At 38.5% G+C, this 72,089-nt stretch overlaps 1 protein-coding gene across 1 annotated transcript; it reads right to left on the reverse strand.

Annotated features, from left to right (window-relative positions):
• Positions 1 to 5,739: 5,739 nt before the first annotated feature.
• On the reverse strand, positions 5,740 to 49,675 carry DEUP1 (deuterosome assembly protein 1). Its single transcript, XM_065658260.1, has 13 exons — positions 49,632 to 49,675; positions 42,764 to 42,926; positions 41,342 to 41,437; positions 35,172 to 35,303; positions 31,552 to 31,665; positions 28,907 to 29,119; positions 24,404 to 24,549; positions 23,654 to 23,759; positions 21,962 to 22,159; positions 20,554 to 20,640; positions 17,699 to 17,898; positions 11,612 to 11,912; positions 5,740 to 5,910 (listed from the first exon to the last, which is right to left on the reverse strand). Exons 1-13 carry the CDS (start codon positions 49,673 to 49,675, stop codon positions 5,740 to 5,742), a joined length of 1,971 nt encoding a protein of 656 aa, XP_065514332.1.
• Between the last annotated feature and the right edge of the window lie 22,414 nt (positions 49,676 to 72,089).

Consider the following 72,089-nt stretch of genomic DNA (forward strand, 5'->3'; position numbering starts at 1 on the left):
AGGATGCACATTTGGAAAAATGGTATGAAGCCTCCATAGACAGAAACTGTCAAAAATCACTGGGAAATTATCGGGAAGTAAATTAATGGCAGTTGCCCAAACGTCAACTCCTGTGAACTTCTCAGCCAAAAGTGTAGCTGTGTCTCTGTTTTTTAACTGTATGGATTACTCCAAGTGTCGGTTGCCTTCAAAAATATTTTAGAAATAGGCTTCCAAATCTTTTCCCAGCATACAGTAGCTTGTGGGCAAAATCGAATGATTTATTGCAAGCGTTTTGCCAGAAAACTCATGCTGAGATCCTTCTTCGGCAGCGTCTTATGATACAGTTTCCAGGAGTGCTCGTTATCGGGTGAAGTCATTAAAAACCTGCCATTGCCCTCTGATAAGTTATAGAAGCAATTTTTAAAAACCAGTTTTTCCAAGCATAAATCAAATCTGAGTCGAATACTGAAAGATCAAGGTTTGAATGGAGTTTTGTAAATGTCTTCAAAGTGCTAAGAAAAATCAAGGAATCCTGCCAAGTGTTCTCGCGATGGGTAAATGTCCATCTGTGTTACAAATGGCCGCAGCTCCCCAAACCCAAGGAGAGAGGCCAGCGACACTGCCCATGGTCTCGTGGAAGAGCTACACGTCTTTTTTGAGCTCAGAGAAATTGGCTCTCAGTCTCCTGTTCCATCCATTGACAAGAAAATGTTTACTTACACCCCAATGTTCAGAAATCAGCGCTTTTAAATACACACGGCAGAGAACACACACCATTCTTTTTCCAGAATATTTCTGTTGGGACGCTCTTGGAGCTCTGGAAGGTGTGAACTAGAGCCTGGGCTTTGATTCTCGGCTTTGGCCTTGTGTCACAGAGATGTTTCTTACCAGGAGGACGTTCTTAGCAGGACAGGTAGTTGCATTTCACACGCTCTGCACCAGCAAAGTCCTGCCGTCCACGTCCCAGCCGAGCATCTTCATGATCCCTAGAGATGGAGCAGGTAGCTGATGTTGTCTTCCGCCCAGCACCTTTATTTGGTTGAAAAGTTTCAACCAAAAAATTTCTTACGGTGCTTACATGGGATAGCGAGAACCGGGACTTCTGTAGGATTTCTTGCTCCAACTGGGATTGGACAAGGGTTCACATCAAGTCAAGTAAATCCTACATCTGTCGCAGGAAATTCAGTGATGGGAGGGGTCAGGTCTGTTCTTTGCATGCAAACGTGTTCTTGTAAGGTAACTGGGCAAACACATTCTTGAAAAATCTGTTCCAAAGCCCCCAGGCAGTTTGGTTAACAGTAAATCAGAGGAACAAACCCATCGGTTTGTTGGTTTAGGGACACTGCAGCGCAGTGTATCTGCGTCTAGGGGCGTTGCTCAATCCACGAGTAGAAATTTAGATGCAGTACATTAAATTACAGCCTATTTATGGATTTGAGGCTGTCCATGTGATTAAATAGTAACTCAAACACAGTGAACTTTGAGATCCGAACCCCACAGTGAGGAAAGAACAACACAGGGTTCCCACATTGGTTTGGCCAATTGGAACGAGCTCTGCTGTGAACAGTCTTTAACCTGACATTTTCCCAGCAGACTGACAAGAAAAAAACCTGCCTAGCGCAAGGCAGTTGGTGTAAAATCTAGTGGATGCCTCATGTGCTTAGAATTAAATGGAAAATAAAGTGAATGTGAATGATATAATTGCCTGGTTTAGGTTGTGAAGGCAAATGGAGACGTAATCCCATCATCTGTGGAACGTGGGGAAAGGCCCTTCCCCCAGTGCCCTCGGCCTCCTCGCAGCTGCTGGGCTCGGGGGGACCCGCGCGCAGAAAGCAGCAGGACAGACGGACATCAACACATCCCTGCGCAAATAAAACTGTGGTGACCGGTGTGACGTGCCGGAGATGTGAAATCACCTGGGGCTCAGCTCATTAGCCAGTCTCTCTTGATGGCTCCTTTCTCGTTCCCACTGGTGGCGTTTAGTCTAGTTGTGCATCATTACGTGGTGGGGGGCTCGATTCTGTGCGTGACTGTACCACTGCTCAATCAGGAATTACGACCAGTTCCACTATGATAAAGCCAGGACAGCGAGGCCGGGGCGTGAGGCGCTTTCTGTAGTGTCTCTGATCACAGCAGAGATCTATCAGCCTTTGCCTGGGTAAGCTAAAGCCACTGTTTAAGTCCACCCATCGGCAAAGCATGTGATTTTTCATGTTTGTCCATTTTTATGTTCCTTTGGCAGTGTTTTGCTGGTGCTGTTTGCATTCCTCGCTGCGTGGCTGAGAGTCCCTGATGTCTCTCTGACACTCTCCTGTTCTTGTACTCCTCAATTTCCCATGCAAAACAGAAGAGAGTAAGAAATGGCAGGACGAAAATGCGCAAAATACCCAACTTTCACGTAAGCCACTTTTAGATGTTTTTGTTTGGTTACTGTCGTTTTACCGACAGCCCCAGTAAGTTTTGGGAAGTGCCTTGGCCAGCAGTGGCCTGGCAGCTCTTACCACCAACTATTTCAAAATTACATCTCGATCGAACATGTTGGCAACTGCGTGTACACGACCTCTGTTTTTCCTTCTGCAAAAAAAGCTGGTGGCAGCCTGAGCCATTGTTCTTTTTATTTAAAACAAGCCTTTCAACTGGAAGCCAAAAAAAGGCCTTTTGGTAAAGCTTTGAAAAATCATAAGAGAAGTCCAGCAGCTTGCAAGAGTTTTCCATTGCCCAGCTGTTCACAGAATAGAACAGAAATTTGCTGTATGTTTTGGGTAATCCGTAGCTCCCCAACATTGCACCTTGTCCTGTCAAATGAACTTATGATTAATAATTCATTTTTTTCATTTTTATTGGTACCTTCAGACATTTATAGCCTTAGACCCTTCTGATTAGTCCTTTTTTTTTTTTTCTGGCAATATACATACATCTCCAATCCCTGTTCATACAGTATATATAATTTATCAGATTTTCTTATTTTTGCTCTCCATCATTCTTTAAAAAGTTTTCCAAATAACTTCAAATGTGGTACATGTTGTACACACTATTTTTGGCATGATAACAACAGGAATATGTATTTTCCTTCAGAATCCTCTCACCAGTTCAATCAAGTTTCTACATTTTAATACGGTTAAATATTCAGAACCAGGCTCCGATTGTATCTGGCAGCAATGGGCTCTTGTTTAAATTGGGGATTGTCAGATGAGGAGCTTCTGTGGATTTTGGCTGGGGAAGGGTGACCTTTCCAATAAGTATGTGCTAAAAAATGGCACTTCGATCCATGTCTCAGGACATTTGTGGCATAAGACGCTCCGAGCAGGAAACAGCAGGAAACAAGCAGCTGCTCAGATCCAGGTACTTTGCAATTTCCAGCGCTTTTCACGGGGAGTTTATTATATGGCGTCACAAAAAAGCCAGGCTGAAACTAACGCTGTTGTTTCATTAGCCAAAGTTACTATGTTGGCCAGATCTTAAAAAGCTTTAGAAAGAAAAATCTTAGTCGTTTCCTGATAATTGCATTCATTCATTCTCTACCATCACACAGACCTGCATCGTGAGAAGAGATCCTCAGGACTGGATTCAGACATTTCTCTGAAGATCTGGATACTGACTTGCATGTTTAAATCTTGCAGTGGCAAAAGAATCTGGCTAACTGGCTAATATCTCAGATTTTTTTTCTCTTGCCCTTCGGAAAGACAACATTTTGTTGTCTTTCTGCTTCTACAGATCTTTCCCAGCTTAAAATCTAGCTTCATTTCCAGAAATTCCTAAATTTCTTCATGAGTTCCTTTAAAACTTCCAGATGCATCTCCCTTTAAGTTGAGGACGCATATATCTTTAGTTTGTTCAGATGTCTTTCCATCATCTTTTTATTCAGCTGAGTCTAGCAATTTTCCTGAATTTTCCTGTAAAAGGTTCTTTGATGTCCTCATTTTCATTACTCATTTTATTGCAAACCGAGCCAAACTGGTATTTAAAATCTTGGTATTTTGTGTAAGTGTGATGTAGTGTATTTTCTCTTAATGGAAATACAGCTTCCAAAAACAATTTACATTTTTGCTGTGGTCTTGAATATTAATGAGACTTCTTTCACTCACAAACTGGAGCTGTTTGACAGCCTGGTATTATTTTTATCCAGATTTTTCCAGGAAGTTGGCAACAGTATATGCTGGAAAGCACTTCTTCAGTATCTCTTTCACTGAAATTGGTGGTTCATCAACACTGTCTGTAATTTCTATTTCGCTTGCACAGCAATAGAATTCAGTATGAATTGCAAATAAAGAGACTCTCAACATTATGCAGTTTTTCAGCACATGGAGTTGAATTAACTCTGTTCAGTTTTAGAATGTTTTTGTGTTCTAGAAAAATACAAACCACTTAGGCCCTTATCTAAAGCGAGTTGTCTGAAGTTAGATTTTTTCCCTATTCCAATGTAGTCAAATAATGAGCCGACATAATATTGAAACATCGGTACCAAAACAGGTGCTTCTGAAGAAAGGATTTAAAAATTGTGAAGTATTAATGTAAAGCATGTAAAGCATCTGAGCTCAGGCTTGGCCCTGGGTGAAGTCTATAGGTCTCATAAAAGGGGCAATACAGGTGGCTACAAAATCACAGAATCACAGAATGGTTGGGGTTAGAAGGGACCTCTGGAGATCATCTAGCCCAACCCACCTGCTAAAGCAGGTTCATCAGAGCAGATCACACAGGAAGGTGTCCAGGTGGGTTTTGAATGTCCCAGAGGAGACTCCACAACCTCTCTGGGCAGGCTGTTCCAGGGCTCTGGCACCCTCAAAGTAAAGAAGTTTCTCCTCATATTCAGATGGAACCTCCTGTGCCTCAGTCTGTGCCCGTTGCCCCTCATCCTGTCATTGGGCACCACTGAAAGGAGTCTGGTCCCATCCTCTTGACACTCACCCTTGAGATATTTATAAACATTGATGAGATCCCTCTCAGCTTCTCCAGGCTGAACAGACCCAGCTGTCCCAGTCTCTCCTCATAAGAAAGGTGCTGCAGATCCCTAATCATCTTTGTAGCCCGCCACTGGACTCCCTCCAGTAATTCCCTATCTTTCTCAAACTGGAGAGCCCAGAACTGGACACAGTGCTCCAGATGTGGCCTCCCCAGGGCAGAGTAGAGGGGCAGGAGAACCTCCCTCGACCTGCTGGTCACACTTTTCCTAATGCACCCCAGGCACCACTGGCCCTGTGTGTTTTGCCTCTTCATGTTTCCCCCACAGACCTGTGTGGCTTAGCGCATAAGAAAGAAAGAGCTCAAACTCCTCATTTCAAGCGTCCCAAGCGCTATTTCTGTAGCCAAGAACAAGCAGAGCATAGATAAGCTCTTCATGCAAGGAGCTATGACATGGCTGAAGGCCCCTATTATTCTTGTTCTGTTCAATCTGGAGAATTTCTCTTGGCTGATTGTATTTTCAAGGGAATAATTCCACTTATTAGCCCTCTGTACATCACAGAATTGAAAGTATCTTTCTTAATTTACAGTGCTGCAACGGGGTCTCTGCTGCACATAATTTAACCATGCAAAACCAAACCGCACATTTTAGAATATATTTAGAGTAAGATGTTTTGTAATACAGTCAAGTTACAATACACCTAAATCCGTACGATAATGATTATCTTATAGAAACCTTGGTGTTAAAAATACATTCTATTGCCGATGTGCCTCAATACATTAAGCAGCTAACTGATTTTAGTTCTACGAAACTCATGGGTGATTACTTGGTTTTATTTTCTTAATTGCATGGCTGGCTTAATTATGCCTGTTTTGCTGTATCCTGGCATATTTTTTTAGAGTATGTTCAGAATGTCTTTGGAGTTCTTCAAGGTGTGAATTTAAAAGTTCTTCAAACTCTCTTGTGTGCTTCTCTTCCTCTTGAAGGAACTTTTCTGTCATTGCAAGGAAGGACATCTCGGACGGAGACTGAGCAATGAAGAGAAAATCATGATTAGTAAAAACCAGCAAGTACTACAACATGTTTGCATTATCGAATTTCAGATTTGAAAAACAACTTATAGGAGTTAATAATGCTATAACACTTTATATTTCGTTAAGAAAACATGAATTTGGGCACACATTTTTGAAGGCGTTCAGGTGCCTAAATAGCATAATGTGAACGTGATGTTTGAATACCTGTGATATTTACAGCATTAGGATGGAGATTTGCCATTTAAAATGTAAATGTCCCATTAGACAGAATCTAGCTGCTTCACAACCTCCAAAATCTTTGGCTCAACTAAAGGTTATGTTCATCATTTGTATAATTTAGACCAGGACAGAGGATGATAATCTGGTTTTTGGAACTACAGAATACAAGCAGCGTTGGGTGCTGCTGATTGCCTGTGTAATTTTAGCTCTCTGCTTCTGTGATGAGATGCTTTCTGAGGAAAGGAAGAAAACCAACCTAAGCTCATTTCAGTGCTATCAACTTCAAGCCCTGATATTCTGTGAAATGTACTAAATTTTATTTGCTGCAAGTAGTTCACTGAAAAATCTTCTTTCCATTTCATGAACACTTAGTAGACTGAGAGATAAACCATATCAAAATTGGTCTTCGAATGGCTGTCATGGGATGCCGAGTTGTATAAAGCAAAGGACAGGAATAATTCTTTGCTGGAAAAAGCTCTAAATTTTTAAGAAGCAATTTTTTTAATTCTTTTTGCTAATACTTAAGATGCATTCATTGGAATGTGTTTATCAAAGGAAACATGAGTAAATTCTTCTTTGCCTAAAGATATTGTGCTTATGAATTCAATGTTTATTTGTATAGATAAATATGATTTTATGACATGAATTTCTAAGTCAACTGAGAAAAACCTTAGTATAGGACCTGTAACACTGAGTAAGAGAAAGGTAATTTTCCGTTTTATATGATCATATATTGAGAAAGATGATCGACATTTATTATCTCCGTTACACCACATGTTAAATAGTTTTAATAACTGATTGCAGTTTTAGTCTAGAATCTCTGGGTTTGTTTTTCCTAGAATGTAAAAAGGAGAGTTTATCTCTCAGCATGTCAAATAGGAATGCCTTCAAATTATTTAAATATTCAGAAGTTTTGTGGAAAAGGCCAATACTATTACACCTGTAAATTTTTATTCTAGACTCCATTGTATCAGAGTGGGGTATTCCCTATTTCCACAGCAGCTGGAGGCAGATTTGGTCTTTGCTTTCAGCCTGGTTTAAAACTGCCCTTTAGCAGCCAAAAGATTCTAGCTAGAGAAATGCTTTACAGCACTATTCTAGTCAAACTCTGCAGCAGACCTTGAGATGAAATGGAGAGATTTCCTATAGGAAACCCCTTTTCTTTTCAAAGTACAGCAAGTAAGCGATAGCTGGAAATAAATTCTGAATGTAATACCATCGTTCTAGAGTGAGGCAGGCTTTCTGATGTATAGGGCTCCTAAAATGAAATTCACAGATAAAGCAGAATCTTCCTTTTCTCGGTCCCTCCAAATTAGTGTTTTAACACAGGAGGGAAGAAAAAGTGACTTCATTTGCCACATAGGAATAAGGAACCCAAAGGTGTTGGATCACTTTGTGCCAGCACACTCTTCTGTCAATCCCTACACTAGCAGGGATAAGAAAGAACGTTAATTTTCCAATGTCTGAGAAACTCTGGGGGAAGATCACCTGCCTTCTAGTTTTCCTCATGAACACAACATGATTTCCCATCCACAAATCATCATTGTTTACATATGAAGAGTTGCTCCTGAGATTTTGAATGCCATGGCTACATGCACCTTGATTCCTTCATGGGCTAGGTCACAAATATATCTCCTGGTGACATTTGGATTCAGTGATAGAATTGGCAGTAGTATTTTGAAGTATTTGAGGAAGGCTTTTGTATTATGAAGAAGACACCGGATCTGGAGGCTTTACGTAAAGAATCAGCATGTGCTTCGCTTACTGAATACCAGCTGTGAAATCACTCATTCAATACTGAGCAAATAAAATAATTCCAGTGAGAAATGTAAGAAACTGGGGAAATGTGAATCTGAAACAGGAATTTAATAGGTGTCATCACACAGAGAAAAAAAAGTCATGTTGGGCTTTTCCATATGGACAGCAGAGTGCTAGTCTTCAGAAACGTTATATCAAGTTATGAGAGATTCTCAGAGATTCATTATAACAATGTCTACAATTGCTGACTTGTCATTAGAAACATACTGGCCTCACAATCAAGCTATCTTCCGAAAATGCTAGTGTCCTTTGCTTCAACCAGTACTTACTTTGATGTGTTTTCTTCTTGAAATACACTGTAAACTCCAAATGAGACATTTCTGAATTTCCTCAGAGTTGAGAGAAGAATGTTTATTACTTAGAATAAGCAGATCATGGTCCCCTACAGCTCCTTACCTGAGGGTCAGACATCACTATCATTTTAGATAGGTCCCTAATGCACTGTTTTTATGCACTGAGAACTTATGTATCTAAACAGGTCTAAAAGGCAACATTTCTTGTCAGCAACTAAGCTTTGCTTTCCAAGCCTCTGGTCTGTTCTTTCACTATGTTCTTTATTGTCTTTATTTTCAGTGCCTGAGGAAGAAAAACCATCAAGAAACTGTTTTAATCCACGTCTCAGATGAGATTCATGGTCCCTAGTTCTGAATTTCTTTTCCTCAGATAACACTTCTTTATCTTTCAGTTTTCTAACTGGAGCTGGATAGAAATGGGTTTGTCGGTAAGTTTTCAACTTAACGTGTTTAAGTAGTTAGGCAACAAGGACTCTAGTTTTTCATTTCTACAGTATCAGCAGATCCCACATTTCTTTGGTGTAGACCAGTAATGAGAATCTCTTTTTTGTCTCATCATTTGCTGGAAACATAGAAGTGCACCTCACAGAGATGTACATTTGCACATATGAAATATGTGCTAAATATGTCTTCTCCTTAAGCAAGGACTAATTTAACTAAATTTAAATTTTCCTTGCTACGGCCTAAGCCTTTCTTGTCTATCCAAGTCTCAAAAGCAAGAACAGACACTGTCCATCATCTGAAGAGAAACATGAGAAGGTATTTGTGGCTACAAGTTAAACATCCACACTGGGAAGCACAATGTACATAACTGCTTACTCCAGCTGAAATAAGGAAATTGTGCAGAAATGGACTACTTTGAAGGGGCAGATAATCTTATTGCTTATTCTACCTACCTATCTATTTGTTTTCTGTGGGAAAGATTAAACTTGAAGCTGGACATTGGACTGTTCTATGGAATAGCCTTTCCAGAGTCTGGGAATGGATCAGGCACCTATTTTCTGAAGTTGTTTATTTCAGAAAGAGAACACACCCCAAAGTGCTGTTCAGAGAATGAGTATCTCCATAGATTTGAAAAGCTTTGAAACAATAATTTTTGGGGTTATGGGAATTTCCAGTGAATCTCAGCTGAGCTTTCTGGTTTACTCTAAGGCAGGAGTGCCTTTTTCTACACATGTAACCTCTAATTAGGAACATGAAAGGACAGAGGTTGCAGTGGAATATTTACTAAGGTTGTCTGAAGACTTTCTACCAGGAGGAGAGATAGAAGTCTTTGTCTAAAACATTAGAGACTATTTTTTCTCTTCCCTAAATACCAACAGGGTAATTCTGGTAGGTATCAGGACATTACCCACAATTCTGATGTTTTCAATTGGTGCTACAAATATTCTTCAGAAAAATGGTCCTTTATAACATCTTCAAAAGTTTTGAACATACTGGAGATTTCACTTAGGTGAAACATCAGTCCTGAAAGAACTGTGTTTAGAACATATTGTATATTTCTTTCCTTTTTTTCCTCAATGCAATGACTTTCCATTTGAACACAGAGCTCTAGAGCAACAGGCTGTTGAATCATCTCGGCAGTAAAGCCGTGGTATCCAATGGCAGCCTGAGTGCTGATTTAATTTTGGCGATCTTCTGAACCTGTACCTGCTTCAATGCCACTGATTTGGACTTAAACACTGCATGAGAATTATCTCTTGCTTAATAGTTTCATTATGTACTTTGCCCACACACCAGCTGGAAAGTGTTTTCCTTATAATCTCGTCAACTGTCTTGGCATCGACCCTGTCCTTAGTGCCAGCTGGGAAATAGTTTCCCTGCAGCTTGCAGGAGTGTCTCAGAATGGACATTTTTCCCTGGGCTGGCTGGAAACAGAAGCTTTGTGGTCAGGTGTTTCTGTCTTACACTTCTGACAGAAGAGAGAAGGAGAACTGGTGTTTATTGGAATCTCCTGAAAATGTTCAGACCACTCTTTTCACAATTAGCAGTTTCAAGAGGAAGACTCCCAAACCATGAGAAACCAACAGCCATTTACTTAAAATTCCTGTGAAGCATAAGAATAGAAAAATGGAACTGAGGTCAAACACCCAGGACTATGTGCTTCTCTCCCTGTTCTCTGACTCCCGGGACACAGCTGCCGGGCCCACGGTCAGGGAAGGGCTGCACTGCAGTCCCTGTGTCCCAGGCAGGTCACCACTGCGGTGCTGTCCATCTGTGGGGACATTCTGGGCTGGGAAGACAAGTCTTCCAGCAGCCACGTCTCCAATAGGAAAGGATGTGTGTCCATTTCTGAAGTGGAGAGCAGAACTGGAGTATGACAACCACAAGCTGTTTGAAGATGATTGTTGGTGTCATGATGCCTCTTCTCTCCTACTTAAGGTGACAAGAAAATTGCCCATTGTTTCCGCCTGGTAAACGCTGAAGTCTTCCCTCTGCTCTCTCTGCAGGTTAAGCCACATGCCTGCAGTTCAGGATCTGCTGGGTACAAAGATGCTCCTGTCACAGCTGGACAGAGATAGCCACACTCCAACCCTCACTAATCTCTCAGTTCTGTTATTTACTGATGTTGTGGCTGCACGGGTTGGGGTCTGGAAAATGAGCACCAACTTTTCAAATGGAAAAAATAGTGGCCTGTAGTGGTGGCCTAAGGAAGAATAGAAGATACTATGAAAGAAGATAAAGCTCAAATTTAAAGAGAGGTCTAAAGTCAAAGAATTATATGAAGAGTTTTTCCCAAGAAGTTGCCCTAAGCAAAATAGGATTTATCCCACTTGTCATGGAGGCTGGTAATCTCCAGCCTATGAAGGGTGAAAGAAAGAATGCTGCACTATTACTCTTTCATTTCAAGAAAAATAAGGATTGCAGCATTTATCATTTCTTTTTCTTCTCAAATACAATAGCTAACACATAGAAAACAGTTGCTGCAATTCCTCTAATTTCATCCATCAATCGAATGCTGTAGAAACTTGATTTGTATAACAGCACTTAAGGCAGTAAGTTTGCAGGCATTATGGAAATACACTTAAAGCAGAGTGCCCTTGCAGAAGGCAATGTGAAGCAGAGTGCCCCAATATAGAAGGCAATGAGCTAAAATGTAGAAATCTCTCTCGCAGTCACATAAGAGCAAGTAATTATCACCATCATTATTAGTGCAGAGGTATGGCCCAGTAGGGGATGTTTAATCTCCAGAAAAACTTTGTTAGGATTTATGTTAGGATAAGGTATTTCTATTTTTGCTGGGCTGGCACTGTATAAATAATAAAGATAACAGGCGTGATCTACTTTTTGGCTTCTCCAAGGCTGCATTTGGTCCACAGATGGATCTTTGAGAATATGTGTGTTATAGGAAAACAGTTACTTACGGATAATTTGTTTTCTTCTGCATTGTAAGCAGGGCTCAGCAAGCTGCCTGTTCTGCTCTTTTCAGGAAACAGCCCACCAAAGCCCAAAGGATACCCCGTTGGTGGTGATGGAGATTTATCATCTATTTTCTTTTCATGACCTCTGTCAAGTGCATAAGGAGATAAAGTGCTATCACTTTTTGAACCGGTGATACTGCGTTGGCCATATAAAGCAGGACTACAGTTTCTGTGGTAACCACTGGGTCTGAACATAGCAGTCTGTTGGCGTTCCATTTCCCATTCATCTTCCTTTTGGAAAGTTCTAAAAGAGAGAAAAAAAAAATCAAAGTATGAAAGCTAGTCAAAACCAAGCTATCACAGCAAAGCCAAGGTTGTTGTTTTGGTGTTGGGGTTTTTTTGTTTGTTTTTGTTTGGTTTGGGTTTTTTTGCCTTTTTTCTCCATTTGTTTGGTTGGTTTGGGTTTTTTAAAGATTTATTTTTTATTTATTTTATTTGTTTGTACATCAAGTCGGGCATAAGATTAAGCATTACCAAGTTGCAGCAATTTACCAGCCTTTTACCTAAGTTACTGTAAATGCCTGTGTGTGCATTCGCTGTCTGCTTCAGCCGTGACTTAAATCACACTAATTTAAACCCTTCCACTGGAGCTTGAGTAACTTTGCCTTATAACTGTGGCAGGACAAGAAATAAAACAGAAACTTGCTTCAGGTATTGAAGATACCAATAGTCCTTAAGTGTTTGTTACACACCCATTTCCAAAGGTTACCACCCATTTAGCTTTTTGGGGGAAGCAGTGTTGTGAGCACTCTCTGGCGGTGTCTTGGTAACTTGGCTTTCAGTATGAGGGGAACTAGAGTGAATTTAGCCACAGAAATAGAGGGAATGAAATATGAAATTATAAGTGAGATGGGAAAAACCCCTATTATTAGTGGTTGGATAATTAGCTAATTTTCTTCTAATATCACCTTAAACAACTGTGTTTGAATACCTAGAATTTAGAATAAAGGCTTAAATAAGTTAAATAAAAAAATAGTACAGGAATCTTTGATCCTGCATTTTTACTGTACTACTAATTTCTCCATTGATTTAATGCTAACACATTGGAGATTAACATGAGAAATACAGAAATTTTTAAAATACACTTTTTAAAAAAATGTACCAGAACATGCTTTTTAAGTTAAACCTTCATGCTCACAAAAGAATTTTAAAGTATTTTATTATGGTGTTCCATAACTTTTGTATCCCACTTACAGGGATCAGAATGGATGTGAGAGCATATATTTGTATTCATTTGTAGCTCTGTGAAGCCAAAACTATTACAGTTAATAGCACCTTAAACAAAAAGAAAGCTATTTTCTTCCATTCAAAGCATCTTATTCTCCTGACAGTTAACTGAACAATTCTGAAACCACATTGATAAGAGCAGAGAATTTTAAGAGTAGCTTGTCTGCTGAATTAGACTAATTTTCAATTGTATCTTTACTTGTATTATATATCAAAACATGCAAAAAAAAAATCAGACTTCATTACATTACTGTTACAATATTGCTGACCGAGGAAAAATTTTCATTGTACTGAGGTCTGTGCTTATGATAAAATCGAAATTTTAGTCTTGGGAGGTAACTGCTATATACTTAAACATGATAGCTGTTCAAGAAGATCCTGTCATTGCAAATATCCTAAAACACTTTACTAATTTGAAATGCAGCTATAAAAGCTTTTAAAAATCAAGTTCTCACCCACTAAAACGTAATTATTATAAATATCAAAGAGTATGCAGTGCTGCTCAGATCCAAGGAAAAGGCTTTTCTTTTCCCCCCAAATAAAAAAAGAATTTGCCAAGCACAGGGAAAGGACAGTGTTTTCTGCAGGAAGATCACACCATCATTTTCTAATCTTAATTTAGACATTTGGTGTTGGGAGAGAGTGGCTGTGCAGTCTTAATGGACCCTGCTTGTGAAACATGAAACTGAGCGCTCCGTGAATGGACTCTGCAGAACAACTCAGAGAACTAATGAAGAACATATTTTTCTCTGGTTATAAAAGAAGTAGTGATTGAGACACTCCGAATGCTACAGAAAAGCAAATTATAATCATGATAGTATAATATTATTATTACTATAATACTATTATACATTCTAACATAAAACTCTCTGAGAATATTCACCAAATTTTCCAGTTTTCTAAATCACCTAAAATGTTTACCTTTTTTTTTAAGGCAGAGTTTTCTCCTTTCTTTCATGCCTTTCTTTAAATAAATACACTCTGCTCTTTGGGCACAGAACACATTTTTCTTTTTTTATCCGCCCCTATTTTTGAAGTCCATTCCATCTATTGTTTGGATGAAGGGCACAGTGAAAAATCTGCCACAACTGAAGGTAGATGGCATGAATAATAAAATCACAGATTTTTTTTCATCTGATGTTCTGACCTTTTTGGAAGTAATTTCCTCTGTAAACCCACAGTAAAGTCTATGTGATCTGGTTTTTGTTTGTTTGTTTGGGTTTTTTTGTGGGTTTCGTTTGTTTGTTTGTTTTTCCCAGAACTGTTTCTCTATGTATTTATATATATTTCATAACAGTTATTACTGTTATGTTATAGCTTACTTCACTGAGATCAGAATTTTCAGACTTGGATGCCTACCGTTATGGTAGCTTTTAGATAGTAAAAACAGACACTCACTCCTGGAAAAAAAGGACTGATTTTTTAAAGAAACTCCATTTCCTCCTGTAATCCATAGGATTGCTTTGGCTGTTTGCTATCTAGGAAAAACATGACACCTATATTTAGGTGCTTTGATATGGATACTATGCCTTCACTTCTGACAGACTTCACAGTTGGGGTTTAAATTTCTGCAAGTTCAGTTCAAAATAATATCTAAGAATGGAGGTCTAGTTTGAATACAAATGTAAAGGTGGGTAAATATCTGCAAATTTGTAAAAAAAAAGGCCATTTTTTAACATTGGCAATGCAAATACAAAATAACTGCCGTTGAATAACTTAAGCTTTCAGTGGATTTCCTGTCATAGAGCATTTAACATATAAACATACTTCACAAAAATAATATCACTGTTGACATGGCGACATATGGGACAAGAGTGAAAGAACAATGTCCTCACAAATGGAATTTTTATAGATAGGATCAATTTCTCCAGAGTCATGTATAAAATCAGCCTGGTCCCTATGCAATCAATGGCGTCTGGCGTAAAACAAACTCCTTACACAGCTTGTGCTAGTTGACGTACCTGGTCTTGAGAAAAAAACCCTACAGGTCTTTAACGACCAGAATGTCTTCAGAATTTGTGCTGTTGCTTTTGCCTTGCAAGTGCGACTGCAGGCTTGATTTAAAAAATGGTTAAAATGTGTTTTCCTGCACAGACTGTTTTAACAGCTTCCAGTTTATCCATTACAATAACTGATATGGTGGTGAGTGTGACTGGGAGCGTGGGACCTCCAAAAGGTCATGAGAACCTCCTGAAGACAGATATTTCATTATCAACACAGACCCTTGAAGCGATGCTTGAGTAGGCATTCTGTCCTAGCCTTTACCCCTTGCTTTTACCACATGATAAAACTGCACTTTGGCTTGAGCAATTACCTATTTCATGTATATTTTTATGGTAAATAAGCAGCCTTTCATTTGGGAACTCACATGCATGTTTTAATTTTGGAAGAAACAGGCTAAACACACCAGCTTCATCAGAACAAGCCCTCTTCAACCCTGCAAAAATGAAAATCGACTGCGTGTGGCCAAGGTCTAAATAAAGGATTGAAATCTCGAGGGTGGGGAAAGCTTAGGTAAATGGCAATTAGGAGTAAGTCAATTATCATATATGAAACCAGTAACTAATTGAAGTGGTTATTGGTGGCATGTGGCCACAGCCTTTCTTAGCAAAAAGATGCCACTCCTGCATATCTTACTTTGTAATATTTAGAAATTCACTGTGTCCTTAAAGAAAGAAGAAATCACGCCTCGTTCTAAATCACCAATACAACTTCCTGCAATTTCCTATATTTTCCCTAGAGGTCTCCGATCTAATGACTGTGCCAATGCCTATGATTCTAGTACTGGTTGTGAGACATGACTGAAAAATATTCTAGAATATATTTGGTTGAAGACTTTTTTTTTCATTTTGCAAACCTTTCTAGGTTACTGGATGCAAATAGGAAAAACAAAAAGTACAGCTTCTGAAGATTATTACTTAAACCACAAACACTCCCCCCTGCACAAACACGTTTTCTATTTTTTTTTACTTTTTTTTTCCCCCCCTTTCTCCAGTGTGATAATTACCATGGAAACAGAACTGCAAATTAAAGTAGAAATAACATGGTTTATGCTCACAATAAAATAAAACATACTCCAGAGTTTAACTCAACCAACATCAATTGCCTGGTTTATCTGCATACCTTCAATGGCTGAAAATCTTAGTTTTCTGAGAAAATCTTGAGGTAGTTCCATGTTTGGGAACAGAGAGTACAGAGGGGGCCCGACCTTACAAGGACTGGTTGGCTGATCTGTACATGCAGTATTTGTGGAATTTGCGCATTTATTTGAAATCTGCGTATGTATTTATTTAGCTAAATAGCTTTTAATTTAGGAAATCAAATGCATGGTTTAGATCCTGAAAACCAGGCTCGATGTATCTGTTTCATCAGATTAATTAGAATCATAGTAGAAATTGTGTTCAGTAGTGTGGCTGAGATTTCTGTCGTGTGAGAGGTTTGCTCTCCCTGGTTTATCTCTCCCAGTTTTGATTTAACATTGGTCTTCAATGGCTATGAAGTCAAAATCCTGCAGATTACATGCACAGTTCTATTGTCTCTTACACTTAAATTCTCATTAATGACATGTCACAGTTCCTCATGTACAGCAAGTGTAATTCCCGAGAAAATGGGAAAAAGCCATCCTTTTTCTTACTGGAAGCACGGGCAAAAATTGCGCTGGCCAATTTTTGGTGAAAATATGAGACCTCCATGTGCAGAATAATCTGTATCTTGGTTTGTAAATGTTTGTTTCAGCCAAACCTATAATTTCAAACTTTAGGAAAACAGCCATACCTGCCACTTCTATTTATACGTGTGTGTGTATTATGTATATACATAGATATATATGTGTATACATACACACGTATAATGTATATATCTACATAAACATGAATAACACTTCTAACACAAAACATCACATTATGAGTTTGAAATCTTAACCTGTACAATTTTAGCTCCAATTATTTAATCTTTCTTTCACAAAACTGTTTTACATTTGCACTATCGAGTAAGTTCTTCATTACGAATGATCAAAATACTTAGATTCCTCTTAATTTTTACTCTCCTGTACTGTGAAATATTGTTTAGCGGGGAGTTTGATTTTTTATTAACGCAACGCCATGATTATAACATATTTGAATGTAATTCAGTGCTTCACTGAATAAAAGGAATTAAGAAGGAAGTCATCACTACAGTATGTTTTCTATGAGCCTGCATATTCTTAAGTCTCACTATTTTTTCCTAGCAAGGAGTTTATTGTAGTAATGATTTATTCAGGCCATCTGAAATTATGTTTCTTTTAAAAATCAGGTCACCCAAGAACACCAAAACTAGACAAGGCATTAAAATATATTTAATGAAACTTCCAGCAAATGAAACTGGTGGGACACAAAGCTTTTCAGCAGGAGCTGTGGTTCAAACTGCTTATTAAGATAACCTCCTGTGAAGCAGTTTACCTCTCATGTTGGTTTTTATATCCTTTCCTTGTCTTGTTTTTATTTGGCAGTAAAAATACATTCCGTCCTGTTTTGCAAAACCTGGAACTAAGAATAACTTAAGCAGCAAATAAAAAGTTTTTTGTTTCATGTGACAAATATTGAAATAATGATTAAACATTTCTGGGACTCCATTTATTGCCAAATTCAGTTAGCCACTCAGAAAAATGTAGGAAATTCTTACAAATATACTAACTAGGTCTGATATTTATGTTGCTGGGAGTTCTGAATTAACAGAAACAGAAAAAAAGCTTAACAGGTTGGCCCAGTTAGATGCTTCCAAAAAACTTACAGGAAATTTCATATACATGTACAATCTAAATATTACCTCTTTTCTTTTTCTTGCATCTTTGAATGGGTTTGGCAGCTGTTCTGTGTTTCTCTAAATGTATCCATATGAGCCAGTATCGATGTTTCTGTGTCATTTTGTAGTTTAACAAGACTATTTTGTAATCTTACATTCTCACGTTCCAGTTTGGGAACGGAAGCTGTGAAATTTCCATGCTCTTTGTTAGATAAATCTATAGTCTGTGGAAGGAGATACAACCATCATTAAATAGTTATTTTTTTCCACAATACATGTTAGTATTTTTAACATGCAAACACAAAACAATGTTCTATGCTGAAGAAAGACCTAGCTGCCGTATATAATCATGCAGCACTTAGAGCAAACCAAGAGAATTGCCTCCAGAAAAGAAAACACTGTAGATGAACGAAAAGAAGGGATAACAGCCTCCATAACACAATAAAACAAATTAAAATTTCTCAACAAACATGCATTCAAAATATTATTGTTGAAAATTCATTGCTTGCTTTGTAAAACTTATGACATAAAAGCAACCATAACAGCTATAGCTGCAGACTGTATTGCTCCCTCCAGTAACAATTCCACCGAAATTAACAGGAAAAATTGTAGGAGTTCATTACTATACTAGATACAAGGTATGTCTACAGGCACAATTTAATATCCGTGTCAAGATACAATCACCTTCAGTTTCAGAAGCAGTAAAGTAGAGCTCCTGGTCTGTATTGCTAAACCCTGCTTCTCGGCTGGGTTAGCCCACATGGGATACAAGCCAAAATACCACAAGTACAAGGAGCACATGTTCTGTGACCAGGGCTAACGAGGCCCATCCACCAAGAGATCCAGAGGGGAAGAGGGAGATCAGCTCTGGAGGTTAATTAGCCAGGATACTTCATTCCTTTTTTGTCCCGTCACTTGTTCCATGAAGCCTCTGATCCACACCTGAGCTAGCTCATTGGGAGCTACCTCTCTGCAGTATTCTGCACTGCACTGTGTAAATGCATTTGCAACAGGATACTGTATACAGAAAATTCTCAACAGATTTATTAGATTACACACAAAAGACTAAAACCCTTTACCTTTCATTAAGTTGTGCTTTCAGATATTTCTAGATTTACCTTATTCTTTTGGAACCCAGCAATTCATGAGTATTAAGGGTTTGGTTTGGTATACTGATAGCATCACTGGGCTCCTGCACCTGAAAGCTTGTCTATTCTGTGCAGTGCCTCCCAGGGAGGTGTCACAGCCCCAGGCCTGACAGTGTTCAAGAAGAGATTGGACAACACCCTCAGACACGTGGTGTGAACTGTGGGGTTGTCCTGTGCAGGGACAGGAGTTGGACTCGATGATCCCTGTGAGTGCCTTCCAAGTCAGGACATTCTATGATTCTATGATTCTAACTGGTCTGATGTCATCTCTTGATACATACCTTGCCTTGCTTAGTTAATTTTAGGGGAAATTTATGATCCAAGCTGGCATGGAAGTGCCAGAAAGTATAAGAAAATTTAATATTTTATGTAAGGGCGGGGGGCAGGGCCTCAGCTGTTTCCCAAATGGAGAGGAGTGGCAGAACGGAGGAAGGAGGATGGTGCTAAATCACCCTCCCACTAATAGCTCTAGGATCAGCAGTGCAGTTACAATGGCACGAATGCCAAAACTGAGGCAGCACAGCTACATTACCTTTGGAATCTGAACAAGTAACTCTGCCTGATGGTGCATTACACCAAACTGACCAAGGCTGGCACCAGTTTGAGGGCTCTGCTGTACTGTACAAACACGTCCGTAAAAATCTCTCCAGTCCCTGCAATCTTAATATCAAATATCTCACAATCTTTAATGTAAAGTAGGAAAAAAAAGTCCACAAATGCATTGGTATGTGTAGTGACCTTGGTATATCTAGTAACTGGATTTTACTGTTAAAATTTAGCAAATGTGATATCTGCAAGGATTCTTGTCCCACAGCTTTTCTCAATCTTCATGAAGAACATCACTGTAGAGAAGAGCTAGACATTCATACGCACATCCATGTTTCCACAGTAATATATCATATGTACATATAGCCATAATATTGTACATGTATGTATAAGTAATACATCACTGATAGACATATATGTTATTTTAAGGGTGTGGAAAAATTTGACATTCTTTCATGCATTTGTCAGTCTACAGTAAGACAATTAATAGGCCACAAATCCCCCCCCCGATGTATTTACAGCAGTATTTACAAGCAACATTTCAGCGTTTTTTTCCTAGAGATAGATACAATAACTGCAGATGTTCTGTAAACAAGGGACGTTTGGAAGCTTATTGTGGAAGGCAGCATATATAATATTTATTATGTCCATATAAACTATAGTTCTACATGATATTATGCACACTTTTTATGAATTGAACTTTAAATATCCCCTATTTGGAGAGAAATAAATACTAAAGTCTGAAAATACGCTGGGTGGGGGCAAAATGTGTCAGTTTTTTACACTACTATTTAAATATCATATGAACAAAGACATAAAACAGTAAAAAAGGGATATATATTTGTATCTGTGAGAATGATGACTGTTTAAAAATAAATATTTTCTGAAGTAAGTGATGTCACTTAGAAAAAATAGGCTCCAAAAACCTGTTTACTGCCTAGATAGTTACTGAAAAAATTAGCTTACTTCTAGTTTACTACAATTAAGGTCAAAATTATGCCTAGCTATACCCACCTTGAGGCTGTGTGTGAATACCACTTGGTTTTGATTATATCACATACTCTATTTTTATTTATTTATTTTACTCAAGCCAGAAACCTCTAAATCTGCCATGATCTTAATCTACATTTACAGTAAATATAAGTAACCGTTCTGCATATTGCATAGATTAAAAAAAATAATTACCATGCAAGTTTTACACTCCTGGTTTTCCAGCATCTCTTTTAGATGTGTGTTTTCAGATTTGATAACTTTGTACTGGAAATCCAACAACTAGGAAAAGATTCAATTCTTAGTTAGATACAGGTATATAACTCGAAATAACACTCAGTGTAGATATAAAGACATAAAGAATTATGAAACTAACTATCATGATTTTCTTTAAAACACAGCAATAGTAAAGCAGAAAGAGGTATTAAACACAGACAAATGCAATGCCTCTGATTTTATTTACCTTTTTGAAAGAAGTGATAACAGGAAAATAAGGGAGTTCACACAGTTACAACACACAAAGAGGGACAGATTTTGCAGGCCACTGAAACCGGATGAAATCCTAGTCATGAATCCTAGGAACAACATCCACTCTTTTAGTGAAAGAACAAGGAATATGGCCTGATAAACAGGGCACACAGTAGGAGACAACTCTTATTTTCCGAAACACTAACTTTCCTACTGTCAAAAGTAAAGTATTACATTAATCACAATTTTCAATATGCAGTGACCCCTTCAGAAAACCCAGATACCCAGAAATCTCTGAATATGAAGGTTCTTTTTGGTTTGCAAAACTAAGTAATGAAGATAACACATTTGGTTTTAAAACTTAAATTTGCCATTAAGACAATGGTATCTCACAGTTTTTAGCTTTCAAATTTCCAGAATTTCTAAGCAGATTTGTAACAATAAGGTCCCCTAAGAGGGGATCTTATGCTTATAAATCTCTCAAGGGTGGGTGTCAAGAGGATGGACCAGACTCTTTTGAGTGGTGCCCAATGATAGGATGAGGGGCAACAGGCACAGACTGAAGCACAGGAGGTTCCATCTGAATATGAGGAGAAACTTCTTTACTTTGAGGTGCCAGAGCCCTGGAACAGGCTGCCCAGAGAGGTTCTGGAGACTCGAAACATTCGAAATCTGTCTGGACACATTCCTGTGCGATCTGCTCTGGTGAACCTGCTTTAGCAGGTGGGTTGGACTAGATGATCTCCAGAGGTCCCTTCCAACCCCAACCATCCTTCAAAAAGCTTTAAAAAAACCTGAAAAATTAGGCAACATTCTAGATAATCTAAGAAATGGTTCTAATGATGAAGTGCATATAAGAAGAACAAACTGGAAGTTTTCAAGATCTCTTGCATGTTAAAAAGGTTACTCCGTTTGATGGTCAGAATGAATTGCAATTTTGATGTACAGTTGACATTTACTGGTGCTTTCTTGTTCCAGTGTCAACTTCGCTGCGTTATGAATACTTCACAGCTATTGCAGCACTGCTGATGAAAACTACAGCAAGAAATGTAATGTATTTTTTTCACAGATAATGTATGTCATTATCAATAGAGTCGAGTAAAAGGATCTAGGCTGGTTCTGCCTGCTTGCATACCTGTTGTTTTGCTAACAATTTGTCTTTTAGCTCTAACTCCATTTTTAACTGTCTTTCCAGAAGACCAGCTTTCTCCATGATAGTTGCTATAGTGATCTCCTTCTGATGAAGCTCTTCTGTCAGGTCAGAGATTTCTGTCTTCATTCTTTCCTGCTCAGAGCGATGGGACTGTTCCTCTTGATAAACATGGTTTCTTATCTGTAGCAAATACGTTTCAAAAAGAAAAAATGTTGTGCGGTAAATATGTCTGCATCACTTACTACCTACCAGTGACTTTTTTTGCTGTTGCTTCCAAGACACCAACTCTTCTAAGCAAGTCAGAGATTTTTGAGACTATATGAAATGCCTTAATGAGTCAGTGCACATAGCTTTATTTATTTTTACATCTTTTTTCCACCCTTCTCTTGTGCTTTCATTTGCCTATTTAGTAATAGAAATGAACAAAACATAAGGCATTCAAATTAACATTCAAAAATAATATAAGAAAAATAATGTTAATTTTAAGAATTGGAATTTATGGCAAAGAATATCCAAGGAAATATCAATTCAATAAACCTAAGTATGATTCATTTATATTGCTCTTGAGTTAATTTAGGTTTAAAATAAGTTTAATGCAGACTAAATTAATTTAAGAGCAATATAGATAAATCAATCTAGGGACTATTTAATGAGAAATTACGTTAGAAATAAAGAGTATATATGGCAAATCACTTTATGAGAATTTTCCCGGCCATTATATATAAAATTTAAGGTCCAACTTTCTGCACTCTCTCCTATGCAGAGTTCTCCAAAGAATCAACACAAAGATTGTTTTTATAATCTTTCTGCTATAACCAACAATTCAGTAATTATAGATTTTTGTATTATGTAAGAAACAAAGCTACAAAAGCCAGCATAACAACCTTTGAACCCACTTTAATAATTCCTTGTAGTACTGTACCCAATCAGTAACAGATGGCATTTCATTTTTATTCATGCAAACTACACAGAAATACTAGAATTGTAAACAAATAGATGTAGATGCAAAAAACCCCCAAGAGCTAGATCATGACTATCATGCCAAAATTGCTGCATCCAAGTCAGCTGCACCCAATTAGAGATATTCCGGCTTCTGCTGCTGCTCAGCAAGACCACAACATGCCTGTAAGAGGAGTGCTGAGCATCTTCTCCCCGCAAAGTGTTTTGGCCAGCAGAGCCACGTGCCATTCCGCAGCATCCCGCCGCTGGACTGCGCAGGAGGTGACTGATTAAGCTTCGCCTTGTGTGGGCTCCTGCCACAGTGACTTGTATGGGTTGATCCACTGGCACATCTTACATCTGGGACCACCTACAAACTACTGCTTACCTCCTATATTAGTTACTCATAGCCTTGGAGGGTTTATTGCTTGCAAGGTATTACCTGAATCACGGTGATGCTTGGGCGTGGTCCCTTGCGCTATGTCAATGAAGTAGCTCAGCTCTGGTGTTAGCGCACAGAAACAGAATGTCCATTTTACAGCTACACAACTAACTCCAGAAATGCAACCACATATGAAAATTCCTTCATAAATGATAACTTCATGCTCTCCTAAAACCACAATTTAACCTCCTGTTCTCTTCTGCTTATGCACACACCCAAGGTCAGGACTTGGCTCTCTTCTAAAATTCCTATATTGAAGTTAAGATCTGGAAATACTTAATAATATGAAATACCTTTTTTAGCTCTTCTCGTTGGTGTTCTTCACTTTGTGCCAATAGTAATAACTCAGCAGTTCTATTTTCTAGTTGCTCAGTAAGTTGTGCATAAGATAATTGGTGCCTATAAATATGAAATAAACAAAACATGAAATGAGCAGAGTGCTTAATAACCTTTACCTTCCAGTATCCTCTCCGCAGTATAAAATTGTGAATGACCTGCTTGCTGATGAAGAAAAAGAAAAAAATTTTAAAAACTCACAACCAAAGATTTGGTCTAAACCAGGTTGGATCTTGGGAGATTTCTAGAGATTAAGGACAATGCAAGTGCGTGCAGAAAGAATCCTGAAATCTTTTCTAGATCGAGATTTCATATAATCTGAAAAAGCTATGGTAGACTACATAAACCATGAAAAGACGAGCATTTTACTCAAAGGAGATTAGGAAGGATCTTAATCACACTACTTCCAAAGTGTTTTAATGCTGAGAAAATGAAGGAGACTGTAAACATATAAATAGAAATATATGAAATGCATTGATTTGTAAAAGACCTAGGCAGCATTAAAGCCTTTTAATAGAGCTTGCATCTATATATGCAATCTCATAATATACAATTGCCAATGAAAATGTTTATTCTAAAATTGTTTATAATGCGACATTCAGATCCAGAGTATGTTTTCAAACAGACTTAACTTAAATCAAATGTAAGGAAGAAGTTATTAACTCAGAAGTACTTGTCAATTTAAGTGTTGTCTTCAACATACATACTTTGTTTGAGTTTCCTGCATATCTTTATACTCTCTGATTTTCAATAATTCTGCATGCAACTGTTGGCATTCTAGCTGTATCTTTCTCCAGAGAGCATCCCGTGACTGCAGCTCATTTCTCATTTCTGAAAAGGCTACCTCCATGTTCTAAAGAAACAAGCAAATACATAAATAGTTAAATAAAATTAGACAGCTCAAAATGCTGTATTTTAACACATCATTTTTGACACCTGTATAATTTGTATGAAAGGACATACACACTTTTATTTTTACTTTTATTTCTAAAAAAGGCATTGCTTTCCTATCAGTTCCTTCCTCCAGAAATGTCATCTAAAAACCAGATGCTGAATATTCTTTAGCTCTTGCAATGTTCCAATTCATCTGTCTCTGAAACTACCACAGGAAACATCATTCAGAAGTTCTTTATCATACTAAATGCATCTAAAATAAATAGTTTGCTTGTTTCAGCAGGTTCTGCACCCAAGAACATGCTTCACAGGCAAGAATTAGTTCCATAAATAACTTCTATTTTCTGTTTTCCTAACAGCATTTCCAAATTTATAAGCTTGAAAACTACAAGTCTATAGAAAGGCAGGAATAGGTGCGTGTCTTCATTAAACATTGACTGGAAGCTTGGAGCAGATAAATCTTAGACTTATGTACTTAGATAAGGTGTGTGCTCAAACATTTCCAAAACTAGATCTAACTGGATGCAATTAATTGCTTATTTAAACGAACATCAAAACATTTTCAAACAATCACAAAAAGATTTTTCTTAGGGACTTCACAAGTCTTACCTCAGGTTACATTTGGAATCATAAAATCTGAATTCCCCAAAAAATCAGAATTCCTCAAAAATATACTGAAAACATACTAAAGATAAGAACTTGGAAATATAACCACAAATAACAACAACAAAAAAATAGCAATAAGATTCTGGCAATAACAATATTCAGAGTATATTTATTTCCTCTCACCCAGGATCCAAAAGCATGTTCCAGATTTAAAAACCCCTGTTTTCCAAGGATGTTGATCTTTTGTGTTTAAAACTATTACACTAAAAACACTAGTGTTTTTCATAATTTCTTCATTTTGTTTTGATATACTTTCCATGTTTAAAAGCAAAAATAAAGCCTTTAAACTTTCAAATGACAACTGGAATCCAGAAATGACACTGCAAGCAAAGAACTTCAAAGTTTATTTCCCTCAGAGCCTCATATCAGAATGACCTTCCTTCCAAGCAGCCTGTGGTTTTCCTCTGGCCGAAAGGGCTGCTGAAGACAGATATGAAGTGCTTTTGTGTTTTTTGTAGGGGCTGCATATACAGATTCATTCATCTTATCCTTTGTTAAATTAAGGCTGAGAGAGCTTTTTTAAACTCTGAAATGCAACTCTGGGCATATTCAAGTGAAATAAAGCTTAATGAATTGTTAAAATTGCCTGCAAGACTTGCTTGTGATCATCTTCATGACTCCAACATTCAAGAAATAGCTGCAATTATTTGATAATATATGAATTTGGGGGAGGTTAACCCCTCTGACTTTATTCTGGGGTGGATAGGGAGAATGAATGCTGCACAACTGTGTGGTAGAAGTCATATCATCTGTGGAGGACTGCAGTCATCATACATATTTACATAAATTGTATTTTCTTCTGTGAATTCTAATAATAGCAGGAACAACAGCAGCCACAGCAGCAGCCACAATAATAATTGAAACAGAACTTCAGGTTATGAGTTCCACACATCACTTCAAAAAATCATTTAGATATGTACCGCTTATTATTTTGGGAAATATCTATTGCATCTAGTTAAAACACCAAAATGAAAGTTAATTTTGAACCAGAAAACTTTAATTTTTTTTAGAAAATATGTAATGAAATATAACTTTTTTAAGAGTCTGTTTCAAGCTGAAAAATTTACTAAAACCTCTCTTTTCTTCTGTGAAAGGTTTTGCTTCAACTAGATTGCCATGTTTAATATCAAAAGGAAGCCTCAAAAATTTCCCGATCAGCTCCTGTTCTAGTTCTACTCCAAGCTGTTCTACATTTTTAATACAATTATATTCTGTATTTCTATGTAGCTTAGTGTCAAGCAGCTGACTTAATGCAGACTTTCCAAGAATCAAGCCTCCTGTGTGATGTTTTCAGGCTGCCTCTCATGTATGGCTGCAATTAGGTTTGTCAGACCATTCATAAAGCAGAAAAATAGTCTGCAGTCTCAGTTTGGATCTTCTAAAGTTCATATTTTCTGTACAGCCAACACACTAGTCTTCTATACATTTCACTTTATCTCTCTTGCCTTGCTAATTAATAGTATGAGAGAAATATTTAGAAGCAGACATGAAATGGTCATAGGCATAGAAGATATATGAGGCACAATACTGGGCTTGTTGCCACTGCCACCAGCCCTTTCCCCACCGAGATTCCCATATGCTCCTCCCTCCTTTACCCACATCAGGTCCGAATATTCCCATCCTCCAACCAGCACTCCTTCCACAAACCTACTTACTCCTTCTGGCTTCTTTCCTTCTCATACAGACATGTCTAAGAAAGCATTTTCTCTGAACTACATGTTTTCACCATACATTGACTTTACATCACCATTTCCCTTCTGCAGCTGTTTGCAAATGTGGCTTTTCTAATGAACACAGCAGTATCCCACACCACCAGCATGGTTATTCTGCTGCTTTCTGCCCTTATGCTGATTGTGTTATGTACATCTATCTCTACTTTTATGTAAAATGCTTTCAGTGATTCCTACAGCTCCTGTAGCTGGAGCACAAATCTTATGAGGAGTGGCTGAGGGAACTGGGGCTGTTTAGCCTGGAGAAAAGGAGGCTGAGGGGAGACCTTATCGCTGTCTGCAACTACCTGATCGGGTGTTGGTCTCTTTTCCCAAGTAGTACATGATAGGACAAGAGAAAATGGCTTCAAGTTGCACCAGAGCAGGTTTAGATTGGATATTGGGAAAAACTTCATGAAAAGGGTTGTCAAGCATTGGAACAGGCTGCCCAGGGAAATGGTGGAGTCACCATCCCTGGAGGTGTTTAAAGGGCATTTAGACGAGGTTCTTAGGGACATGGTTTAGTGTTAGAGTTAGGTAATGGTTGGACTCAGTCATCCTGAGGGTCTCTTCTATGATTCTATGATCTTATGATTCTATTCACAGGATTCTAAAAAACCTCTTGCTTAAAGATGTTTTTAAAGGCTACAGCACGTCATCTGCTCTCTCTGTCATACAGCATCTATCCACCTGCTCCAGTTGCCAGGGTTTGTTCCTCTCCATATTCTAGTCCCACTGCTTTTGATGGCAGCCCTTTAACAGGCCCCCAAACAGAGGTTTTTGCTTGCATACCAATAACTTGTGTACAGGCAAATCACTCAGTGAACTAATGTGCAAATGAAATGTATAAACATCACATGCGCTAAACGTGGCTGTTGCCACAACACTGGAAATGAAACCTCCACCACATGCATGTTAACTCCTATAAATACCTAATAAATCCTATAAAGTATTTTGCCTACTAAGTTATAACTTCAACTGCAAGGCTGTCAATAAACAGAAATAGGTTATCTTTCTCCAGAAAGTGCAGAAGTCACCGTAGGCCATTCAATATATTAGTGAACCTTGAAGTGCTTAAATTAATAAGCAAAAGCATAATTTATATATGTTATCAGAAAAACGTAGCAACAAGAATCTCATTCCCGATCTGTTTCAAACATAGCTAATATTAATAAAAAAGGCTGTAAAGATCTTGTATTATCTCAATCCTGTATGAACTCATATCACAACCAAAAGAAGAAGTCCAAATGGCTGTCTTCATAGAGTAGTGCTAAGCTGAAAAACGGTAAACTGGGGATAAGATAAAAACTGGTGGTTCTTCACATGGCTGGCAACTTAAAAATTCATTGACTGCAAAATCTCTCAATAATAAAGTATAGAACATGCTTTTCTATATAGTTATTTACTAGCTATATGGCACAGTGTACAACGAGGTGAAAAACGGTAAACTGGGGATAAGATAAAAACCGGTGGTTCTTCACATGGCTGGCAACTTAAAAATTCATTGACTGCAAAATCTCTCAATAATAAAGTATAGCACACGCTTTTCTATATAGTTATTTACTAGCTATATGGCACAGTGTACAACGAGGTGTAAATCAGATAAAGAGATTTCATAGAAGTTATTTATATACAAGGAACGAAGTGAACCAGGCTAAGTTCCTGTAGATGCTATGGACATAGGAAAGTTAGGAAACCCTAGATAAACAGACAAGAATAAGACACCCTACTACATATCAAACATTTTTTTTCCCCTTTAAGTGTTACTCAAAAAATTGTATTGTCCATGGCTCATTCTGGGTTCCTGCAAAGAACACAGCAAATGTATGTACAGATCTTTTATATAGGCATCTCAGTACAGCTTGTTAAAGTACATTCCTAAGAAATTCATGTTCCAACATTAGTTTCACACTCATCATGAAAAAGAAAAACTATTACTACCTGGCACTGGTTTTGGTACATTTTTAGCTCCTCCCGGAGTTTCAGATTTTCCTCTTCTAGTTTATTCTTGTTTATTGCTATTTCATTCACAGTTGTCTTTAACTTTTCAATAATCAACTCATCCTTTTCACTTTCAGGCTGGCCACAGGTAATTACCTCTTCTTGGGTTTGTTTCTTATTGCTTATTTGGAATTGATAATTCTGGGTTTGCTTCTATAAAACAAGAAAATCTTTAAATAAAATTCAATAACTATATGTAAATTGTGAGGACCAAACCTACTAAAATCATAAAACTATTTCCACCTTCATCAAGATTTGCTTAGAAAAGGTGGTGCAATTGGAGAAGTTTGCATTAATTCTCTAAGGGATGCTTCCTTTTTTTACTGTCAAGTTTCTTGCCCTCAGTATGAAAAATGTTTCAGAAACTGTCAAGGGCAGAGAATTTTTTCAAGGTTTTTTTCTCCTCTGCTGTGTTATTTCCCTAGCACTTAATGTTAGTTAGCCCTGAATATGAAAAATGTGATTATGATGACCTACTCAAAGCAGTTATTTATAAAAAATAATTTGAAAGTAATGTTCCTCTTTGATTCATTGAACTCAGTAGGAGTTGTGTGTGTGTGTGCGCCTCAGGATAGACATTAACCTTTGACTAGAGGGCTGGCATTGCATTGTTCGTGTATAGACAGCTCCGTAACTACAGGAACTGTACTTTGATATTATTATCCTTCAACTTGGGGAAGAATCATTTGCACATTCTGTAGAGTCCCACACTCCATTCAGTTTCTTGTACTAATGAAAATCCTAAACCAAAAACTTCAGAAAATTGGTATTTCTGAATTCACAGGCATCATGAAGAGGCATAATTACTACAGTAATCGGTTTGGCTGTTTAAAAAATTATCCGCACAGATCCCTCCATTGGGAGATTAACAAGGAGTGGTAATCTTTCAGAAGACTGAGAATTAGCTGAAAAATGGCAACAAAATATGACCTGGAAACCATATATCATGTGCCGAGATCAAGACAAGCAAAAAAAATGTATATTAAAAATAAATAGGGTTACAAATACCATTTTTAATTAACAAGGACTGCAAAAAGGCATGCTTTAGACCCCTTTTGTTGTCATTGACTTCATTCCCATAATTCGTGTAGGCTGAACACCTAAGGAGAATTGACCACTGGCTGCATATCAAACAAAAAGCCAAAAGAATTTTGCTGCTAAGTTGAACTTCTACAGATAATAAATTAAGATCCTCCTAATGTATAAGTTATGGAGTCTGACATATCATAATGTCAAAGCATCCTGTGAAAAACAGAGTGCAAGATTCCATCTGGAAATCAAAGACCTCACAAAAGAGGAATTTGAGACAAAGACACAGGACCAATTAATGCTTTTCAAACAGTTAAGAGCTAACAGTCCATCAGGCTTCTATTTAATAAATGAATCAGTGTTATGTTACAGTTGTGAAGAAAATTGTCTTCTAAGAAAGTTCACTGATGGCAGTGATTGCCTCAACAGCAAAATGTGGGTGATCACCTTGAAAACACTATTTTGACTTGTCTAACTATACGATGAACACGCATCAGTCAGGAGTTTTGTCCAGGCAAAACCTTGCTTTCGTGACATATTTGTGTGGCAGTTCAATAGTTGCAATATTACGCTTTCAGTAACTAAACCCAAAACTTAACTGCCACCCTTGGAAACTCTGGATATGGGTGAAGAGTCTCATAAGAATTGTTAATAAAGTCTTCCACTAGATTAAGATCCAATGAGCTTAGTAAGAGTGGAAAAGGGAATTACTAGACAGCAACGTAACTGGCTTCCCCCAACTAATTTTTGAGCTGTCTTGTGGACCAGTTAATTTGTAAGTTATTTTCTTTTTTTTTTTTTGAGCAGGATACATCATCAAGACATCATGAAATCAATATTTTGTTCTTGATTGGAAAGAATTTTAAAAAATATGCTAGATCAATAGGCTATATTAAAAAAGTAATAAGCAAATTGGCAAGTAAAAAAGAATGACAAAATCAATGAAGGACTGAATGGTAACTTGAAAGCTGAAAAATACGATAAAAAAGGATAAGTTATTCAACAAACAACTCCAAGTGTGATTTTGGAGTAGCATATAGAAATTTATTTTTCTGCATAAATTATATTAATGTATATTTATGATCTTCCAAAAAATTGGGGCTATCTTAGATTTGAGGGAACTTTATATTTAGTCAACATACTAATGGCATGTACTACTTACTTGGTAGGACGCTTTTCAATGACTTGTCACAATTAATTGCATATTAGTAAATAGCATAGAAGATAAAAGTATTCCCGCAGTATAAATAAAAAAGTAAAAAGGAGCATGCACTGCTTTTTGCAGGGTTTTTTTAGCAGAAATATTGTCATTTTCATCATGATACTTATTTTCTCATTTTAATGAGAAAAATAGAATTAAAATAACAGTATGTATCATTAGTTCTTTCAGTATGGGTCTGTCTTACCTAAAGCAGTGTATTAACTACCAATATATCCACGTATTGTCAGATTCACTGTAAGCTTAGTGGTATTGAGATTTTTAAAATGAAGGTAAAATAACTCTAGCTGAGATAACAGGTCATTTTCTTGCCAAAGAAGGAAGGTGAGAATTTTACCTGAAATAAATTATATTTCTCAGACAATAGTTTTTGTTGAGCATCTAAATAAAGGAGATAATTCTGGCAGATTGTCCCCTTCTTATCCCATTCTCTTGATTTTGCCTTAAATTCCTGAAAGACAGCAAAACAAGGCTAATAAACACTGGGAAAATAGCTTTTTCCCTTAATCTAAATAACTTTGTCATTTGTACATTTCTAGGAAAAATCTAATTTTTTAATTAATACATAATCTTTCCATAATTTTGGAAAGAAGGAAAAAAAAGAATAATGATATAAACCAGCCATCTAGCCATCCCTACCAGAAAACACCCAGTTTTAAGGGCTGTTAATTTGAAAAAAAAAGTGTGGTAAATATAATCATTGAATAAAAATGATAAAAAATTTTAAATCACTTCCATTGCTGTAGATCTTAAGAGTTATGACTATAACACATCCATTTTATTGGAAGGTAGTTCCTGTGACTTTAAAGCTATATCAGTGTCAAGCAATCAGCAGGGAATTAAACCCCTAATATTCAGATAAATGTTTTAAGTGCTTGCTTTTTTTTTTTTTAAGAAATAAGACAGCAGCTACTCTGAATAAATTTTACTTCTTGCTCTCTTTACAATTGCTGCATCTGGTTCTGAGTTCGCCTAGTTTTAAAAGAAAAATGTTTAGTAAATTCTATTATATCAGATTTATCTAATACTGGTTTTATATTTGCACTTATATTCCTATTTATAGTAAATCTGAATTTGCTCTTAAATCATAGCAGATCACAACTAGACTTTAAAGGCAGTATCCTACAAAATAAGTAGGAGAACTCCAGTTACTAGAGCTGTTGCTCTTTTAGTTTGAAGAATTAGCAAAATAACAGTATACTGTTTTATACAGTGAAAACGATAACACTTATAAGCTGTTCTGAGAACTTCCTTTTTCACCATTAATATGTTGGTTCCAAAAAGATAGATTATTTTTTATAATTATCCTAAACTGGCATAATCCCCAAATTTTAAAAAACAAGATTTTATTTGCTACTGAAACAAAATGGAATGTTTTCCAATGCAGATTAATAAAAATCTTCTCTTATATCTTTCCGAATATGTACTTTGGCATTTTAAACCAATAAACATCTTCCCACTTTACAAAATGTGATATAAATGGAGTTTCAGACTACTTAATGAGGACTGCAGGTTCGAGACCTTACTAGCACACTGCTGAGCTCAGTAGATTTTCAACGCAGCAATTATTTCCTGAATACTAGAATTTGCTGAATATATTCCAAGCACTCATTTTCATACTGCATAATTAATCAAATTATAGTATTGTGTTACATTATTTTCACATTTTAATCTCGACTAAGGTCATTCTCAAATTAGCTGGATCAGACAGTTTCACAGTAGTCATATATTTAGTCAATGACAGATGTATAACCCATTTATTATTCTTGTAGTAACAGATGTCGGCAGGTATGCTGCAATCCAAAGTGTTGTAGCTTTTCTTTTGGTAAGGACTCTTCCATATGGAAGAGATAGCAACATTATGTGGAGCTAGGATGTGTCCTATTATGTAGGAACAGTCACCTGAATGTCACAGAAGTTAGTTCTATATCTTATAGAATAAGACAGAAGATAGGCCAGTCCAAAATAAAGATCCTAAACCCCTGTTTAATTGCAGCTTAAGTATGAAAGTACTTAAAATGTATTTGATCTTAAATTTTCAATTGTAAAGTTCTCAGAGCGTTTAAATCATGTATGTCATAAATCTATGCAAATCTACATCATAAACCTCTAAAGTCTTCATAAGGCTTAGCATCTAGGCAACCAGCTCACACTTGCAGCTGGTACCATAGAGTCATAGAACAGTTTGGGTTGGAAGGGACCTTCAAAGCTCATCTAGTCCAACCCCCTGCCATGAGCAGGGACATCTTCACCCAGATCAGGTTGCTCAGAGCCCCAACCAGCCTGGCCTGGAATGTCTCCAGGGATGGGGCATCCACCACCTCTCTGGGCAACCTGGGCCAGGGTTTCACCACTCTCAGTGTAAAAGATTTCTTCCTCATGTCTGGCCTGAATCTCCCCTCCTTTAGTTTAAAACCATCACCCTTTGTCCTGTTGTAACACACCTTTCTAACAAGTCTGTCCCCATCTTTCTTACAGGCCCCTTTTAAGTACTAAAAGGCCACAATAAGGTCTCCCTGGAGCCCTCTGTTCTCCAGGCTGAACAATCCCAGCTCTCTCAGCCTGTCCTCCCAGCAGAGCTGTTCCAGCCTCTGATCATTTCTGTGGCTCCTCTGGCCCCTCTCCAACAGGTCCATGTCTTTCCTGCACTGAGGGCTCCAGAGCTGGACACAGGACTCCAGGTGGGGTCTCACCAGGGCAGAGCAGAGGGGCTCTGCTTACTTTCCCTACAGGACTCAGTTTAGTAAATGCTGGAAGCACACACTACTTTATTATGTTCTCTACAAAAGATGACCAGAGAAAATGTAAAAATTTTGTTGTGATCCTCCTATGCTTCATCAGACTAGTGATTAGACTGTTCTCCCCACATGGGGAAGACTTAGTTTAATAAACTTCTCTTCAGACTGAACCTGAATGAGAATCTTTGCGTGTTTAGTTTCTACCTAACAAAGAAAGGTTATTTTTCAAGAGGCTCTAGAATTCTTCCTTTTGAAGTTGTTTCACTTTGCACTGGATACCAGCAAATTTATTGCATAAGTAAAAAAGAAGCAGCAAATATCAGTACAGCTAGAGATTACATTGCTTAGTTATAAGAAATGAGAGTGGGTATCAATTTCTGCACCAGTGAATGTAGCCAGAAGAACATTTGGGGAGATGCCACCACTTGGAGGCACACGCTCCTCCTGCTGGCTCTCTGTGCTGGTGAACTCTCCTGTTGGGCCAATAAATATTCGATTATTCCACAGATCATGAAGTAACTTCAATCTCTGAGAAGTCACTGCCAGGAGTCATGATCAGAAATTAGTATCTTCCCGTTCACAAGAATAAGTCGGCTAAAATCCATTTTGCATCCGGAGGGATGGGGAATATGAGTGAATCCTGTCCTCAGCATCTCATATTATCTAGTCCCCCACTCAGAATGCTGGATTTTGTGGGATGTATTTTTAAGTGCCTAATGCTTCCTCATGCTTTACCTGGGGAAACTGGGCTCTGAGCTCAAGGTTGTGGATTGCCTCAAGCACATGGGTGTGTAACAAGCAGTTTTCCATCCTGAACCCTTTTCCTATCTAGCCCTATATGCTCAAAGCTGTCCTGACATCTTAAAAACCTTGCATTAATGGTAGGTATTATGTGACAGCATACTGTATGCCTAAAAAATCTCATGCCGCAAGAGATTATATTATCCAGTACACATATATTAGGAAAAAAGTAAAATTTATTTATAGTTACGTTTATGAAGAAAATTACCTATATCAACTCACAAAACTACTAAAAACACTACTAAAACTTGGATAAAAGAACAAAACCTGAATATTAAACTATGCACCTTCTCTTGCCAGAGCAAGAAAATTACATAATTCTTGTGGAATTATCAGGAAATTTAAGTTTACAACTGCAAACCACAAATTAGTTCTAAAGGCATATTAAAATTAGAATATAATAACAAAGTATTCCTACCTCCATTTTCTTGTATAAATTTCTCAGTTCAGATGGTGTCTCTAAGTTTTCCTCACATTCTTGTCTATATTCAACCTTTTGTTTTACCTGATGCGACCGTAGCTCTTCATAACTATGTGTCAACTTTGAAACCTAAAAATGAGAGCACAGCTGAACATGCAGAATCTATCAAAGATGACCACATGTCTAAAGTTTTTTTTAAACTAAAATCGCCAGCTGCAGCTTCAGCACTCTAAATATTTAATCAATGTAACAAAGAATCAATTAATGATGTTAATTTATTAGAGATGAACAAGACTAAGCTGTCATATAAATATTAACTGAATATTCAAATGGGTTCATTTGACAGCTACTTAATTCTGCTGAAGTTCTTTGTGGCACTCTTACCCATACTGTCATTTCCTCTACAATGTTTATGTGAAATGTTCTATACTTGTTTACTGCCATCTTGTGTTGACATGTTTAAAGGGTGCATCACTAGCCAGAATGAAGGATTATCATTAATGTATTTTAAACTTGCATGTTTCTTTTTATCATTAAAACTGTTGAAATGTTATGTATGTGATTATTGCGTTCTTCTGGAACCATTAAGTACCAAAAAGTGTCTATGAGAATTAGACACTTAATACTGTTGTGCCTATTGATCTTCCCGTGAAAGGGGGGCTTAGGAGTCAGGGACAAAACACTCAGAGGCAGAGAAATGAAGGTACCAGTGGAAGTACCAGCCTCTTCAGAAAAACGGCCAGTCTGATCAACAGTTCGCTGTACTACATAAGCAAAGAGGCTAGTGGTTTGATACAGCAAACCGACGTTGTCTGTTAGAGATACATACATCTGGTTCGGGGGAAAAAAAAAAAAAAAAAAAGGAAAACCAAGGACACCGACAAAGGAAACACTAACAATATGGGCTTGAGGGAAGAAGAATGAAAGAACTTCGTGAAGAATGTTGACTAGAAAAGCAGTTTACAGGTGTGAATACTGACCATGTCTCTTGTTTTGTTGCTTTAAATTCAGGTATTTATGATGGTCTACACTCCCTGTAATAATTACAGCTTCACTTTAAAAATTCTGACCCTGTCATGAAGTTCTTTGCCTAACCAAACGAAATCCAGAAAATCCCATATTTTTGTTAACTGTTCAAGTAAACTGCTGTTTGGAAAATACATTTCTTCCAAGGAAGTAACTGGAAAAGGAATGGAATCCTATTGAACCTACTTGGAATGAGCAACTGAGGTCTGTGCAGATAACAAAGATGGAAAAAAAGTCAGAAAATATACAGAACAGAAACTGGAGTGAAAAAGAATCTGGAAGCTTCCTAGAGACATTTGAGCTGATTTTAGGAGCTCATAATATGGAACAGCAAAAAGAATTAAAAAGATGACCAGAAGTTAGCTTGTCTTAGACTAGAAAGTTTAATTAAATAGGGAGGTCCAGGGATGGATTTGACCAACTTGGAATTTCTGAATAGAAATCCTGTACCATGGACTTACAGAGCTGAGATATTACCTTCAAAATGAAATCAAAAGTCTTGCAGAGAAGCTGCCTATATTCGAATTTGACCTTGCTGAAGAATGCAGTTAAGATATTTAAAATGGGTCCGATTATCCAGGCTTAAACAACATGGAACTCATTGTCTTTGGAAGAAAGATTTCCCTTTTTCAAATAACAGGAGTTTTGCTTCTGACTGTATCAAGGCTCATGTGAAGTGCCTAGGAAGAGCAAAGCCAGACAAAGCCAGGTGTTAGATTGTTCATGCTAAAAAGGCTAGGAAATACAGAATCCAACACTTCAGCAAATCAGTCTAAAAAGGAACAGAATGGCCAAAATGAGAAAATTTAGTTTGAATATTAGATTTATTTAATGAAAGCAAGGCATTTCTGACTGTGCTGGTTTGGCTGGGATTGAGTTAATTTTCTTCAGAGTAGTTAGAATCTTTTCTATTTAGTAGCAAGCATGGTCTTTTGTTTTGGATTTAGTATGAGGATAATGTGATAACACTGAACTTCCCTTGGGAGACCGTTATTCTTCCCTGGGACAGGGTTAATTTTTTCTTTCCAGTGGATGGGCTGTGTTTTGGAGTTGGTATGAAAAGAATGTGAGAACTCATTGATGTTTTGGCTGCTGCCAAGGAGACCAAGGATTTTTTCAACTTTGCACCTGCGGATGCACATAGAAGCTGGGAGGGAGCGATTCTGTCCCCCATTCCACTTGCAGGGGATGAACGAGTGGCTTCATGGTCCTGATTGCTGGGCTGGGTTTAAACCATGACACAGATTATAGTCCGGATGTTATCAGGAGCACAAACTAGACCAAAAGCCAAGAATCCTTCAATTTAATGCTAGTTATTTGCTTTAAAAATAAGGTCCAAGTTGTTCTAATTGCATGTTGTACAAGTTAAAAAAAAAGAAAAGAGAGGCATTTTAGTGAGTTCTGGGTAGGATTAATCTAAATTTAGATTTATGAAAGTTAGACATCCAAGCCTGAGCTATTCTGCATTAGAAAAAGCTTCCTCCAAATGCTTAGTCATTTCAGCTACCTTAAATTCTTGTCATACACTGACATGAATTATATTCTAGGGGTGCCCATTCCCTCCACTGATTCTAAAAACAGCCTGAAGTAGCTCAGATGTAGCCATCTAGCTTTTAAATGTCTAAGTGAGGCAATTAGTTGCTGAAGTGCTTAGAGCAAGAATGGGTTCTTGTTCTTTTGCTGAGGGATTTCTGTCATTTTCAAAATGAGAATAAATACTAAACATCAATATTAAAAAAAATGAATGAAGAAAGTAATTAAGATGAACCCCTAATGTTTTTGCTATTTAATTATGACAAAATGTTTTACATGTGAATGAATGCAGCAGTGTGGCCTGTGAGTTTCAGGTTACATATCAGGAATTATTTCCCTAATACAAGAGAAATAGGCATTTTATTGCATTTGACAGGCACAGAATCAATTCAGTAGGAAAGTCGCTCATTAAACAGCTGCTTTTATCAATAGCAAGGGTAAAAAGCACTGAAGCAGTATATCAGAGAGAAATTGGTCCTGAATAGCCTAGCAGTCTTAGAGCTAGAAAAACTGATTCTTTCTATTTCTACCAAGACTAAAAAGGAAAAAAAAGTGGGAGGAATTTTAAGAATACCTCTGCAGAGAAAGATGCAATGCTACAGGTAAATAGTAACACTCACACCATTTGTGCAAAACTAAATTGTAGCTCTTCAGATTGTACGGTGTAGAAGGAGGTATAACTTTGAAGTGAGGATAAGAACCAAAAGAAGGGAGACAAAGGAGATAAGTCAAAGATTAATATTGTCAGGGAAGCTCTATATTTTAGATATGAACTTGTGCAACTAAGAATGAGCGACATTAAAGTCATTCTATCGTAGACACTGCAGCACCGTAATTTAAGAAAGAAACTCAATAAGGACACATAGTAAAAGCTAGAGGAGCAGAGTGCAATAGCCCTACCATCTAGCATAGGTGCTTGGAAGTGCTCTGACAGGCAAACTTTCTGTTTATCACCTGGAGACTCTAGGCAGGCCTCCTAATGCAGGCACTTAACAGTTTCCTTCTTCAGTCAATGAGTGCTGGGTGGATATTTCATGAAGAAATATGGTTTGGTGAAAAGGGAGGAATGGGAATTGGAAAATAAAATGCAAACAGCATCAGTGCTGGAACCTTGGGTAAAATAAATAGCATGACTGAGAGAGAATGAAATGTTTAGAGGCATAGATCGGGAAAGTCATATATATTATTAAGAGCTAGAAATCCAGCAGACACAATGTGTGATGAACTGACCACAACCCCCATTCACCTTCCCCCTGCTCTGCTCAGGGGGAGGAGGTTGAGAAATCAGGAGTGAAGTTCAGCCTGGGAAGAAGGGAGGGGTGGAGGAAAGGTGTTTTAAGATTTAGTTTTTATTTCTCTATTACCCTACTCTTATTTGATTAGCAGTAAATTAAGTTAATTTCCCCAAGTCAAATCTGTTTTGCCCATGATGGTAATTGCTGAGTGATCTCTCCCTGTCCCTGTCTCGACCCACAAGCCTTTTCCTCTATTTTCTGCCCCATGTCCAGCTGAGGAGGGGAGAGAGAGAGCGGTTTGGTGGGCACCTGGCATCCAGCCAGGGTCAACACATCACACCATGGAAAGGACTTGTAAGATAGTTAACAACTTCAACATCAAAATCTTTAAGAAAAATGACTTGGAGTTTCAACTTCAGAAAGTTCCATTTCAGTGAAGATCTTAGCCATAAAATGTAACATAAAACCAGCCATTTTCAGCATGTGATAAAAAAGATAAAGAAGTGAAAAATATTCCAGGAAATGTGAAAAAGGATGAGAAAAGAGAGATCTGCTCTATTTGAGGGGAATAATTCCGCATTGCCAAAGGTACCTTACAACTTACATATAAAAAGTCGCACTGTTTTTCACTGTATGATGTTTATCTTCTCAGCAATCACACTAAGATGTTGTTTCTTTTTCTGTAATTTGTGTAAATTATAAAACAGCTTTTGTTTCTAGCTACTTTCCCAAAAGATTAAAAGTGTTAATTACATAACAACCAAAACATTCTCTGCTTACTCATAGAACTGGTTGCCAAATCAATTTCCATATATAAAAGAAAAAATAAAATAAAGACAGCATAACCTTAAAAATAAGTTATACGTTTATTGGTTTCATGGATTTGGGTGGTAAGTCTTATCATCTCTAAATGAAAATAATGATATCCAATTTATGCAATCCATGATGGTTCCACAGTAAGTGTGGAAATTTTTAATTACTTTGAAGGAAGCAATTGGAAATGGAACGGAATTCTAAATCTCTGATATGAGAATCCAGTGAAGGAAGAAGTTAGAAAAAAACAATGTAAAATTCTGCAGGTTAATTTGTTAAAATCTGAGAGACAGAATGGACTGAATTTCACTAACAATTTAGATTCATGATTGAAGTGGAAAATAACGTAGAAACAAAAATATTGACAAAGAGCAAACACAGACAAATAGATCACAGAACCATAGAATGGTTTGGGCTGGAAAAGACCTTGAAAGATCATCTAGTCCAACCCGCTGCAATGGGCAGGGACATCTTTCACTAGTTCAGGTTCATTGAAGCTCCATCCAACCAAACCATGAACACGTCCAATGATGGGGCATCCACAGCTTCTCTGGGCAACCTATTCACCATGCTCATTGAAAACAAATTCTTCCTTATGTCCAGTATAAATCTACTCTCAGTTTAAAACCCTTGCCCCTTCTCTTGTCACTACAGGCCCTGCTAAAAAGTCTGTCCTGATCTTTCTCATAGGCCCCTTTTAAGTACTAAAAGGCCACAATAAGGTCTCCCCGGAGCCCTCTGTTCTCCAGGCTGAACAACCCCAACTCTCTCAGCCTGTCCTCCCAGCAGAGCTGTTCCAGCCCCTGATCATTTCTGTGGCTCCTCTGGCCCCTCTCCAACAGGTCCATGTCTTTCCTGCACTGAGGGCTCCAGAGCTGGACACAGGACTCCAGGTGGGGTCTCACCAGAGCAGAGCAGAGGGGCAGAATCACCCCCCTACACCTGCTGGCCACGCTCCATCTGATGCAGCCCAGGATACGACTGGCTTTATGGGCTGCAAGCACACACCAAAATAAATAAAGCCAAACCAAATTCTCAGTGTCAATAACCCAGGTTACCCTAGTTTGGTTACCTTGTTTCCTTATGGAAAGCAATCAGACCACTTTAATAATCCCTGTAAATCAGGCAAACTAAAATCAGAAAAAATATAGCAAAGATGTAACAAGAACAGTTTCAGTCTTAAAATTCCTAATGTGCATCAGAGTGTTATTAGCATGAAGCTAATTACCTATTTTCTTCATTCACCAAGGTTTCAGGTTATTAGTCCAAAGTCAGGAAATAGAGTCTTTGTCACAATGTCACAATGACATCAAAATCCATCCAAAGAGTTTGGACATGCCAATAAAGAAATGATAATTGAGCCCAGTAGGAAGCTATAGTCATCATCATTTGTATGACACAACTAATCTTCCCCAAATCCATAAAGGTACATCTACACCAGGGGTGTCAAACTCATTTCCCCTGGTGGAAATGAGTTTGACAGCCCTGTTCTATACCATTAGGCATGTATAAGCTCTTTATACTGCAGTCACAAAATAACAAAACCGACATTTTTCTTACTTGAGATTTCAGCACTTGAAGCTGAGTTTCGTAATTCTGAGCCATTTCATATTTCGTTTTCTTTAAGTCTTCCAGTTTCTGTTGAAGTAGTCCCACCTACAGTTAGAATAAGCATTCAAATTTACCTTTTCTGAAGTGTTCCAAACTATGTAATTTTTGGAATAGTCATTTTAAACTTTGAAAGAAGACTGTTGCTTGAAAGACAGATATTAATATATATATATTCATCCAGTAACTTAATAATAAAACTGGGTACCACAAACCCAGGTTGTATCGACATCAAATTAGGGATTTTATAGTAAAGAATCTCATTGTATGGTTATGTTATGATTTAATGATAATACTGTATGGCTCTGTCATGAAAAACCATTTAATGAAAACACTTCTGACCCAACTACATAAATGAACTCCTGTGGCCTATTATGAAAATCTTGCTTGAATGGCTTATATAATAATATAAATGACTTTCAACTATGTATATAAAATTATCAGCAGATAGTGTAGACTCATTTCAGCTCCCTAAGCACAGTGCCATTTGAGATATTTTGAATTTCACAGAGATCTGAGAAATATGACAAAGAGCGTACATGACACCTATGCTCTCCTGGAGGTGCAGCTGGAAGCCAGGTGGAATATGCTAAAATATTTCAGATAACATCACTGTACAGGCAGATAAATTGATGCATTAAGGATTGGCTAGCTGAATTATTCTCTTGGCTCCTCTGACTGCAATGACTAAGGGCAAGTTCCTAATTGCTCATTAGGGAGAGTTATTTCATTTTCAGAACCGCCACTGGCAGCTTAGACACCTATTTCAGACAAGGAGGCCCGTGTGTGAACACCTGACTTGGGATGTCTCGAACCAGAACTGAACGCTGTGCAAGGAGTTACTGCTGCTTCTGAATGTGTATTCAGCAGACAAGACTGTGAAGTATGGAGAACACCAATGCAAGTCTAAGTGGTAATACAATTCAAATCTTCATTATTAATAGTAAAATGATAATACGAAGGCAGTATATCATGTAAAATGATAAAAATCAGTTATAAACAGGAATTACAAAGACATCATTTGGTGAAACTTTTTGAACTGTACATTTCCATTTAAAATTTCTGACAAAACTAGAAGTGGTGGCATTTAGAAAAAATGTCAAATTATCTTTTCACAGCTAAACTGAGGATATTTAATTTAGATTTTAGAGAAATAGAAGAAATATGAGACTTTCAATGACATTTTTACAATCACTTTTCAGAACAGGAGCACATTTTAAAACACAACACTAAGGATAATTAGTGACCTTTAAAGGGTGTTTGGTATTTTCACATGATAGAACAAACAGGTCTTCTTATAGAGCATTTACAGCATACTATTAACTAACTCCCAGAATAAATACTTTCTTTAGAGAATGTGATTTTCTTAAATACCTCTTGACCTTTTTGATCCAGCTTGCTTTGGGCACTTGCTAATTCTTTAACCTGGATATCCATCTTTGCTTCTAAAGCTTTCATCTTCCTTTCCCATTCCACTTTCTGGCTGTTTGCCACGGTGTCAACTAATTCCTGAAGTTCAGCTTCAGATAGAGAAGCTCTAATAATATAAACAAAAAGAGATTTCTTTTTTTCAAAGAAAGAATACAGGAGAAAACAATTTTTTATTTACATTGCTAAGATTTTATTTTAATTCTGACAGAAATAACCACTTTTCAACATCAGAAAGGAAGAAAGGGGAAAGCTAAATGATGCCTTCAAATGTAGGTGAAATTTCTTTATGGAAAATGGGCTTAAATAACAAGGTGGCTTGTATGATAATAGTAAGTTTTAATTCTACTAGGAAGCACAGAAGTCAGTGCATTTTGAAAAAGAACTTGTCTTTGGGGGCCTGGATGCTGGATCTTACAGAGATTCATACAATATCTGCGACATAAACATTAGATTTTTTTCCCAGACTTCTGAGGTTAAATTTAGAATACATCCATTACACTATGACTTCATTGTCAGTAACAGACAATATTTTACACTGTTGCTTTAGGAATATGATGTGTCCTAAATAACAAAATAATGATATATGGTTAATTTATGGTATATTAGAAGGGCTGTCAGAAACTGAAAGCAGTCAAAGTTGCCCTCTCAGTTTGCTTCTTATGCAGCCACTTAAATAGGAGCAATATATTGATTTTAAAAAAATGAAACTTTCTCTGGACAGTGTCAAATGATGTTCAAATCAGCTTGTGTACAGGTTTAGTAGATATATACAAAGTATCTGAACGTTACTATGGAGATTTCTTTATTCCATATCCATTCCAACTTTGTATTTGATGATGAATATAGGAAACATTTGAAATAAGATATAGATGATAGAAAATCTGTCTGTGAGTTACTTTTTTATGCAAAAAATTGCATAATTCTTTCTATGCTCTAAAACTTTTTTGTTTGTAGAAATGACTATTTAACCTCTAAGTTATGCAGTCTTTCTAGGGTATATGAGATTTTTGTCCTGAAGTATTTTGGAGAGTTTATTGCTCAGTTAACCTCAATTGTTTTATGAATTTATGGCTTCTCTCAGTCTGTAAATTTACAGCTGGCATTTCAGAGTTATTCAAAAGTCAGAATCTCTCTAGAACTCATGGATCTATTCAACTTTCAGAGAAATAATCCAGTTAGAAAAAAAAAATCATAATTAAATAAAACTGTTTATTGAAATGTTCCTGAACATTTTATTTTCCTGACTTACTGCTTCTTATCCACTTAAGTGAGGATTCTAGAGTTTGGGAAAAAGATAAAGGAGACAATGTACACATCTGCCTAATTCCTCCCGATAAAACAGAGGAATTTTATTCCATCGACACTCAGAGCTGCTTCTGGACTGTTCCAAAGATGACTTAGCTATTGAACAAATTGCTTAACTATGTTTATGAGCCCATACATTTTCTATAAAACTTATTTTTTATCAAGTCATATGGAAAAAAAAATCAGGCTATTTTCTATCACTATGATTAGTTACACATCACAAAAAATATGTATTATTGTCGGTCATTAAAGACTCCAATTTGATCTTAGTTTACTTAAACTGAGGTACGAGATCTGAAGGCAGTATTTTTGATAAAACCCTTTAGCAGACTTGCCACTGTAACGTTTGCTTCATGTCATTCAGTGAAATAAAATTATTTTTATCAACTTCTTTTTTTTTTCTTTAATATCAAAACTTCTGAGAATTTTTAGTATGTTCAGAGCTCATAGAATGTTGGATGTAGATATTTTTATCCTAAGTACCAAAAGGGGCATGTATCTCACTGGAGTAAAGGAAAACCTTTCACTGTTTTTAGGCAGTAGAATAATGTGTTGAATTTTTAAACTTTTGAGGAGTAGCATCTATTTTTATCTCACTTTATGTAAACATTTACTTTCCAGGCAACTTTTAGTGGTATCTGTTATCTGCATATCCTGTTCTCATATGAATTAACTTCTGATAAACTTTTCTACTTCTTTCCACTTAGTTTAACATATTACTTTTCATTATAATAAATTTAGCCTTCTGATAAACAAGTTTCTTCACTTAATCTAAGAATGCTGTGAGATTGTTTTGAATTATGACATAATCCATTCTTCTTTTAATAATATTATTTATCTCACTAACATTTTTCAAAAGTAAAAGTGATAGCCACTGGTTATAATTTAATTGTTTCTTTAATGTATAAACATTTAGAAGCTATGTATTCTCTTGACTGCTGATGGTACACACCTCTGTGAACACAAAGTGCCTTCACGATAGCTAATCAGTTTGCAGTCATTCTGATATCTCTGTGCATGGTGGTTTGTTAAAATGAGCATAGCAATTTCCTTAAAATGAGCATAGCTATTATTTTATAAAATAATTGCCATAGAGACAGTCTCACGGAGACAAAAGATGGTGCAACATCTGAATAATGTAACAGCAACCTACAAAAGGGTTAATGACAAAAAGCACAGCAATGTGCCTGTAACCATTCCATCTTAGGATTTCAATACCCTAAATTAGGACAGAATGCCATTTTGTGTCACGAACTTTACGATCTGCCATATTTTTGGGGGCACATTGCAACCAAGAATGTGCCAAGCAGCTGGGAACTCCACTTTCACAGAACCACACTTAGCAAAACACAAGCTGAGCCATGCGCTCAGCGGTAGCATCTGCCCCTATTGCCAGGGAGCCTTCAACTGTTGAGCGTGCTGCCAGCACTTCACGTCCTCCTCTTATGAAAACGACTATGTACACCAAGCCTCAATGTGAGCAGAAGCTTTTACTCCTGGTAGCTCATATCATCATCTTGTGTGAATGCTAGTGGGAAAATGCTTCTTTTCTTTTCTGGCAGCCTTTCACATGGCAGCTCTTCAGCCAACTCTCCAAACGTCTGCCCTCCCGGTGCCCACGCAGATGCACTGAGGTCCCCTGTCTGCAGGTTGTCCTCGGGGTCAAGCGCTGGTCCCCCACACAAAAAGAATTCCTTAGCATGGATATGTGTTTATTCAATATGGTTTTTTGGTGCTTAAATGGTTTGTATCCCTTGTTTTGACAATTATTACAGGAAATGGGAGCAAATTTGTTAGATTTACTATACCATAATTAAAACTACACATTTTTTTTGAAGTCAAATTCTTTACAATTTTTATTATCAATAATTCTTTGAAACTTTAACATTATTGATGTTAATCTTGGAAAGGCTTTTTAAATACACACATAAATCTTAAGGCCTTTTTACTGTTAAAACTGTTAGCAATACCATTGTAAAATTTAATATGAATCATAGAATGGTCATAACCAAAGTGCAAGCAAGTGGTACACTGTGATGTGTGTATCACAAAACAAAAATGCCCACTACTCAAGGACCTGAAACTCACATCAAAGGAGCATTAACAATGCAGCAAACTTTGATTATGGGTGGAATACAAAATGGGATTTTAAAATCAGAAAATGAAGCAATACTGCATCAGGACTACCTTTTCTATGACACTGTTATTAGGACCAGGGCCCTTCCGGCCTCACGTGTTAGCAGATGGCAATACTTTGGTGAACCACTAGCAATGACTCAGCTGTCTGATTTTAGCCTTCAGAGACAGGTATTTTATTTATTGTGTGTCACATGGGTCATCTAAATATTGTTAGGCAAGTGCAAATGCAAACTCTAGCCTGGATCACCAGGCTACCCTTTCAGAACTATCATGGCTGACCATCTTTCTCTTTTAAGTTCCACCCATCATTTTCAGATCATCCTCCACAAGGCAAATTCTGCAGCTGTTGCTAGAAAAATTTGTCTTCAAGTTCTTGTGTATTTCTTGAACCTAGAACCACCAATATATAAAGGGGACCTGTTGAAGGAAAAATCCCTTCTGAAACATCTTCTCAGTCTATCTTCACCTCCTCTGCCTACCTCCTTACCTGTATCCTCTTGGCCAAGGTTGTCAAACTGATGTTCACCAGGTGGCAGATCAGCCTCGCGGTTGCCTTCAAAAGGCTGAATGTAATTTTAGGACTGTATAAATGTAATTACTCCTACATTTATACAGTCCTAAAATTACATCCGGCCCTTTGAAGGCAACCGCGAGGCTGATCTGGCCCCAGGTGAAAATCAGTTTGACACTCCTGCTCTAGGTACACCTGCAGCTGGAAAAGTAAAGCTGTACCTGAAGCTGTAGGTTGCTGCTGCTGTTCTTCTGCCAGAACTACCTGTATCATGGCTGTGGCATTACAAACAGATCTGCATAAGGATGTATTTGGCAGTTATCCCCACCCACTAGCACAGAGGTACTATTAGCTGCTGTCACTGTTATTTTAGTCCCTTCAGTGTTTTGAAGAGAACGCTAATTATTCCCCTCAGAATATGGCTACCATATGGTATCACAATCATGAGAATTTATTTTCATCACTGCATGTGGACTGTGTTAAACTCTGGTATCTTTTGTTTAATATACCGTCAGGTAAACCAACACACAGAGAACAAGTTTTCCCATTAAAAAAAGAAGTAATTTTTTGTTGGTGGTGGGTTTTTTTTTACCCATATGCATTCGTCATTCCCACTTTGCTGAACGCATACATCAAATGGATTCTTCATACATGGAAGTAATGACTTGTACTTAAGCCGGTGACAGCTTTTTTTTTTTTGGTTGCATTTACTTTGAAACAGCTCAAAACACTTAAAGGCATCTCATTTTTAAAGTGATGTAGGCAAGCTCTTAGTCTTCTTTTATTCTATTTCCACAGAATTTCCACGGTGAAAATAGAGATGATTCATACACTGCTGTCAATAATAACTATTTATCTTCATGGAAAATCTAGATGTTTCCAAATTTAGACAAACAAAACTCCAGATAATAAGATTTACCAACTTAAGGCCTATATCTTCATCACAAATGATTCTTGCACTAATTAGACCTTTCTAGCTCTATTTATCTCTCTTTCACTTCAGAGTTCTGCACAGATCTGTACTTTTCTGACAGTTTCCTAACCACCACGGAAAGAATATTATTGCCCATACACTTTAGAATAAAGTTGTAATTTAGAAACTGACATTTTAAGAAATGTTTGGTTCATACTGTCAGTCTCTACTTCATGCCTTCTTCCCTTATTACTCAGGCTTGCTGACAAGTAGGAAAATATGTATGACCATATTTCTGCAAACATAAGTAAAACTTATGCAGAACAATATTAACAAAGATTTCCATCTTACACAGTACACGCACTAGTTTTTGATCCTTAACCCAGCTTCTAGAGACAATATTAATTCCTTTTATCTTCTTAAAACTTGCTTCAAAAATTGGAAATATATAAATGGGTTGTGATACAACAGTCCGTTTGAATCTTCTACCCCAAAGTTCTGTTATATGAACTACAACTAATTTAGTTAACAATTTTCAGCCATACAGAATCATATATGTTTGTGGATGGATAATTTGTAATTCATGTGTTCTTGCAGCTGGGATGTAATTGTCATGATTTCCACCACCACTTTCAGGCACCTTCCCAAATTTTGAACCTATCTGCATTATCTCTGGGATACTGTCAGCACAAACTGTATTATAAAGTGTGTATTATAAACTACTCTTCCAGATTATTTCTATAGTTAACGGAAATAAATAGCTACCTAGAACATCTGGTTTATGATGGGACAAATCACTCTCTAGATTCATCTGCAATGGCCTGAAATTTCACATATGTTGCTTACAACAAAGGCCAGGCAGGATCTGAACTCTTGAAATCAGCTTCTGATTTGCTAAAATAGTATCCATAGCAACATTTTTTTTTTAACTCAAGTTTTTATATGACCATATTTACCAATAATATCACTAACAAACAGAATGCCCCTCAAAGCCAAAAAAGGGCCACATTGTTCAGAATAGAATATTTTACAGCAGCCTTTTTTTTCTATTATGAAAAGTGCACACATTATTCTTCAGTACAACAGAGCACACTTCGAAATCCTATTAAAACTTTCTTGGGCCAGAATAAGGTGTGATAGGTGTGTTTCTGTTACTTTAAGAAATACTTCAAATATGCATCATATTATCTTGGACTGCTTCTTAGTAATAATGACAGAAGCAACTTTTATATGAAAAATGGGTAATAAGTTTATTTACAAATCATGATAGATAAATATTCTATTTAGCTCATTATATGGAGAAGTACGTATTATATCGCTGTGTTCCTTGAACAGGCTGGATGGGATGAGGTCGTACATCAAATCTCACCCATGTTTACAGTTTTTTAGAAAGATTTTGTGCTGTATTGATTTTTTTTTAGATTAACATTAAAAGAACTAAAATTATGTAAAAAAAAAGATTATGTTGCAATGAAAGGTGCACTTATTATTTGGGAAGAACAACTGTAGTTATTACCTGTGTAAAATAAGACTAAGGCTTTAGCAACTAATAGCTTTGGTTTTAAGATTTTTGACTGTTTTAAGAGCTGTGATATGTAAGTTTATACTGCTGTATCCTAGCAACTGAACTATTTTTTAAGACATTTTAAAATATCATTTCTTAATATCATAATAAAACCCCACATAGCTTTCATTTTTTCCCCTTTTGTTCAAGTATGAAGATTTAAAACATTTAAATAACTGACAGAAACAATCAGTAAATTATTAGATAAAGCAATAAGATGTGCGACTTGATTATCAGTAACCGCTCCAGCAGTAGAAGAAATTGAGAAAGAATCAAGTTTGCTTGTAAAATCATTAATATTTTATGTTTCACATTTTTAACAAACCCACATAATTCAATTCCATGATATATTCAACCCTCAGACAATGTCATTACTTACTTAGCGACAGCTTGTTCCTGAAACATTTCTAAGTCCTGTTCCATGTTACTGATCGTCGTTTTAACCTGATGAAACAACAAAAATTAGATAATTCAGATTCTTAAATCTGTGCATTTAGACAGCCAAGCAGTGCATACTGAATAGTTCTATGCTTGCCTTTCAATTTCTGTAATCTTCCCATTGCAATCAATGGGGGCAGGGGAATGCAGCTCTACTTACAGGCTGGAATGGGCAAGATGAAAACTTCTGGAGTAAGCTCAGCAGCTTTCAGGCTTGGTGCAGCACTGAGATTACTAAGAGTGATGCGAGCATGAGGGTAGCCCTGGATTTCTATGAGAAAGTTTGTTTTGGATCATTCTCTGTTGTGTGATGTCAATTATTTGCCAAGACACTTTAAAACACATAAACCTAAATTTGTGATAGATCCATGGCTGCACTCAGCACCACTTCTCGTACCTTCACACACTCTAATTAACCTATACCCAGGCTATAATTGCTCTCAAACACAATTTTGAATTCTCATGGACTATTTGCTGTCTTAGCAGATGTGGCACTGGGACACACAGCCCGCAAGTACCTTGGCAGGCAGATCAGAACAAGGCTGCCGTCGGGATCAGTCCGGTTCTGTGGGCTGAGCAGGACACAGGACGTGGGGCAGGCCTGGCTGTGTGCAAGAGCAGGAACCAGCCACGTAGCGGGTGACAGGGTGGCACGAAACAGCCCTAATTCCCTGTGGGGATGGGCAGTGGGGGTCTCAGGGGCATGGGTACCAGGACATATAGAATCATAGAATAATTTTGGTTGGAAGAGACCTTCAGGATCATCAAGTCCAACCATAACCTAACTCTAGCACTAAACTATGTCCCTAAGAACCTCATCTTTCAAACACCTCCAGGGATAGTGACTCCACCACTGCCCTGGGCAGCGTGTTCCAACGCCTCACAACCCTTTCTGTGAAGAATTTTTTCCTAATACGCAATCTGAACCTACCCAGCGCAACTTGAGGCCATTTTCTCTTGTCCTATCACTTGTTACTTGGGAGAAGAGACCAACACCCTCCATGCTACAACCTCCTTTCAGGCAGTTGCAGACAGCGATAAGGTCTCCCCTCAGCCTCTTTTTCTCCAGGCTAAACAGCCCCAGTTCCCTCACTACTGGGGGGCTCCAAAACATCACCACACATGCGTGTGTGGCCATCGCCTCACGGCGCTGCGGCCTTGGCTCCACAGAGCACGGGCAGCTGAGGTGACGCTGCCACAGCGCCAGCGCCCTGGGCTGCACAGGGGACCAGCACCTGAGGTGACACTGTCACCGGGGCAGTCGTGGCTCTACCAGTGACCGGCAGCTGAGGTGACACAGCCTTGTCTCCACGGGGGACCCGCAGCACCCCCGGCCCCCGCGGCGGGCCAGGCGGCGGTGCCGCGGCCGCCCCCTCTCCGCCCGTTACCTGCCGCGCTCCCCGCGTCGCTCCTTTCGCACCCGACGTCGCTGTGGCGGCGGCCCGAGCCCCGCAGCCCAGTCACCCCTGCCCTCCCATCCCGCCCCAGCTCCCGCCCGTCGCCGCCGCCACGTCCCGCCGCGCCCCGCGGCGGCTGCGAGCAGCGCCGGGCGGCTTCTCCCGTCGCCGCGGTAACGCCAAGGGCGGCAGGGCCCGGCGGGAAGGCGGGCGGGGGCGCGGCTGGACGGCCCGGGGCCGCGGGGTGGGGAGCGACGCCCAGCGGAGCCAGGCAGGGAGGTGGCCCGGGGGGGCTGGGGGGGCGGCGGGAAGCTGAGGAGAGCCGAAGGGACGGCGGCGGGGCCGGGGCAGGAGCCGGCGAGTCGGGCCTGACGGGGCTGTGGCTGCGCAAGGAGGGTGCGAAGGGCCCCGCGGGGCCGAGGGAGCTGCCGTGGGTACCGCGGCGTCACGCGTGTCCCGCGCAGGGCCCCGCGTCCCTCCGCTCCGCCCTCCGCTCTGAAGGAAACCGGCGTGGGTTTCACCTCAGGCAGTGTCACCCGGGATAAAGAACGTTTAAGAAATCAGTAGGCAGGGCGGGTTTTCTTCTTTTTTTGCCTCCTTTTTTTTTTTTTTTAAATTCTTTAAACGCTATCATTACCAGGTAATGAGAAGGCCAAACATTACCCTTTTCTTTCTGAATGACTAGCTTTTGTAAAACGGCTTCAAATGATTTTCAGATTATTGTGCAAACGACCTAGATTTGGATGACACTTCCCTTCACATTTTTGTGGACTTCTACCTGTCTTATTCAACAACAAAAGACTTTAAGAATCACAGATGTTTCAACTTTTTACAATAATAATTTGTGCTTCTAGGCTTAGGATTTATAGATCTCTTCAAACACCAGGAAATTTTTCTGCCAGGACAGTACAATTCACTTTGTATTTATTGTCCTAAAATTGCACAAAGCATTTTCAGGAGCTGCCAGTCTATTTCTGTACACTAAATTTAGAGTTTTTGGTTTGCTTTGCTTGGACTATCTACTTAAATTTGCCGAGTGAACTGCATTTTTAATACCAGTTCTAAGGAATAATCTGTTTCATTTTTTTCCTACCTACTGTGCTAAGTCAGATGGTTTTCATGTCAGCAAAAACACTGTTTCAAGCTATGAATTATGAAAAATGTGTTTTAAAATTAAAGATTAAAATAAATTATATGCAGAGTTTCAGGAAAGTTCCCGATAAAGTTTGCTTGCTCACTCTAGGAAATAACTGACAATTTTCCTTCGTAGTTTTCCTCAAGATTGCTAAAAATGTTTTTATTTTTGCTTCACTTTTTTTTTTTTTCATGGCTGTATTTCATTTCAGGAGTATCCCAGGAACAGTTTAGATCTTTGTTTGGCGGCAGCAGGAGCAGCTGCTGGGTGAGCAGATCTGATGGGCAGATCTGAGGTGACCCTGGAAGGCAAGTCAGCAAAATCAGGAGCAGCGGGATGTGGTGCTGAGCACAGGCACAACTGCAGCGTTGCTCAGACAGGGCCCGGGGGCACGGCCCTGACCCGAAATTCTGCTCCTGAGCTGCGGGCACAGACCTCAACACAGCATCTCGGGACTGTCTTGTGTCAGCCCTGACCCCAGGTTGCAGCTGCACCATGTCAGCGCTGGCCTTGAGGACAGGCGGCCAAACCCTCGGGCAAGAGGGGTGGAAGTTGTGGCACCTGTTGCTGCACTCAGAGCCCAGAAAACATTTGCTTCATTACAATTCTGTAATTACACTTCTCTTCAGCACGGCAGAGAAGTTGCACTTTTCTTTAGCACTGCAGAGAAGGACTTGGGAGTTCTGGTCGACAATAGGTTCACCATGAGTCAACAATGTGCCCTTGTGGCAAAGAAGGCCAACGGTACCTGGGGTGCGTTAAGAAGAGTGTGACCAGCAGGTCGAGGGACGTTCTCCTGCCTCTCTACTCTGCCCTGGTGAGGCCGCATCTGGAGCACTGCATCCAGTTTAGAAGGATAACGAATTACTGGAGGGACTCCAAGCAGGGGGCTACGAAGATGATTAGGGACCTGCAGCACCTTTCTTATGAGGAGAGACTGAGAGAGCTGGGTCTGTTTGGCCTGGAGTAGAGAAGCTGAGAGGGGATCTCATCAATGTTTATAAATATCTCAAGGGTAGGTGTCAAGAGGATGGACCACACTCCTTTCAGTGGTGCCTGACAATAGGATGAGGGGCAATGGGCACAGACTGAAGCACAGGAGGTTCCATCTAAACATAAGGAGAAACTTCTTTACTTTGAGGGTGCCAGAGCCCTGGAACAGGCTGCCCAGAGAGGTTGTGGAATCTCCTTCTCTGGAGACATTCAAACCCACCTGGACACATTCCTGTGCGATCTGCTCTGGTGAACCTGCTTTAGCAGGTGGGTTGGACTAGATGATCTCCAGAGGTCCCTTCCAACCCCAACCATTCTGTGATTTGTTATTTAGTTACTGTAGTAGAATTAATGTGAAGAAAGCACAGTGAAACATTTGATTTTTGATACCTGAAATGTTTCAAATATATTTTTTCTAATTGAAATACTGTTTTAAGGTTTTTTTTAAAATAGTGATATTTGGGATGATTTATTTTACATATTTGAATTTAGGATGATTTAAAGTATTGTGTACTACAAATATTTTTTAATGTAACTGCCAGCAAGTTTCCATTTGTTCATCTGCAACTGAACTGAACTTTTCAGCCATATTCCCAGTGCATATATTTTAATTTCCTCCCTGTCTCATCGTTTCTCTGTGATAATCAGTTATTCAGATATTTAACTTCCATCTGTCATGCTCAAGTAGTACTGGGGGGAAACTTCGAAAAATACAGAAAAATAATTTTAAAATTACATTTCAACATTTTCTAAGCTTTTTAGAAGGACAATTCCCACTGCCATTAGCCAGAGTTGTGTTTCTAACTCCCTGATGTGCCTTTAAGTATCTCATTCACGATATTAAAAAAATCCCATATAAAATTGTTGACATGTTCTATTTGCTTTTGCTCATCCACATCGTCTCTTGACTAGAGCTTGTCTTATGAGACTCAAAACTTTTACTTGTTGACTTTAAAGAACATGATTTACACATGCTTTACAAATTATGATGGCCAGCAAAAAGGAAAAAAAAAAAAAAAGGAAACTACTTTCAAATCAGTTTATAGATTAAAATAATGGAAAGCTATGAGCACATTTCTGCAGAAAAAGAGGTAGGTCAGTGCAGGGACACAGCAGGATATAACCAAATGTCAAACAAGACATGGATATTTGTATGGAAACAAGGGGAATTAGGTAGGAAGACACCTGGTGTCAGAACTAGCCGGTAACAAGAGAACAGGGGAAGCCAAATAATGATCCCGGGGGAGAATGTTCTGTACCTTCAGCACATTTCCCATGCTCAGCCTGGTCCTGGAATGTGTGTGCCAAGGTGAGATTAACAGCCGCAGGAGAAACACTGGAAGAAGCAGCGTAAAGGGAAATGTTGATCTTTCCATACGTGCATCTCTGAATTTATTTTCTGCTTTTTCTGCTTTGTGTCGCCTTGCAACACATTATTGACAAGTATCCTGTCACCGACAGAGTGTATGCCACAGACGTTCCTGGTTTGGAGAGACCATGGAAAGTGGGTCTTTCTGTACAAGATGTCTTTTGTCATTGGTGTGGGCTTTACATGAAGTTGTTGAGCTCTTGTTAATATTTGTGAAGCACGTAGCTATTTTAACAGACTTTGCTGAAAGAGAGGAAACATTAATTCTGTTAACAAATCCATTCCACCACGAAATTGTAATACGAGATTTCAAAGAAGCCCTAAGTAAAGCAAAATGCTTTTAGTCTAATAATAATTCTGAAAATTTGGTGCATTTCTAATAATAAATCAATAATATACACTTCAATATAGCATATTTCCAGAGCAGAATAAAATAAGTGGTGTTAAGGGAATGGCATAAGCGAGTTGTAATTTAAGTGACAAATTATTATATACCTACTGGTTAGCCTTCCTTGGTATGTATCACTTCAATTCTTTGAGATGTGTTATTTGTGTAGTGTAATATGTAATGGTAAGTAAAAGCTAAGTGCATTTGTGTGTTTAACTTTAAATATAGTTTTTATTCACAGGATATATTCATACCTTACTTTGTAATCTCAGATGACAAATATGATTGACCATTTTCTTGCAATAGGCTCAGTGTAGCTTTCATAAGAAACACACTCATTTCTTTAGCTTAGAAATCACATGGGTTTAGTGATAGTTATGTGATGGATTCGTAACAGCTCTACAATAGTTCAATAATTACATTCTGTATGTTAGTTTGAATGTTTATGAACATACCAGCTTAATTTACAGAACCTCTGTTAAAAGCGAGAAACAGAAAGGAAAAGGAATATTTCAGTATAAGCCATCCATCAACAAATATGCAGAAGTCACTGACAGACAATAAAACCTACGAAAAGATCCCTAAGACACAAGCAATAAGAGAAGAATGACATTTAGAAAAGAACCTTTGCAGGAGGGATTTCCTTTTGTGAAAACTAGACAGACATAAAATCTGCCTGAGGATTCTGAAGGTGGCTAACATTTACTGGGAGGAGGTGATAAACCCTGACATAATACAGGCATGGAGGCAGAGTCCTCTTTCTAAATATTTTGTTTCTGGTTTAAACTGAGAACTACTCTTTTCTTAAGCAGCTTAGGAGATCACTGAAGGGAAGAACAGAAAGAGCTTGGATTTAGTTGGATTTACCAGGTAAACTGATTGATAAGTCATCCTGTAGGCTGGGACCCAGTCTAAAAGTGGAGGATTGTAAGAATTTATCCTGTAATAGGAAACCTGAAAATTAGGGGTAGTGCTCTGAGAGAAGGCAGAAAGGGGATAAAGGTGCCGATAGGCCTGTTGCTGTGACACTTATGAGTTAATCTTTCTGTGTTACTCTTTAATGATGACAAAGAATAATCATAGAATCATTTAGGTTGGAAAAGACCCCTAAGATCATTGAGTCCAACCATAAACCTAACCCTACCAAGTCCACCACTAAACTGTGTCCCTAAGAACCTCATCTATGCATCTTTTAAACACCCCCAGGGATGGTGACTCAACCACTTCCCTGGGCAGCCTATTCCAATGCCTTACAACCCTTTCTGTGAATAAGTTTTTCCTAATATCCAATCTAAACTTCCCGTGGTGCAACTTGAGGCCATTTCCTCTTGTCCTATCACTTGCTACTTGGGAGAAGAGACCAACACCCTCCATGCTACAACCTCCTTTCAGGCAGTTGCAGATAGCGATAAGGTCTCCCTTCAGCCTCCTTTTCTCCAGGCTAAACAACCCCAGTTCCCTCAGCTGCTTCTCATCAGACTTATGCTCCAGACCCTTCACCAGCTTCACCACCCTCCACTGCACTCTCTCCAGTACCTTAATGTCTTTCTTATAGTGAGGGGCCCAAAACTGAACACAGGATTCAAGGTGCGGCCTCACCAGCACCAAGTACAGTGGCACAATGACTTCCCTAGTCCTGCTGGCCACACTATTCCTGATACAAGCCAGGATGCTGTTGGCCTTTTTGGCCACCTGGGCACACTGCTGGCTCATGTTCAGCCACTGTTGATCAACACCCCCAGATCCCTCTCTGCCAGGCAACTTTCCAGCCACTCTTCCCCAAGCCTGTGGCACTGCCTGGGCTTGTTGTGACCCAAGCGAAGGACCCGGCGCTTGGCCTTGTTGAATCTTATCTTTCTAATTCTATATTATGTATGCACAAAATAATTTTTTTTTTTTTAATTCTTTCTGCTTATGTATTTTTGGAAGCTCATAATAATGTTCAGCATTGCTGCAACATCTTGTGGCATGGCATAGTCTTGCCTTTGCAGCTATTGCTACTGCAGCATAAAAATAATACTTTATGGTTTAGCGTCATGGGGATTGTTTCTAGTGCTCTATAGACAAGAATATTTTTTTATTAACTTGCTTTTACTTCTAAAATGAAATAGTCTCTTGTCTATGATTGTCGCAATTAAAAAAGAAGTCTCTGTTAAACTTCCTATTGTGCATTTAATCTTCTGCTATGTATCATGCCACAGCTGCTTCAGTTGCTATACTGTGCCACACTGACGTAAGGATTTATTAAAAACTATTATAGTTAAAATAGACATATTATAGAAAAATATAAACGCTCTAACACATAAATTTGACTTTGTTGTGTTTGAAGGAATTACAGGAAACAAATTGTGCATTTTGTTTCATCTTAAATTTAAATTATTTTATGATAACTCTACAATTTTAGTTTTCAATGGCATGGGATGTGGTAAAGATTGTAGAAGATGCTTTTGGTCACATTTAAGTTTGACAGCTGAAGGGTGGGTAATTGGAACTTTTGTAATCTTGCATAGATTTAAAAGCAAACCTACTATTTTGACTCAAGCACATTAAGTGATTATTCTGCTGAAATAAGTTGTAGAGAAATAATTAACAATGCTGACATTTAAGCTGTCATTCAGGGTTTCAGAGTTAGCAGCTGAGGAGATTATATGGGAGTTCACATTACTCACCTGCATAAGAATATGTTAATATAGAATGCAACGCTGTATTAGTTATATTAAGACGGCATTTTCAGGTTATGCATGGCTGGTCATATACTCTGTCCAAACTAATTTAATTTATTTTATCTTTGGGTTCACGGTTTAGTTTTCTAATAATCTGAACATTCTTATTTTTAGAATTAGTAGTGGGGTACAGTGGTAGAGCAATTAAAATGTTTTACAATGTTACCTTCTAGAGAAGTTCATTATGAAGTCTGAGGCATTTGGCATGTCTGGCAAAGTTAAGCCCCCATTTGACTTGCCCGTAAAGGGGCATTTGGTCAGTCAGATTAGGATCTCAGAGGCAGGAAGACATGATACTGGCTATGTCACTGTCACTTTTCTCTAGGAACAAAACTCTGCTTTTCAACAATCTGACATCTAAACCCAAGCTCTGACCTTGAGAGTCGTCATTCTATTTAGAGTGCAAATAACAGTAACACAACATTTGCTTACTTTCTTTGCCTTCTGTAGGCTCTTGATTGTTTACACGCTCAAGGCTGAGTTTGGGCTGAGCAAATACAACTCCTACTTGAACACCAAGTTCTGCTTAACAGCTGGCAGTTCACAGTGATGAAACCTTGGTTAGTATGAGTGTTCCTTGCAGGGCCAACTGCATTCAAGTATGTAACAGCAACAGCAGCAATGGAAACTTTGCTTCAGCTTGCTGGAGAAAGCAAAAGCAAGCAAGGCTTTCCTACAGAATTTGAGCTATAAGAAATGCTCTACATTTTCTAAAAGCTGAAAATGAGGGCTGGGGAGCTCTCCCACTCTTCAGCAGAGGAACTAGATGATTCTTAAGGGTCAAGCCTTAATCCTTGACTTTCTCTCCCAATCTAGACACTACCACCTCAGAAGACCACATTACAACTGTGTCTCAGACATCACTAATTTGTATATTGTAAGCATTATGCTGTTATCCAAAAGAGTAACTCATCAGATATAAGCCACACTCAATTTAGTTTTTATTGACAGTAGCTGTTCAGATTGAAGGGGAAAAATGTGCAAGATCCACAGGGAAACATGCAGACACACATGTGTATGCGAACACACACAAACATAAATGTGCACTCTGCGTCTTACACCAGTACAGGGCAATTGACTGGTCAGGGCAAAAGATTCATGGGGAGGCATGGCTCTTGGAGCATCCAACCTCCCAACTCAGTAGGTGTGGCAAGAAAAATACTGTGGCTGTCTCTGGCCTCTGCCCATTAACAGCTTCGGGGTTGCTTGGCCAGGTTGCTGCTGGACATTTTTGGGGCATTAGGCAGAGTTCTCCTCAAAGCAACTGCCCTTGCTGACCCCCTGGCTGAACTTGGCTGAGCCCTCTTGGGCTGGAGGTTTGTTTTTCCTCACTAGTACTTTCAAACATACCATCTTCTGCCTTTTGCTGGTTCCAACTTGACCTTGACCGGGTCTCAAGGCAAAACAAGATACCAACAGCACAGACAGTGTATATACAGGGAATCAATTTCTGATGATACTGATATCAAAGGATGATTTTACCTGGACATTGTCGAATTTTATAGTTTTGTCATGGATATCTGGCCAGGGTTTGAGTCAGTTTTTCAACAGCATGAGAAACAACATCACTGTTGAATTTCAAGAACTTCAACCTCTGATTAGTCACCTTTTCCATTGTCCGCCCTAGGAAACAGCAATTAGATCTGTTTTTCTCTCGTGTGCACACTTCAGAGCTGATACTGTTACTGTAAAGTGGTGACAAGAAAGTATGAAAGAAGTCAGCCCTGGTTTAATTTCTGTCTCTGGTCTTTCAACAAAGGGCTTTATTTTCTGATTGCTGCTTCTTATCTGAATCATAAGACTTGAGAAAGAAGATGGTCCCATAGCAGCCCTCACAGACAACAGTGAGGTGTGTGAAAAACACCAGGATTAAGGGAAAAGCTGAGGAAGGACTTGGCAGATGAAAGAATAAGGGAAGTGGGAGCAGCACTGGTGCAGACAGGGTAGATAGAGAGCACACGTGTGAAGGGAGTTGGGAGAACAGTTGTTTGGTGTAAAGTAAGAGGAATGAGATTCTGCTACTATGGACCAAAATCACCTTTCTATACTTGGGGCTGTCTGGAATGCCAATTGCTAGCTATATACACAATGGTGCCAGGTGAAGCAGCATTCAAAAGACAAATTATATCCATAATACAAAGTTTATGCTCTTCAGTCCAATTTTATGATGTACTTGTTTTACGCAGTTGTCAAATCCGTAGTGCGTGCAAGCACACTGCCTTTCTTGGCTCCATTGCTGCTGGAGCAGGAAAAGATTGCAGGTCAGCTGAAACAGAGGACTGAGCAAATATGACATGGAAAATGGGTCCTGTTGTTTAACTTTTGCAATAACTCTGAAAGAGAAGGTTTGAATGGTGAATATTGTTTTACTTCCAGAATTTCATTAGCTACTCTCATAGTGTTCTGTTATAAACAGAAGTACTGTGGACATAGGTCTGCAGAGATCTTGGTCTGTAAGAACTTAATTGTTTACTAAATAACATGGTTATCTTCCATATCAATCCTTTATAGCGTTCTTGCACTTTGCTGTTTAGGAACATTCAGATAAAAAATTACGTTTGACTAGAAATGCTGTATTCTGCATCCTCTACCATCTCAGGAAAGGGTCCAATCTTGTTCCCTTTCTGGTGCCACTTTCCGTTCAAATACAACTGTAGAATCCTTACGTTATTTACTTTAAGGGTTGTCTAATCATAGACTAAGAACAGAGGTTTGCAGATGAGTGTTAAAAATGCCCTCGTTTAGTCTCTTGTGCTAACTGGTTTTGTATTCCTGACTAATATCTGATTGCTGCAATCTATGATTGAGTGAATATACTTTTCTTTATGAATAGCTTGTCCATGTCCGAGGATCCTCTGGAACAAAGGCAGCTGCATGCATATAAGGTGATATTAATATTCTCCACCTTATCAGAAAAAGTCCACAGCTGGGGAGATATTAAAGCAATATTTTCAGCTCTCCACATTCCCAGTATTTTAAATTGAAAACCCAAATATAAAATTGCTGACTGAAAATAGCTTTCCCCCTAGATTCATAGTATTATAAAGAACCTCCTGCACTACCTACTTCTCTCAAAGCAATAATGATCTTTAAAGGCCAATTCTAATGATCTTTGTATCCAGGCTAGATTTTATTGACTGAAACAGTGGCACTTCTCTGGAGATTTTCTTCAACAGGCAGAGAGAGCTCATTTTGTCCAATAATTTCTTTTACTTAGTTTCACTTCTCTCTCCCCCAAAATTCCTCTTCCTACATAATGTACAGACCAGTGAGATGGGGTCAACCACACCTACATTTCAGCAATTTTCCTGAAGCATTTCATGCTTCATGCCAAAACCATGCACTCAGTGGAAATATTCAGTAGGAGAGCTGGTCACCTGAAGTATCAGAGAATGCTTGAAAGTGGTCTGTGTGGATTTTAGGACTTCTTATATGTGGTTGTTGCAAAGAAAAAAAAAAGAAACTATGAAGGCGAAATCTATACAGTCATAACTTTTACCAGTCAGAAGGAGGGTGGTTCTGTGAACTCATGAATTCTGGACTCAACTCTGAACTTCATCATAGGCTTCATATGCTTTTCATCAAACCATTGGGATTATGGAAAAATGATATAATATTAATTATGTTATCATTTGTCTGTCTATCCCTTATCTTTGACTGTTGCAGCAATGACCATTTCCTATTTACTGTACATGTAATATTTAGGAAAGAGAGTCTTGGCTTGGTTAGCAAGTCCTCCCATTACATCCAATAATTCTCTTGGCTGGGATCCAATAACTCAGGAGCCACGACACCAATTATTCACACACATTCTTCATTCACAGATTGTTCCTCTTATTCACTTCAGCAAAAGTAGTTTGATGAAATTTCATCTTGCCTGATAGAGAAAAATAAATCTAAGCCAAACTGATGTTTCTGTTAATAAGCTGTAATGAAAAGGCATTCTACAACCTCACCCTGTTTTCCAGTGTGGTTCAACACATTTCATTGATCGTTTTACAAAATGACTGTTAGAGGTGTGTTGAAATCAGAGGAATTGCATTAAGATTATCAGAATCATTGGCATATTGGAAATTTGTATATGGCCTTTAAGCATTACCACATCTGGAAATCAGGTTTTTAATATGCTTTACAATTTCTTTATTTAAATAATAGTTTATTCGTGTAGAAACATTGTGTTTAGGTCTTTGTTGCAATGTAGCATCTCTGCAAAAGAGTAGCCTATTTTGGCCATTTAAGATTAAGCTGCTTTGATGGTTCTTGTTATAGAGTGTAAAGGGGTTTTCCCACAGAGTTTTCTGCTGGAAAAAATTTCACTGATCAAAGCATTAACTGACATGCTGATAAAGATTTTTTTGTGTTCTCCCTGCATTTTTTCAAACCTTGGGAAAAAAAGGTTGCATTCTTTGGAGGTGTCAAATTCTTTACCAATACATAGAGACTAACTGCATTTGCACATTTAGAGAGTGCTTTCCAAAAAAGCTCTCCTTTCCTTAGACTTTGGAAAGTGAATGTTACTCTTTTTTTTAAAGAGCACTCCCAAGCTACATGGCTAGTCGTCTGTTACTGCCACACGGAGCCAAATCTCTGAACATTTCTGTTTCTGCCTCCTGCATCTTTTCAGGGTCTAGTAGGTTATTTTTCATAGTTCTAAAACTTGACATGTTGTTGTGCAATACAAATGGTGGATTTGGAGATATCTTCTATCACTTTTAGTGTGTACTCAGGTTTATAATTCTGCCTCCTTCTCACTCTCTGGAAAGCCAGCTATTGTTGGTATATGGTTGGTATGTGCATAGTTTGTGTAAGGTATAGTGTGCATAGTTGGTGTAAGGTATAGTGTGCATAGTTGGTGTAAGGTATAGTGTGCATAGTTGGTGTAAGGCAGAATGAAGTGGCCTAAGGTGAAATTTTTAAATCAAGAAGAGGATTTTACTCAACTGTATTTGAAAAAATGCCTAAAGGAATCACTGGTCAATTGATACTACTTTATTTCCTTATTATGCGGTTCCCTATTACAACTCCCTTTTTCTTATCTTCCTTTTTGCACGTATGATCCCTGTACTATTAGCTTCAGTAAAGACAGATTGCCTGTTGCTACTAGGGATTTTTTCCAAGCGTTATCATCCTTTGGACTTTAATAATCCCTTGCAATGAGAAACATGAAAAAATAATTTTGTAACTGTTTAACTTACACAAGGCCAAGCATAGATTTTAAAACTATTTTGTAGTTCTCTGGAGTTAATTGTGTGAGCATTTTTTATTTCAGTCAAGTCAGATTCAACTGCATTATCTTTATTTCATTATATATCTTTTCTATAGTGGCAGGTTCTGGGTGCCAAGTTGTGTCCAAGACATTTTAACAAGTTACTGTCTACCAGCTGTTTCATAGTAATTTCACATTTTTTTTGTTTTAATATACAACAAATAGGAATTAATTTAGGAAGCTTCTGGTACATGTTTCCTCCCATAGAAATGTTATAATTTAAGAAGATGAATCATAGAATCATAGAATCATATAATAGTTTGGTTGGAAGAGACCTTTAAAGGTCACCTAGTTCAACCCTCCTGCAATGAGCAGGGACTTCTTCAACTAGATGAAGATGAAGACGAAGAACAAAGGAGGAAAAAAAGAGATTGCAGCGATAATAGTCTTGCTGTATATTCCATGATTTTTCCACTGTCTTTTTGAACTTTGAGTAAATGGTATGTAGAAAGTAAAGAAGAATACAAACTAAGTGCAATTTTTTCACTTACATTGTATCAACTTTATAATATATGTATTGCATAAAAATATAGTGAGTACATAAGTGTTTTTAAGGTACTGTCGTAGTTTAACCCCAGCTGGCAACTAGGACCATGCAGCTGCTCACTCACTCCACAACACTCCCTGCCCCCACCACCACAAGTGAGATGGGGGAGAGAATTGAAAGGGGAAAAAATACATTGTGGATTGACATAAGAACAGTTTAATAGCACAGCAAAGGAAGAGAAAATAACACCACCACCACCACTAATGATCACAGAATATACAAAACAAGGTATAGAATATACAAAACAAGTGATGCACAATGCATCATCACCCGCAACACCCATGGGGTGTGCATTCCCAAGCACAGAATCACAGAATCACAGAATGTTAGGAATTGGAAAGGACCTCAAAAGATCATCTAGTCCAATCCCTCCACTGGAGCAGGAACACCTAGATGATTTTACACAGGAAGGTGTCCAGGCAGGTTTTGAATGTCTCCAGAGAAGGAGACTCCACAACCTCCCTGGGCAGCCTGTTCCAGGCTCTGTCACCCTCACTGAGAAGAAGTTTCTTCTCAAATTTAAGTGGAACCTCTTGTGTTCCACTTTGAACCCATTACCCCTTGTCTTACCATGGGTTGTCACCAAGAAGAGCCTGGCTCCATCCTCATGACACTCACCCTTTATATGTTTATAAACATTAATGAGGTCACCCCTCAGTCTCCTCTTCTCCAAACTAAAGAGACCCAGCTCCTTCAGCCTTTCCTCATAAGGGAGATGCTCCACTCCCTTAATCATCTTCGTGGCCCTATGCTGGACTCTCTCCAGCAGTTCCCTGTCCTTCTTGAACTGAGGGGCCCAGAACTGGACACAATATTCCAGATGAGGTCTCACCAGGGCAAAGTAGAGGGGAAGGAGAACCTCTCTTGACCTACTAACCACCCCCCTTCTAATACACCCCAGGATGCCATTGGCCTTCTCGGCCACAAGGGCCCAGTGCTGTCCACCAGGACCCCCAGGTCCCTGTCCCCTACACTGCTCTCTAACAGGTTGTTCCCCAAATTATACTGGAACCTGGGGTTGTTCCTGCCCAGATGCAAGACTCTACACTTGCCCTTGTTATATTTAATTAAATTTTTCCCCGCCCAACTCTCTAGCCTGTCCAGGTCTCGCTGGATGGCAGCACAGCCCTCTGGCGTGTCAGCCACTCCTCCCAGCTTGGTGTCATCAGCGAACTTGCTGACAGTGCATTCTATTCCCTCATCCAAGACATTGATGAATATATTGAATAATACTGGCCCCAGAACTGACCCTTGAGGCACTCCACTAGATACAGGCCTCCAACCAGACTCTGCCGCATTGACCATGACTCTCTGGCTTCTTTCCTTCAGTCAGTTTGCAGTCCACCTCACTACCCGATTGTCCAGTCCACACTTCCTCTGTTTTGCCGTGAGGATGCTGTGGGAGACGGTGTCAAATGCTTTACTGAAGTCAAGGCAGACCACATCCACCACTCTGCCATCATCGATCCACCTTGTTATGTCTTCATAAAAGGCTATGAGGTTGGTCAAGCACGACTTCCCCTTGGTGAAGCCATGTTGACTGTCCCTGATGACCCTCTTATCCTTGATATGTCTTAAGATGGCACCAAGGATAAGGTGTTCCATCACTTTCCCAGGGATGGAGGTGAGGCTGACCGGTCCATAGTTGCCCGGGTCCTCCTTCTTGCCCTTTTTAAAGACCGGAGTGACATTTGCTTTCCTCCAGTCCTCAGGCACCTCTCCCGTTTCCCAAGACTTGGCAAAGATGATAGAGAGCGGTCCAGCAATGACTTCCGCCAGTTCCCTCAGCACCCGCGGGTGCATCCCATCTGGACCCATGGATTTATGGATGTCCAGATTGCTTAACTGGTCCCTAACCCAGTCCTCATCAACTGAGGCAGACTCCTCCATTGCCCTGCCTTCCTCTGCGGCCTCAGGGGTGCGGGGCTTCTCAGGACAGCCTCCGGCAGAGTAGACAGAGACAAAGAAGGCATTCAGTAACTCTGCCTTCTCTGTATCTTCTGTCACCAGGGCACCCACCCCGTTCATCAGTGGGCCTACATTGCCTCTGGTGTTAGTTTTATCTGCCATATATTTGAAAAAGCTCTTTCTGTTGTCCTTGACCCCTCTCGCCAGGTTTAACTCTAAGGAGGCCTTAGCTTTCCTAGTTGCCTCCCTACATCCTCTGACAACAGCCTTATATTCTTCCCAAGTGGCCAGCCCCTCCTTCCATGATCCGTAAACTCTCCTTGTCCACTTGAGCTTACTCTGCAACTCCCTGTTTAACCACGCAGGTCTCCTGGCTCCCTTCCTTGACTTCCTACGTGTCGGGATGCACTGAACTTGAGCTTGGTAGAAGCAGTCCCTGAATGTTAACCAACTATCTTGGGCCCCTTTACCTTCAAGCAGCCTTGCCCACGGGATTTCCCCCAGCAATTGTTTGAAAAGGCCAAAGCCGTGGTATTTGCCCCCAAACCAGCTCTAGTTTATATACTGAGCATGACATCAAACGGTAAGGTATATCCCTTTGGTCTCATCTGTCTTGGCTGTGCCACCTCCCAGGTGCTTGTGCACCTGGCAGAGCATGGGAAGCTGAAAAGTCCTTGACTACCTGGCAACAACCAAAACATCAATGTATTATCAACATCCAAAACACAGCACTATATCAGCTACTAGAAAGAAAATTAAATCTATCCCAGCCAAAACCAGGACAGGTACCTATACCTTTAAAGATACGAGGAACATACATACCTATACGTCATGTAGATATGCAACAGATTCCTCAAAATCTGGTTAAAAATAAGGTTTCTTTTCTATTATTCTAGGTCAAATGAAGTTAATCAAAGTCTCAAGACCATAAAGATCTACATAGTAGGTGTCTACAGCTGAAATTTCTGACTCCCTGTCCCTCGACAGTCTATGAGAAGAGACAAGAATTTCTAGGCCCAGTTCATCTCTTCTCCATGTATGTATCTGAAATCAGGTTGAAGAATCTTGCCTTCAGAGTTCCTATTTCTGTCCAATAACTATAAAGGGAAGTTAGGATGCCTAGTTCACATATAAAAATATATATTATGTGTCTAAAGCTAAGTGAAGTGGATCTTAAACTCTGGAAACACTCTTCACATCAATGTGATACTTTCCATCATCTAAAGTAATTAGAATAGCAGCAAATACGGCACAGGCACTTCGAATATATACTCCTATTACCTAATGTGACATTCCTTTCTTTAAAAATGCTGCTGCTAATGAAATGATATAGGGAAGCTTGTCAAAACAATGTCCTGGGAAGTGAAAAATGTGATTTCATAGAATTTTGATTCCTTGACTTGCAGGTGGTGTTTGTTTGTTTGTTTTTAAGACTGCTTTTTGAATACAATTTTGAATTCAAAGGAACAGGTACTTAATTCCAACTTGAAAAGTAACCTTGTGACATTTCTAAGAGTAAATTATTCAAGTATTTTTTGTTTGGTATAACTGTAGGCAACTGTAACCTCTCAAAGAATCCCAAAGCCAGATCGTTGTAGATATTTTATTTCTACACATTTCATTTTGAGATCTAAGACTTTATATTGGGGTGTTTCTAAACAACAGATTATGAAGGAAAAGGTTTCTCCACTTAGAAGCTCTTTTTAGGTGCATTGCACATAACTAATTCTGAATAGAGTTGTGTGACTTTTTTAAGCTATTTTTACATTCTATCATTTTCACACTCTTTTCTGATAGTTTCAGAAATTGTTGCTAGTTAGATGTGGAGTGTTTCACAACTTGATATTAGTTGCTTTGAATGGTACAGATCATACTTAGACATCAGTGTTTCTAGAATACCATTTATCCTCGGATAACAGTGGTTTGTGAGTGGGACAGTGAGCTCTATCTGTTGAAATTTTTTGTCAACTCTGAGGCACACATTCTCTTTAAGTAAAAATAACTTTCAGCTTTTTTATGCATTCACTTTGGATGATGAAGGTTTTATTCTTATTTTATAATTCTGGAATACTTTTAATGAAAGGAAATATTGAAACAAACCCATCAGAGAGTTCTACAGTTCATTGCTCTGTGTATGTCTTTACTTGTAAACTTTCAATAATAATTTTGCCAGTAGGGTCACTAAGTTAATCTCTTTCTGTTGTATTATTGACACATCTTTTGCCAAGGTTGTAGTCATACCAGTAGTCAGTGTCTTAGATAATTCTGTCCTAATCCGTAGGTTCTTTTTCGATAATCCATATATTACATGTGATTATTTTTCTAACATCTTGAACCATCATTGCCTTCTACAATATGGATTACCCTTTACTTTTGGCACAAAGTTAATGTGACATTACGCTACTTTCTCAGATGATTATTCCTCTGTGACTGCTCTGCTTATTGAAATCTAAGGACCTTCGTGTTATTTTTTGAAGCTCTGTAACTACCAATAATACAATGGTATGTACCACTAAATGATTTCATTCTCATCTAGATGTGTTCCTCTGCCTCTGATTATTTTCTTCTCTGTTTCATATATGCTAGTGGATATCTCAGTTACCTTATGGTGTCTACTATGGTATCAGACGTCTGTGTCTAGGCACCCAAACTGTACTTTTTTTTTTTTTTTTTTTGTTTGTCCTCAGCAAACAGAACCAACTGATTTTTGCTCTTTTGGAAATGGGATATAAAAATCACTTTGGCCTTCTGATTTATGGCCTCCACAGCTCCATGGTTTACCCAGATGTTCCAGCATGCTATGGCTCCCTTGAGGCTTCTGCACCGGCCTTCCATTCCTTATCCTTTTCCACCCAGAAGGACTGACTATGCCTCATAACACCTTTTCCTTGAGGCAAGTGCGTTATAAAGAAAAGAGAAAGCTGTGTATCTTCTGTACAGTAAGTTATGAATTGTCTTAGATATGCAATATTTTTTAAAGGTTTTTTCCTGAAATTTATTTTCAACTAGAAAGTCTATGATTAACTTAGTTTTATTTCTATTACTTCTTTTCTTCTATCTCCTTTTCACTTTGTCCCCTCCATTCTATACTGATTTATTTGCATTGTAGTGACTCCTATAGGATGTACACACAATCTGAAGCCTCTTTTATCAGACATACAAAAGCTCTGATCTGAAACTTTAAATCAAGAAAAAGGGAAAACAGAATCAGAAGACACGGACTTTATTCCTAGTTCAAAATTCAGGGTTTTTTTTACTTTGCTTATCTATGAAAAACATCATAGGAGGTATGATATATTAAAAATGTATACTTTTTTATCAGACTGTTCAACCTGACCACCTTCATTTGGCAGCTACTGTTAGATATCTTTCATTTCAATAATAATACTTTCTGTAAGCTTTGAATTTTCTTAAGATTTTCTTAAATGAGAAAGCAAGGCTTTTAAAATAGAGCAAAATTTGTATTTCCTTTGATTTAACAGTCTGTTATCCTTCCTCACAATAAAATGTTCTAATGTGGTTCAAAATGACTGATAGTCATAATTCTATAGAGGATTTTGGTTTCCAGAACTACATAGTGTTTCTGTAGAAACATTGTACTTTTATTTCAGTGCTTAAGACCAAATTGCTACTTTATTTCCTGAGAATGAGGCAGCCTGCATGCTTTACTACGTCTTAATTCAGGAACGCAGTCACTTTTGGAGAAATTAGTCGATTTCTTGATTGCTGTTTTGTCATAGAATCACAGAATCATTTAGGTTGGAAACGGCATCTTTAGATCATCAAGTCCAATCCCCCTGCTCAAGCGGGGTAAGCGAGAGCAAATGGAATTTCATGTTTTTTAATTTGTCCCCATTACCTCTTGTCCTCTCAGTGGGCACTACTGAGAAGAGTCTGGCTGCCTCTTCTTCATTCCCTCCCACCAGGTATTTTTACACATTGGTGAGATCTCCCTGAGCCACCTCTTCTCCAGGCTGAACAGTCCCACCTTTCTCAGCTGCTCCTGGTGTGAAACAAGTTCCGTTAATCATCTTTGTGGCCGTGCTCTGGACTCACTCCAGTAAGATCGTATCTGTCTTGTACTGGGAAGCACTGGACTCAGTACTCCAGACGTGGTCTCATCAGTCCTGCTGGGAGCACTCTTCTGAATGCAGCCCAGGAACCTGCTGAACCTTTTTGCCATGACAGCACATTTACTCGTTCATGATCGGCATTATTGTCCCTCATGTGTTTGGAAATGTTTTCCAGGATTATTTGCTCCATCATCTTCCCAGGGACTGAGGTGAGCCTGCCTGGCCTATAGTTCCTGGATCTTTCTCCTTGCCCTTCTTGAAGATAGGAATGATCATTGTTGTCTTACAATCTTCAGGAACCTCTCCCAGCTTCCATAACCTTTCAGAGATAATCAAAAGTGGCCTTGAAGTGACATCAGCCAGCTCACTCAGCACTTGTGGGTGCAACCCATCAGGGCCCATGGACTTGTGTACGTCCAGTTTGTTTAAGTGCTCCCTCACCTGGGCCTTCTCGAAAGGTATGTCTTCCCTCTGGTCTCAGAGGCCTGGGATACCTGAAGGCCAGGCTTACCGGTAAAGACTGAGGCAAAGAAGGCATTGAGAACCTCATCTTTTCTCGTGTCTTTTGCGAACAGTTCCCCTGCCCCAGCAGTGGGCCCAAGTTTTCCCTAGTTTTCCTTTTGCTGCTAATGTACTTGTAGAAACCTTTCTTGTTGACTTTCACATCCCTCACCAGATTAAGCTCTAGGTTGGCCTTGGTTTCCTTAACCCACCCCTACTTATACATCTTGTACACTTTATGTCTGAGTTCAGTTGGGAGCTCCTTCCTCACCTGTGCAGACCTGCCAGTTTTGCTTGATTTCCAGCTTGCTGAGATGGACCTTTCTTGAGCTTTGAGATGGTGACCCTTGAATATCAATCAGCTCTGCTGAACCCCTCTTTTCTCCAGGGCCATACCGCAAGGGATATCACGTCTTCATGTTCAATGGCTGCCATGTTTTTACTCTGTTTTGAAGATTTGTTTACAGTTTATCGTCTCCTATGTCTGATGATGAAATTATATGTACTAAAAGACTGCCTGACATAATGATTAGAGAATTTTAAAAGTATTTAAAAATTATCACAGTTTATTTAATGTTGCTATTATTTACCTGTCCTCACTGCCAGAACTATTAACATGCAAATTCTCTAACACGGTTCCTTTACATTACACTGATAGGCTTTTGACTTCACATATCCCATTGAAAGGCCCATTTGGAAAAAGCAATGGGAAACACAAGATGCAGAACTATATTTCAACTCGAACCTGGCTTTACCAGAGTGTGTCTGATTCCTATGTCTTTCAGAAATCAGAGAACCGAATGTTGGACTAGTGTGAGATATTTCTTACACCACAATCCTGTGATTAGAACATTTATTAAAAAAAAAACCAAACCAACAACCAAATTTGCAAAACTTACTCTTCCCAAGTCTAGAGAGTCTCTGGTAGGGTGTATTTTTTATCACTTATATTGGATCTTGATCAAGCTGCTGTGTGTAGAAGAATTCAAGATTAATGAGACCAGAGCTAAAAATATGAGAGAGAAGAATTCTGCAGACTGGTGAGAAGAAGACATACTCCGATGAGAGGAAAGGAGTCTTGCATCCTGATCCTTGAAGCCCGTCCTCGTATGTTTTAAATGACTGATAGACTGAATGACTTCTAAAAAGCTTCTTATAATTTGATTACAGAGCCCAGAATATAAGTATCTCCACAGAAAGAAAAGACGGTCTAATGGTACAGTGCAGTTTAAATAGGCAGGCTAGACAAAGTCTTGAAAGAAAATCACAGCTAATTAGTATCATAGTTACCTGGTCCCTGCTGGTTTTAGCTCCTGTTTCATCCACTTTTTTCTAAGAAGGCTGTCTGGATTTCTTCATGTTACTTGGAGAATGTGGAAAAATGATAGGTAAATGTGTTTGAATGTGTGGTGAATATTTCTTCATTACGAGTCGTTAGTATCTCTAGTCTATATTGCCACCCAGCTGTGATCAAAGAAACTCACATATTACAGGGCTTGAATATTTTACTTTTCCTTTTGTTCAGGAGACAGATTACGGGGTATCCTTTATTTGCAGTAGAGAGAGTACAAACAAACTACAACATGAAGGATGGAAACAAGGCATGTGTAGCATTGGTAGTCACAGTCGGAACTTGTAAAGAAAGAGAATTTCCTCAAAGGAACCAGGGACTGGGGGGATCCTTATGCTATAGGACATTATCCTTCAACATGACAGCTGTCTTTTGCTGCCTGTGATAGCTTCTTTTTTCTCCGCTTTCCTTTGAAACATCTAAGCTCTAGCCCACAACTTCAGTATGCATTTACATTTTAGTTTTACTAAGTACTGAAAGCATCAGAATATCCAAGTGCTTTGTTCATTGTGGACCAAACTGTATATCAGTACATCAGATTCTGTGTTCAGCACTGAAGTAGGACTGCAAGGAAAACGAACATATGTATATGATGAAATGCATACTAATCACTATACAAATAAGAATGTTGTAAAACTTGCATCCAGTTTCCAGATTTATGAACATACAGGCTTAGATGGTATATAGAAAAAAATAATTACCCATATTTGATGAGCAAATAAAGTACGGAATACAAAATAAAGAATAT

The sequence above is a fragment of the Caloenas nicobarica genome, chromosome 1 (genome assembly GCF_036013445.1).
Source record: "Caloenas nicobarica isolate bCalNic1 chromosome 1, bCalNic1.hap1, whole genome shotgun sequence".
Taxonomy (NCBI): Eukaryota; Metazoa; Chordata; class Aves; order Columbiformes; family Columbidae; genus Caloenas; species Caloenas nicobarica.

Bases quoted from the DNA above. Each gene is read 5' to 3' on its own strand.
- DEUP1 (XM_065658260.1), bottom strand. From the start codon at position 49,675: ATGGAACAGGACTTAGAAATGTTTCAGGAACAAGCTGTCGCTAA. The intron at 42,927-49,631 runs GTAAGTAATGAC...TTATATTATTAG, and splicing joins CAGGAACAAGCTGTCGCTAA to AGCTTCTCTATCTGAAGCTG. The intron at 5,911-11,611 runs GTAAGTAACTGT...TTCATTGCTCAG, and splicing joins CAGAAGAAAACAAATTATCC to TCTCCGTCCGAGATGTCCTT.